General features: G+C 39.2%; 1 long non-coding RNA gene and 1 pseudogene across 1 annotated transcript; one reads left to right on the forward strand and one right to left on the reverse strand.

Moving 5' to 3' along the window:
* The first annotated feature begins 19409 nt into the window (after positions 1-19409).
* On the forward strand, positions 19410-20732 carry LOC140929674 (uncharacterized). The gene is made up of 3 exons (XR_012164768.1): positions 19410-19643; positions 20079-20147; positions 20286-20732. It is a non-coding gene; the product is annotated as an uncharacterized lncRNA (long non-coding RNA).
* Positions 20733-48225: 27493 nt separating this feature from the next.
* On the reverse strand, positions 48226-49337 carry LOC140932217 (uncharacterized; annotated as a pseudogene).
* Positions 49338-72089: the final 22752 nt, after the last annotated feature.

Here is a 72089-nt window from a genome sequence, read left to right on the forward strand (position 1 = left end):
TTTCTTCATTTGCCTCCGGCTTTTGGTCTTTTTCTCAGTCAAACGACTGCGATTTTCTTATGTACGTTTTCAAAAAACCAGCTAGATAATGTTTTGGCTTTAACGGTTTACCATACGTTAATTTTCGTTAATGTGACGACATCTGCGAATATAAGGCTTTAATTTTTTTTGAAGCTTTTCGTTTTCTCCTTTTTAAAAGTGAATTAGAGCGGAGGGGAGTATACTTTTACTGATTCTTTACGATGCACCAGGGGCGGATCCAGGATTTTTTTTAGGAGGGGGTGCACTCTTGCTCTACTTCAACACCAATAAACCACATAGTTTTTTTTTTTGCAGAATACCAGTTGAAAACCGCAGGTCATCTCAGGGGGGGAGGGGGGGGGGGGGTGCGCACCCCTGCACCCTCCCCCTAGATCCGCCCCTGTGCACAACAATCAAGGCAACGTTTTTGAATGGGTAAATCTCCAATTCTTATGAACGCGATACTGAAGGAAATACGTTTTCATTTAAGGAAAAGTGTTGTTACCTTCCGCAAGAGAATACTGAAGGGTAAAGGAACATTCATCGCATGAGAGCTTTGTTTCCAGAAACGTTTGTTTCACTTAAACGAAATAGTATAATTAGGAAACAGTTTATGAGGGAAAGATTGAATCTGGGTAGCCAAAGCAATGCATCCACAAAAATATCTTGTAAGAGTCTATGGAGTGATGTAAACTCGCCGCGCAAAGCATGATTCGTGCAACCCAGCCAGACGGTTAACATGCAGTGAGTTCAAGCCGTGTTACGCAACGGTCATCCGAAGAGAAACACAGGCTCCGCAAAAAGAGGTGAGCCAGAAGATGTCATTTCATATGTCTAGTACTGTATTTCTCGCCTTCATTGTCCACTGCAATTATTTTCTGACATATAGGATCCCATGAATTGTCAGGGTTCAGGGTAGTTCTCACACACACACACAAAAAAAACTCAAGCAGGGAATGTAAACGCCTTGAGACGATAGAGCGATTAAATGGACACAGTCAGCTATGGGACTGCGCTGACCTAGACACTACTTTTGTCAGTTTGAAAAGCGTTTACCTCAACCCCAAATCAAACGTACGCGTTGGCAATGAGCATGTGCATCAGCTGACTGTGTCCCTTTAAGCTACTTATTGATTTCACCAACAAATGTAGGACTGCCACAGAAAATAAAACCTGAACACACAGATAGACTAAACTACATCTGAGACTCGCTACAAAAAGAAAATTAAAAAAAAAAAAAACGATCACACTGTGCCTGGTTTGCTGTATTTCCCTAGCAACAGAATCGGCCAGCGGTGTAATGAAAAGCGCAAAGCGTTACAATCTAGTAAGAATCAAATAATTAAAAGGACTCTTAAGAACAATATTTCTTCACTTATATTATAAGATATAATAGACGAAAGAAGGTTGCGCGTGTCGCAAGAAAAAAAGGAGAAAGATCCCAGTTTTTGATCCCACATATTGTGTCCAAGGTTTGAACATACCCACTTCACAAAACTCGATTAGGCCATCGTTCATGGCGTTGCAAACATTTAGTCCCAAGTATCCTGCAGCATGGATGCAAATTTAGTAGCTTACTGATGGTGAACATTTTGATGTGATATCAGTAAAATACCAGTCATTAAAACTGCTAAAATACATACTGCAGTTATGCTATTGAACGAAAATAACTGATTTATAAAATAAAAATAAAGATAATTCATATTTTGAACCATGTTAACACAGACAGCCTACTAATTTCCTTTTGAAATACTGTCATAGAAAAACTTCAAGCATGGAAAAGACAGACGCGTGCCTGGGTAACCTGTGCAAAGCCATCAAGACAAAACAAAAACCAGGTGTTTCTTACACATTTATTCTTAAGGGAAAAAAACACAATAATCAGATCTTTTGTCTCAATGTGGGATTTTCCTGAAACTGAGTTTCCTGTGGTAAAAGTTGAAAATCTTTATTATTGCCTATTTTAGTCATGTTTCACCGAACGGATTACGGCGGATTTTTAGTAAGCTGTTAAGTAGCCATCCAAAAATTAAATGGTGTTGACAAAAATTCTGTTGCAATTAGTTTGATGTTACTCCCACAATTTGACTGGACTAAAAAAAAATCACCAAAAAAGTTATTATGGTTAGTGCTCCATCTGATAAAATTTGTAAAATTTGGTATCTTCTTCATAACTGTATAGGAGTATTTTGGGTATGGGTTAAGGAACTAAGGCCTGTTTCAAACGTCGTGAAACCTTAAGATTCTATTAAAGACAAGTACGACAACGAGTACGAGATTTTCTCGGTACTAAGTAGTGCTCGCGCGTGAACCAGCGTCATTTTGGCGGGAAAACGTAGTAGCCGTCGTCATCCTACTACTCCTCAGTTTTTCACTGTGTGATTTGCCATCTGGTGTTGAATAAAATTAGCTGGAATTCTATGATTTCCTTTTCAGTCATTATATTTCAGTTATGGCCCAGAGAAAGAACATGAATTAGATTGGACACAATGTTACGTTAACCCGAACTCAAATTAGCATAAAAGAACAAATAAAAATTTATTAGTATGGGGCAAGAAGATTTGCATTAGTTCGTTTGCCACTCTGAGTTGCAACTGCTGCGTTTTCCCTGTCAACTATTAAATCGACTGAAATAATTCGTGATTATATCCCAGAAGATTATTTTTTGTATTTTGTAGGGACCATTCGGCCAAAATTTACCTTCACCTCAATCCGTTCAGCCTAAATCATATGTACAAATACTCGTGTCTAATGTGCGCTAACAATAAATCGCTTCCTTTGACCGTATGTCAGGCTCAAATTGTTTCCTTGGCTGTATACAGGCTTTCAGCTATGGACGAGCTCAGCTTGGTCAATGGTCGCGTCAGAATCGATAGGTCCTTCTTGGACTTGCTATTACTAAATACTCCAGTTTCGTATAGCACTCCGTGCGACTCAACCAACTGAATTGATTGATAAGTCCATCCCTTAACCCCATTCATAAATAGAGAACACTTCATGGAAAGTGCTGGTGTACGGTATTTACACACGAGTTGTTTTTGTATCAGAAATCTCACTCGTTCGCTGCGCTCACCCGTTCGATTTCTGATACAAAAACAACGAGTGGGTAAATACCGTACGAAGCACTTTACATGTGGTATTGCGTTTATTGTATACATACTAAGACATTCATCATTTTTGTGGCCTTTTTATTTTAAATCTTTCCAAAATGCTTATTTTGCCGCTACACACCACGAAATAACAATGAAAACGAAGTATCAGCTTTTTAGTAGAAACGTCTCTTAAAAACAGAAATGACGTTAAGGATATGAGATAATCCAAGAACTACAAGTAATCTTAACTGTTTGTTCTGAATGTACAATTGAAAATGAGTGAATTTAATTAAAATGGCCGGTTTCAATATAAGCTTAAGCTTATAAATGGAAGACGAAGTAGCTCCAACAAAAAGCACAATATAAGCTTACGTCTTGTTCTGTTTTTCCCCTTCGGTTGTTGTTTCGCCGGCTCTCCACAGTTTTCTTTATCGACAGTGAAACAAACGAAACTATTCCACTCCATTTCTGTAATGTTTTTCACTTTTTTAACGAGAAAAAACTCTTTCTCCTCGAATGTGTGCGAAGCGGCGCTCAGCAAGCTGCAAGAAAAGGCGGGAATTTTGGCGCGAAACTCGCACACCTCTGTGGCTTCTCATTGGACGTATCATTTTTCTCACGTGAAAAAACATCGTTCGCGATTCTGATTGGACGTATCATTTTTCACGTGTGAAAACCATAGTTCACTCCTCTGATTGGCTAGAACTTATTTGCATATCAAAATTTACAACACAACTTTTTGGTGAGTATTTCTCAGTATGTTTATAATAAAACACGATACGTCATCAGAGAACAAAAGCGACCAATGACGAGCAAGTGTGGCTGTCGTATTTTAAAAAGGAAATAATGATTGAAAACACTAACCATTGATCAACGAGACATCTTTTTACTTACAATTCACAGCAGAAACGGACATTTGTGGCTGACGATCATAGGGACTCACTAGATATCATGCAAAAAATTACATAGGTTCAACGAGAAAATCTACAAAAACGTTTTAGAAAAATCCTTTCCTCAGTTTTCCAAAATGCTCGGTGGAGGCTTAATTGGCTATTACCACCTTTTTTAAAAGCCATAAACTAAGCTAAGAACATGTAAGAATTGTTACCCAAATGATATCGTTATCAATTGACATGACTGACATTTGGGAGTAAAACTGAAAATTAAATAGTCCGTTGTTAAATTAATTGAGCCAAACTGTGAACATAAAATAATTATATGATACCTATCTTATCCTTTTGCTTTTTCTTCATTACTCGCCTTCGTATCTTTTATTTTTCACCCTCGACTTTTTTAGGTACGCCCTTGCGTACAGGTAGCTACTCTCCTGACTAGTATTTTTTTTGACTTGCTTCAGTTGTAAATTGTTTTTCGTGCAATTTGTGTTGTTTTGGTTACCAGGTTTAACGGTTCTGAAGCAATTAAACTGACGTTAACGGCGTAAGGGCAATTCCACGTCGAAGTCGTTAGTATAGTGAGTTATTAGTTTCCATATTTCATACTCCTCAGTTAGTTTTAGCGTGCCGAGAAGCAAAATCAACTTTCTGTTGCCTGTGATGAAAACCCTATCTACTGTTTTAACCAATCCTCGGCGACCTGGTCAGGGTTATTTCAAACGAACCAGGAATATAACGGGTAAATTACTGCGAAGTTTACAACTGAACAGAAGGGCTCTTTGGATACTTTTCTTACATCGTTTCCACAAGCATATGATTTTATTTTCTCAGTGCTGAAAATGTCGTGAATAAATCACAAAACAAGAAGGTTTTTCGACTTTTTCAGAACCATAAAATGTAGCCTGCGTAGCAGCGTCGAAAGGGTAGGGGATGGAGGGATGAAGGTAGAAAGGAAGGGGAAAAGGGAGGGAGATTGAGGTCCCCGTTTTCGCGCTCTTCTCATAATTTTACAGAGGTTTGACTAAAATAAAGTCCCGCTATAATGGACTCTTGTTAATGAGGACAGTAACTCAAGATCCCAACAGTGTCCGCTATAAAGAGAGTTGACTGTATCACTGCAAGAAAGTAGCTTCTTTTCACTCCTCATAACCTCAAAAATGTAACATTGCATACGCAGAACTTGGAGTTCTTTTTCTTTCCAAAATATTTTCCTTCCAGATCAGTCGATGCATGACTAGCCTTGTTCTTTTGATTCTTGGGGTAATATGGGAGCCCTGTTTCTTTTAATTTTTTTTTTTTGGAAAAAAAAAAGCGTGAAAATAATGTTTTGAGTTTACTTACCGAATTACTTACAAAGATAACCTACCTTAGATCCAAAGACTCATCAAAGAACAAAGTAAAAGGAATTTAAGGAAAGAAAGTTTGAGATCTTTTTGTACGTAGGATCATTCTCTATGTCTTTAGCCTGTTTTTCCATTTGCGTGCGAAGTGCTTTGGTGCCAGTAGAACTTCCTCAATATTTTAATTGAGGAGAGGGGAGTAGTATCTAATACGTGCAAGTAAAGCAGTAAGTGACATGAATTACAAATAAAATACTAGATATAATACTAAATGATATGCACTATTTGCCTTCTACTTCTATTGGTAGCTGAAGCTGTATTTTTCACCGAAATTTATACACAAGGAAAAAAAAAGTTGAACTCATTATTCAGAATTTGCACCTATCGCAATATTCAAATGAAAATAAATTTGGACTTGCGTGTCAATATCTTATGCGTTATCAGCTGGCTCTATGACTTTTGTTTCACAGCCTCCCACACTCATTTGGCAGTTGTCAAAATTGGTTCTCCATTTACCCAGGCTGGAACGGACGGCTGCGTAAGAGTGAGTGTCTGTAAATATCGAGCAACTGGCGGCCACGGTCAAAAATTAAATTTCGCTCATATCTTGTCCCTAGATAGATATTAGTAAGAAACTAAACGTGGTGTAGTTTGTTTTTCAAAAGGCCGCTTGGATTTGGCGAAAATCGACAAAATTAATTTTCGTGGTCGGCGACATGAAAACAACCAAAATTTGAGGCAAAATAAGACGGTCTCAAAACTTCGTTCGCACGCAAAAAGGAAGAAAGCGTGGTAAAATATTCCCCAATTAATCAATTTATAAAGGGTTTTAGCCCTGGTATGGCAATTAATTCTTATCTTAACGATTATGTGGAAGGTAAAAGATTTTATTTTAGTTTTGGTTCTTTTCCAACTGAACGAGTTTTATATTTAGGCTTAAAGTCGCGATTTAATTTTCAGGCATGTGCTACACCTTGGTTTTTCCTGTTTTCAAATTTATTTGTTCAATTATACAACACCTGAAAGACTTATAGTCTGGCTGCCAATAGTACTTGATTTAAAAGTGTACGGGTGGTCAGTTTTCCGGACACCTGCGTGATAAAAGTATTGACTAAGGGATTTGCCGCCCACTTTGATTTTCATTTGAATATTGCGATAGGTGCAAATTCTGAATAATGAGTTCAACTTTTTTTCCTTGTGTATAAATTTCGGTGAAAAATACAGCTTCAGCTACTAATAGAAGTAGAAGGCAAATAGTGCATGTCATTTATTATTATATCTAGTATTCTATTATTTTGTAATTCATGTCCCTTACTGCTTTACTTGTATAATTCTCGTGATTAAGGGGAACGGGGTTGTTTCTCAACAGGTTTTGTCCGAGGTTGTAGAATTGGTTGGACTATAATTCCAATGTCCGTTGTATTTTGAAAGGCATTCAAGACAACACGTTTCAACCCGAATATATTTCCATAAACACCCTGTTTAATTTACACCTGAATTGAAAAAAATAACTTGGAACAAGACTCCCTCGAGACAAAGATTTACAATCAAGACATTAATATGAACTTTTCCAAATAATTTCTAAAAATATATGGCATTAATAATTAATCTGATAATAACCTTTATGAAAGGTTTACTCAGAGGCTCTATTATAAAGAAAGACAGTCAATTAAAGTATTGAGGAAGTTCTACTGGCACCAAAGTACTTCGCCACGCAAATGGAAAAACAGGCTAAAGACATGGAGAAAGACTACGTACGAAAAGATCCCAGACTTCGTTTCCTTAAATTCCTTTTACTTTGTTCTTTGATGAATCTTTGGATCCAAGGTAGGTTATCTTTGTAAGTAATTCGGTAAAAATGTTATATTCTGTGCGCTTTGTTTATAAGTAAACCCAAAACATTATTTTCACTATTTTTTTATCCCCCAAAAAAAATAAATAAATAAAAGAAACAGGGCTCCTATATTACCCCAAGAATCAAGAGAACAAGGCTAGTCATTCATCGACTGATCTGGAAGGAAAATATTTCTGAAAGAAAAAGAACTCCAAGTTCTGTGTATGCAATATTACAACTTTGAGGTTATGAGGAGTGAAAAGAAGCTACTTTCTTTCAGTTCTACAGTCAACTCTCTTTATAGCGGACACTGTAGGGACCTTGAGTGACTGTCCTCATTAGCAAGAGTCCGTTATGGCGGAGATTTGTTTCAGTCAAACATCTGTAATTTATGAGAAGAGCGCGAAAACGGGGACCCCAATCTCCCTCCCTTTCCCCCTTACTTCCTACTTTCATCCCTCCATCCCCTACCCCTTTCGACGTCTGCTACGCAGGCTACATTTTTGGTTCTGAAAAAGTCGAAAAACCTTCTGGTTTTGTGATTTATTCACGACATTTTAAAGACAACGCATTTACAGCAGTTTAAAGGGGTGCAGCGTTCTAAGCTATATAAGTGAAAGGGGGGAGTACCATTTGTTATGCGGTAGAAGGCATACGACAGGGGTACCTTTTCTTGCAAAAGCCGGGTTTTGTTTTCGATCGACTAAATTTTAATTATGTCTTCACTGACGTGGATAACAAGGAAATAAAAGGTTAAAGAGACTGGTTCACGATAATGCGCATGTGTGAGTTCTGACAGTAGCTGATTGTTTTTAAACCAGTCGGAAGCGAGTTAGATGCACGCAAGTAAATTTACAAAATTCAAATTCATTGTCCGCGACGCGAGAGTATTTCCGGGCATTTGGTTTGATTTTACATATCCCCATAATTCAAGTTTATTCTTTGCTACTCCCTAGACATATGTTGCAGCCGATAAGAATAAGATTTACAGCCCTGTCCTGCTTTGAAACAAACATTTACCAACGTGTATTTTTACGAGGTCGTACCCACACTAACAAAGCAGTCACCGATCGGCAAACAAAATTTGTAAACAAACGCTTTATTACTGTTCTCCCAGTTGGCCTTATATAAACCCAGAAATACCTAAAAATAGCGCCTGACCGGTGACAAAAACACACAACGTATGAGTATAAAGATTATCTTTAATTGAGCATAAACTTCAATTGCTTATCAGCAAATGAACAAATTCATTCCCGTTGCATCGGGTCAGTGTTCCGCAAAACAAATGTTATCGAGTAGAACACATAAAGAAATGAAAGAAACTAGATTATAAACAGAATATTCAATTTAAAACAATCAATTCTTGAACATATACGATCGTAAAGCAAAGACACAAGGAACATTTCTAGTTTACCAGATCGGTGAAGCTGAGATCGCGCGGCCTGTTGCGGTATAACTACAGGTCGGAGTCAAAAATCAAATCAAAGTTGAACGAACTCATGCCTTTAACCACTTTCCAAGTGTCGTGTATTCTTTTCGTAAGCCACACACTACTCCTAGAACCATACCAGATCGATCGGCTAAGCTTCTCTATCTCCAAAGACTCTTGAGAACGTATCCTGTTGCCGGACGGCCACGATGCTCTTCTGAACCTCCATGATCAAAACATTATTTTTTTGCGTCTTCTTAAAACGTAACCAGTCAAACAACACAACCACACGTTTATCACCACTACTGAAGTATAACTAGGCCAGCCAAAGTGACGGATGTCGGAATAAAACGAAGGATTCTCAATGATTGTACCAGTAATGGCGATTTCGAATTTAGTGTTGACCCAACAAATTTATTCTGAAGAGACAAACGGCGCGTATGCGCATACCTGTGATCGCGTCCCTTTAAGGGGTTGGACCTCAAAGCGGAGCGTCCCAGTGTAAAACTTTGTTGAGACCCCCCCGGGCAATGTTACAACTAACTCTTTTAAAGAATAGACAGTTCCAGACGCCTTTGAACTGGAAAATCAGCACTGAGAAAATAAAATCATATGCTTGTGGAAACGATGTAAGAAAAGTGTCCAAAGAGCCCTTCTGTTCAGTTGTAAACTTAGCAATAATTTACCCGTTAAACAACAGAAATTGCACGAAAAACAATTTAAGACTGAAGCAAGTAAAAAAAATACTAGTCAGGAGAGTAGCTACCTGTACGCACGGGCGTACCTGAAAAAGTCGAGGGTGAAAAAAAAAGATACGAAGGCGAATAATGAAAAAAAAGCAAAAGGATAAGATGGGTATAACATAATTATTTTACGTTCACAGTTTGGCTCAATTCATTTAACAACGGACTATTTAATTTTTAGTTTTACTCCCAAATGTCGGCTTCCAGAAAAGAGATACGTGATTCATTGGTGGACCTATGTTCAAAGATATTTTTAGGCCTTAAGTTAAGAAAAGCGATTGACGTTCTTTAGTCCACATGGTCCATGAATCCAAAAAGACGATGAAGATTTTTTCTGTTTACATAGTTACGTCATTTCATATACAGTAAAAACGCTTCGGCTTACAGTAATCTCACGTTTTGGGGACACTGGGCAGGGGGGTGGGGGGGGGATAAGGGCATTTGGAGAATTGTGCGTACCTCTGAAAAAATCCTGGCTACGCCCCTGATAGTGAGGATAGTCCCCTATTCAACATTACTCCTCTTTAAGTTGGAAGCAAGCGAGTGCTAATTTTGGTGGAATACTGATGGCGGCTGCAAGAGTACTGGCCTCCCAAACGTACTATTTAAGAGCGGTTATACTTAGAGTATTTGTGCAACTAAACGATTTAATCTTAGTTTTCATTTAGGAAACGCAAAAAATCAAAAACACTGTTTAAAAAGAGAGCGAAGAGAGTATGAAAGCCTTTAGGGGTAGGCTCGGAATATATAGTTCAGGAACTTTGCCACCAACACTGGCGTTGTTGCAAGGTAGCTTGAAAAATGACTTTAATAATTAAAAGTATGCTAATTTATTCCGATAATTTAGCTATCTCTTATTTTCAGCGTCTTAAAAATACAGCCGGAGTTCTCCTTGCGACACTCTCATAAGCGACCACCTCTAATTACAGGCAGCATTCAGTGAAACACCGTTTGAACTGACTTTTAAAAGCGCTGTAATGTTAAGCTCTTTTAAACAACAGTTCCTGTAAGCGGACCACTCTTGTGAATCACTAGCTGAACCGTTTTATTTGTTTTTAAGTTCTTGTAACCAACCACTACGTCGACACTTGCATAGCAAAAGCGCGAATGGTTCGTTGATTTGGAATAACCAAAGTTGCTAAAAAAGAAACTACTTAATATCTTTTACCCATATATATTCGTAATAAAGAACACATGCCTAAATGTTTAACAGCCCGTAATTTTGTGTTGCTCCTACGTAAAAAGCCTGGTCGAGGGTGTAAAGAGAGTGAGAGACTGGGGAGAGCTCCCGGCGTGTAGAGAGACTGTTTCTTAATCTAACATATTCCCAGGTTTTTTGCTAAGCTATCGTTAGTGACCGCCATTGAGAAGCGGCGAGTACTAGTTGCATAAAAATGGCTCAGTTTATTTTACAAAAGAAACGTGAAACTAAGGTTAAGGTTACGAGAGCTAATTTTGGCAACTGCCATTGAGTTAAACATAGGCAACCAGAACGTCTAAACTATGAATACCTACAGCAAAATTTATTGTCTTTGGAAATAGCGAAGAGTGAAATTTCCCAACTAAGTGTTCGGCTTTAGTCTGTGGGTGATAAAATGGGGATCAAATACAGTTTAAACTTCTATGGCGGAAGGCACAAAGGGCAATTGATATGTATTTCATCTGTAACTGAATCCAAGTAGAAGGAGGGCCTTCTCCAATAAAACTGACGTTAAAACCGAGATGTTTTAATTATGAGTTAACGCTGTATCTGACCCACTAATGTGATAATCGACCACTATTGTAACACTAACTACTAATGTAATAAATATCAACCACTGATGCAATACTAGCCATTACTGTAATAAATATCAACCACTAAAAGACCATTGATGTAACAAACTCAAAGAGAAGAGCCACTTGGTGGCATTTGATTTGCAATATAAACGCACACTAACATATGAAACTCTACGGTAAGTATTAGGCCGGACGCATGACCAACACGATATAATAGTGTTTCTACTTCTGGGACGTGTACCAGCTTGTCCCATAATATCCCAACTTTTTTTTGAACAACAAGTGAAATATCATAGAAAGGCAACCTTTGTTTTTGTCCAGTTCCAGTAGAATACTGGCAACTGTTTTTAAAAGCATTTTGTACAGGAAGCCTGAAGTGCATAAAGAACATGGGCACACACAAAATGAACTGACTTATTGTCATTCTTTTTCCTTCGTGACCGTATTAAGGTCAAGGAAAGGTACATGAGAAACCACTTGGCTTTCATAATCGTGTGGTTTATAGCTCTGATGAATACCTTATGCTTGCCTGAGAATGAAACAGTAAACATGCATTGTTTAATTTCATGTATGGAAACCTAACAAAAATTTTAACAAAAGAACATTTCACTTAAAAAAAAAAGTACAAATATTTCAGGAGAGTTTCAAAAGCGAACTGTTTTCGTGTTTACCGAAAGTTGATCACGTGCATGATCAACTAATGCAAAAGAACTCATGGTATTTTGTTCTTACAAAACTGACAAAAAAAATTGCTTGAAGGAAAACTGAACGCTGCTACTCATTGAGCCGTGACTTTATGGACACTCGTGAACAGCGGCATGAAATGCTGCAAAACGTTAACTCTTGTGGGGAAGGTTTAACACCCAGTCTGAAAGTGACGATGTTGAATAACCTTGTTGCGTTGAAACAGCAATCCCTGACATCAAAGCAGGAGGTCGTATGATTTTTTGAAATCCTAGTAATTCCAAATAACCAATCAGCTCTTCTCTTTGAGTTTGTTACATTACTGGTCGCAATGTTATTACATTAGTGGTTAGGTTTTTAATGCATTAAAGGTTAAAAAAATATTACTTTGGTGGCTAACTTTTTGTTACATTAGTGTTTGATATTTATTACATTAGTAGTTAGTGTTACAATAGTGGTCGATTATTACATTAGTGGGTAATACAAACGCTGAGTTTCTGAGATACTAGGCTCCCGTATCCATGCAACTGACTAACTATCTCAGCTCGATGCAATTTGTCCTTGGGATGTTATTTACACGAGTTATATGAAGAAACAAAACCAAAACAGGCAGCTAATAGCCACAACCCGATTTAACCCGATAAAAATCTGAAAGCAAACTGGTCAAATCTCCGCTTTTTGGAAAAACGGTTCGACAAATATATAACGATTATTCACCGAAGTGGAGGTGGCTATTTAGCAATTATTCCCCTCTCCTCATGGCCTCTGAGTTAATAGCCCATTCGGCCTTCGGTCTCATGGGCTATTGACTCAGAGCCCATTCGGGCTCGAGGAATAATTGTTAAATCTCGCCCTCATGGCCTCTGAGTCAATAGCCCATTCGGCCTTCGACCTCAAGGGCTATTGACTCAAAGCCCATTCGGGGTCGAGGAATAATTGTTAAATAGCCACCTCCACTTCGGTGAATAATTGTTATATATTTATCGAATCTTTTTTCCAAAAAGCGGAGAGTTGACCAGTTTGCTTTCAGATTTTTATCGGGTTCAGTCGGGTTGTGGCTATTAGCTGCCTGTTTTGTTTTTGTATTTTTGAGGCGTTTATATAACCCGGGCGCCGGTTAATAGGGAAGAAAGATTCACGGGCGATTGACATCCTAAATGACAGGAAAATTCGATCGGCAATAAATTTCTCGCTAACAAAATCACTATATACTATATAGCTGATTATATTCCGCAAGGTCATTCACTGTTTTTTGTTTTCTTTTTGTTTTTTTTTTTTGTGGTTGTATTTTGCTTCTTGATCAACTTCCCAACGCGCTAAAATGTAGGCACGAATAAAGAATGTAATCTTACAGCCTCGACATGGCATTGCTCGTTGCATGTTAAGCTCAATTCACCTGCTATTCGTTAAAAATGATCAGAACAACAAAACAAATATAAACAATACAGTTTGTATAGCAAGTCAAAAGAAGATCTACTGCCTATATCCACCTCATTCAACATCAGTTGACAAGGAAGTCATTGATGATTTCGGTGGGAACTGCAGCGGAGACTGTGTTAGTGAGGAAAAAGGGTAAGGTTCTGTCGTCACTATAACGGATAGGTATAAAAATGGAGTATCTGGCATCGTATAAATGGCAACTCTGGCAAGTGCAAAGTGCTGGAACAAATCGCTCACAGACATATCGAACATCGTGCTGGAGCGGTTGGCCGAGCGAGTTTGGTACACTAAATCCCAATCCTCAGAGGAAACGCTTCATCATCATCATCATCAATCTTTATTTAAACACGAAATCGTATCATTTTACATGGTCTTCCTAGGAACTGTGTTTAAAACTAGACTAAAATACTAAGACTAAAAGACTAAGGAACTATTGACTATAATGTTAAAAATACAAAAACTTACATTATGGATAATAAGAGTTACAATGGGTCATGGTGTATTAGAAAAATCTTTCCCATGAATTGAAGTTTTAAAAACATTTAAACTAGGCAGTTTTATAATCTCTGAGGGAATCTTGTTCCACAGAACAGATCCTCTGTAGTGTAGGCTCCTTTTTGCAGACTCAGTTTTGGGTCTGGGGACATAATAATTTAACTCAGAATTTTTAAGATTGTGTGAATGTACATTTGAGGTGTTGGTAAAGATCCGCCTCAGATACGATGGGGAAAGATTATTATGGATTTTATACATTGTCACAGCCAACTGTTTAAGTCTTGCATATTCTAGCCTTTCCCAGCCAAGCTCATCCAACAAAACACTTGAGCGAACGTCATAGTTAGAAAAGGTGAGAATTCTAGCAGCCCTATTCTGCAGCTTTTGAAGTTTGTCTGCTAGTCCCTTATTGATATTACCCCAAACGGCACCACAGTAATTAAAATATGGCATTACCAGTGCATTGTACATGTTCACTCTAGTATCAAATGGTATAAAATGACTTACACGCCTTAAGATAGCAATACTAGCGGATATTTTCTTTGAAATGGTATGAATGTGTGGGCGCCAGTTCAAAGATTCATCAATTTGAACTCCAAGGGATTTATATTTAATTACTCTTTCTAAGGGTGTATTATTGACTTTGACTGTGAAGTCACTGTTTATTTGGGATAACTTAAATTGGCTCCCTATAAGCATGTATTTAGTTTTCTTAACATTTAAAGTTAATTTGTTTGCTGACAGCCATGACTGGATTAAATTCATATCATAATTCATTTTATGTTCAAGGACACATGGGTCTTCTGCAGATGTGGTAAGGGTAGTATCATCTGCATACATTCTGGGTTTTGAAAACAAATTACATGAAGGGAGATCATTAATATAAATAGTGAATAAGAGAGGGCCTAAAATAGACCCCTGTGGAATACCACATGTTATATTACAGAAATCAGATTGAAGTCCATCAATGAACGTTTGTTGCTTTCGGTCAGATAGATAGGACTGGAACCAGTTAAGGGATTGAGAACTGACCCCATAGAGTTTAAGCTTTCCCAGAAGGATAGCATGATCCATGGTATCAAAAGCTTTTTTCAAGTCCAGGAATATCACACCATTTAAGAGACTGTCGTCAATATTCCATAGCCATTCATTCGTAGCCTCAAGTAAAGCTGTTTCAGTGGAAAACATAGGTCTGAAGCCAGATTGTGATTCAGTTAACAAGTTATTATTTAAATATTCATATAATTGATTAAAAACAACTCTTTCAATTAATTTACTTACTACAGGCAGAACTGAGATAGGTCTGTAGTTGTTAGGATCAGTCCTGAGGTCTTCTTTAAATATTGGCGAAACTCTAGCTCGTTTCCAAGCATTTGGAAATATTCCAGTGGTAATTGACTGATTTATTATATTTATATTTATTCATATTTATTTATTTGCCCGCAAACCCCACGATTCTGGAAAACGCCCCTTGAGATTTCACGGTTCGGTTCATTTGTAAATTAGTAGCTCGTCAAAATAGAAGTATAACGAACAGATTACCCCTGGATTACTACCCTGGATACCAGAGGTATTTTCTCGCGTGCGACGGGGAGCTTCGCTTCGTCGGCCGCAGGCCGACACGTGTTTGGCCGAAGGCCGAAGACACGAGAGGCGAAGCGGGTCACTTTTTAAGACTTGACCGAAACCGGAAACCGCGCAAGAAAAGTCTCTGGCACCCAGGGTACTGGATTACCAGATTTGTAAAATTACTTTGTTCTGTAATAGAACACGTTGCAGGCGATTGCAAGAACTGTAAAAAAAAAGATTTACGATAAAAAAAAGTTAAAACTCTGATCGATTGCTGCGGAATTTCTTGTTTTTTATTGTGTGGCTTTATCTCGTCTTAAACCTTGTCGACACGTCAAAAACGAGTTGTCCGGAACAATTCACTCCGCCGGGTATAAGTTTTGCAGAGCGGCTGCTCTTCAGCCTGTGTCGAAACGTTCTCTACAATACATGCCGCGAAATTTCCAAAAAACAAAAAGAATCTCTTCATTTCAAAAAGCAGACAAGTCGCTTGTCCATGTGGCTTTAGCTAGTGTCGAGTACCGATGTTCTGATTCATGCTGATGTTATCTCCACCAAACAGTCCATTTTTTCCCGTCAGATCCGCACGCCGTCATTCTCAATAAATTGGCCTTCCCTAGTCTCCACTGCTCGATCTCCAATTATGCTTTGAAGACTCTGATCTCATAAACCTCACAAACACGATTCAAATAAATATCAGTCCAAAGCATTTGTAATCTGCGACCACAAATCAGATGAGACCAGATCTGTGAAGCACGAAAACAAAGCATACCTGGTTTGATTGATGTTTCGAATGCTAATTAATCAACACTGCCCGCACCGCGCCAATCAGAAGCTGCGTTCGTGTGCGAACGTAGTTTTTTAAAATCGTGGGGTTTGCGGGCAAGCGTTTCCTTCTATCCCCTCCCCTTTTTTTTTCCTTTTTGCTCTTGTCCCAGCTTTCTAAACGAACCTCGCGAGGAAACGCTTGCTACGCAGGCTACAAATCAGCCATTGCAAACCTATCTTTTAAAAAGCCCATTTCTTTACCAAAGAACAATAACCAGCCAAAAAACATACATGGGCTAGGATAGTGACAGCTTCCTCTCTGATAGTAGGTTGGGTGCCCTGTAGTAGGTTTGTCAAGAGTTCCTGTGGAGGTTTGTGTTAGTTAATGAATGTTTGGATCAATTTAGGTTTCTGGGAAACTGCCCACCTACCCCTCCCTAAGCTAACATTAACACTTACTTCTCACTTAGGGCAAAATGATGGCTCAGGGGAGGGGTAGGTGGGACAAATTGCGAATGTTTGACGAAATAAAGAATTTCCCTGTTTATTCTTTCCTTTTTACGCGTTAGATGTGTCACCCACAGGGATCCTAGACTGTGGAATAAGTGCACAGAAATGTCAACCTCCTTTGGAGACAAAAACCCGTACAGTAACGCCGAAAGACTCCAAAGTGAATTTGAACTGCTCGATTAAGAATGGGGGAAAAGTACAAGGCATGACCTGGAAGGACCTTGAAAAACACCTCAATGCCAGTGACACCGGTCTGTTCTTACAACAAATCGATTCAAAGAATAGAAGTCAGCCACTTGAATGTTTTTCTGTAAAATACGCCAGTGAGTATGTTCTTCAGTTTTTTGTGTGCGTCTTATTTTTGAAATGGATTATAACGAACCCTATGAATGCCTCGTAACAGGTTTAGGCATATTCAAGGCAATTTTTACGGTTGGACTGATCGTCAAAACTGTTGAAGTTACAGCCAGCTAAATCACCTCACTTGAACATGGTTCAGCGCTGAACTCTAGTTGCTCATGCCATGCTGGAGGGCAAGCAAAGCAAAGGGACATGACAAACAACAAACAAAGGAATCATTTCAAATGATGTTAACTTTTTGTTTGGCTTGACTCAGTGCGTAGGGCCTCGCTCTCCAGCATGGCACGTTTGTGCCAAAAAAATGACTTAATGCCAAGGGCCTATTCAACATGAACAAGGCATGGAGTAAAACATGGTTGGTTGGAAGGTGTCGGTAAGAGAGATGACTGTAGGTATCTTAAAAATCGTGAGCTAAGCAACGACGACGACGACAGCAGTGAAAATGTCGCTAAAAAATTAAATTTGCCTCATTTCAAATGTTATCGCGTCTATTTGGAGCTGCTAAATTTGCCAAATGTAGGCGATTTCTCTTGGAGTTGAATTCTTAAGGACTTTATTCAGGATCAGAAAGAAAAAGGAGAATTTGTCGTTGTATGTTCACTTTCTCTATAAAACGTCGTATTAGGAGGTTTCACTTCATAGTCATGCAGTCAACGTCAAAGTAATGTACTAAGAAGCTTGACGCACGTGCAGCAACTGTTGTTTTCATGTTAAAACTAATCGTTTTTTGACGTCGTGGTTGTTCAGATTTTCACTTTTCAGATTTTGATATTTTTTTGTACTAATTCAAGAGGTTGAAGAAGAAAACCAGCAAATTACATAAATCCTGATCAAAGGTGAAATGTGCGCAGTGGCCAAAGGAGCTTAGGGTTCCGAGTTGGTCACTTAAAGGAGCCGTGTCACATGCATTGCGCATGCTCAGTTCTTTGAAAAGTGTTCAGCCCAACAAGAAATCAAACCGACGCGAATCCTCACAAATCAAGTGAAAATCTGTTTCCATCGTCGCTAATCGGTGTTCGTTTTGTATTTTATCTATATATTTAAATTATTTAGACATAAGGCTTTCGTGTTACAGTAATTTTTGGGAGAATTGTGGAAATCCTAAGCGCTTTTTAACGCTCCAAGCGAAGGATGTCGGCTCGAGGCGGTAAACGCTACGGCAGTGGCCGTAGGCTCTTGTCACCTGGAAGCTTTGTTAGAAGCATAGAGAAGAGATCTGACTCTCGGAGTTCGTGGCTCAAGTCCCATGGAAGGATTTACGTCCGCCGTGACATTCTGGACACATTTAAAACGCTGAAAGCTCAGTGTGTCTTCTCCACCGACACTGCTTTCTTGCAGCATTTGTTGTCGTTTGAGATGCGAAGGCAACAAAGGTGAGAAAATAAGACTTCTACATTTATATTGCTTTTTAGTCTAAGGTGCAACGTCGAATCTAACTACCTATTAAATATTACTTTATTTTAACAGTTTAAAAGCCAAGCAAGCCGTGAAGAAGAGTACGGAAGAGTCAAGTCCAGTACAGCAACCCCAAGCAGGTAACTAGATGCACGAGATCGATCTGGAATCCCTGTTCAGGGACTCCTTTTTTGTGTGAGCAGTGCATGTGGCCGGAACATTTATGGACACAGTCCATCGGGATTAATTCTGTTTTCATTGAAATAAAAGTTATAATATGTTGCATATTGTTTTGCAGATGATTCTAATTCGCACACCTCGACCCCTGTGAAAAGAGGCAAGTATGACGGTTCTGTCATTGCTCCACCAGTGGAAAGTCCAGTTGCTGGAATGGCCGGTGACAATAGGTTGGTGGTCATTTCGGTATTGATTTTCTGTTTCCATATTATTTCACATATCTGTCTCGGACATAACGGTGAACGAGCAATTTGAAGTTCTTCCTGTGATATAAATTTTAGATGCATCAGGTCTTCATTGAGTGAATGTCTGAACATTCAATAAATCATGATGGCTGAGAAAGAAAGTTTTAGTAACTATTCTTTAGTTCAGTTTGGTATTTCCTTTTGGTTTCTTTCTTTCTTTCTTTATTCTTGTGCATGAAAACCTCTGTTAGCAAGGTAAAACAGTACTTTTAGAGAGATGTTAATTGTAAATCTGCTGCACCTTTTCCACAGTGACATTGACATCACAGGCACCCAGCAACTTGAAATCTTAGTGACAGCTCTGAATTTTTTTTTCTGAGACTTTTTTGAAAATTGTCACATCATATTATATCAGGCTGTAAACACTTTGTTTCTTCACAATGTTTTAGGGTCTGTTTACATGGAGGTGGGGGACCTCTGATAGGTGAGGTAAAATGTGGTGGGTCACCCCATCTATCAAATTAAAATGAGATATTATATGGACAAGCGGGATACTCCACCAAAGCCGGTTACCTCACCTACCTGGGGTTCGCTACCTCCATGTAAACAGACCCTATGTCATTATCATCTTGTTATATCTGTTTCAATGAAATTTTACTATTATGAAATCAGGATACCTGGATCTCACTATTACACCATGTGTGCAATCAACATGAGTGGGCTGATGGCCATTGTGACCACGAGCCAATCACTGAGGAAAACCACCAGCTTCCATGGTTTGACAGGAGATCCAAAGAGTTTGAGGCACTGCAAAAAATTATCCTGGATCCTGGCCTTCTTGAAAGTTTCAAGTACTACACCAGATTCAGGTATATAAGGGGAACCCTGTTTTCATAAGAGAGACTAAATATATATCTTATTTCAGTACATTAGTTTATTCAAATATAATGTTTATGGATGAATGTTATGGTCTTCAAAGAACAAATATTTTGGTTTGTATGCCTGTCTGCTTGGTTCTTGGCAAAAGAAATGTATGGAGGAAACTTAAAAGAAGAATGTGTTAATGAATACTATGTCAATAACTCCGAGCAGCCCCTTTCCTTAAACTAAGCTCAGTAGCGTTAACGTTGTCAGGCTTAGGCAAGGGTTTATTTTTTATTGCCACTGTGGACCTTGAGAAAACCTTCTTAAGGTGTTGGCCAGCCCCTAAATGCCTTTCTATGTCAAGCTCAATTCATTGTCCTTCTTTAATTATTACATGTATATTTAACCATGTTTTTCAAAAATATCTATTTTACTTTTAGGCATACAGGCGCATTAGAACGAGCCAACTCTCTGTCATTGATGTATGCCAGCAAGAGAATTTCCTACACGTAAGTAACGACACTTCATAGTTTTAAAAGTTCATAGTATTTATATTATCTGTAGCCTATAGAGAAGCTCAAATTGTTGTATACTTCAAAAAATTGCACTGTGGAACACTGTCAATTTTGATCAATTGTTCTTTTTAGGAAGAAAGTCTACAAAGCAAGAAAACAACTAGCTGCCATTGACTGGAACTATCACCTCGATATTCCTGAACAAAAAGATGTGCTAGGCGAGGTTGCTGTGACCCGGAAGTACAACCAAAGAACAAAGAGTTGAAATGTGAAAATTGTAAAGCAGGCCAAAGACTATGGTTATATTTGGATGCTTCTGGCTAAAGTGTTTCGTCTACGTGTGGAGGAGAATGAAAATATGCAGAGGGCGGTCCCAATGGAAGCTGATGACCCAAGGAGGATAGCCCCTACAATTGCTGTGGTGCCAACCCCACCTTCACGCGAGCTCTTTATTCAGCACAGCAGCAGGTTTAAGAAAAACTAGCAAACATGATGTAAAATATGTAATGAATATGGAACCTTTATGTATTCATGTGCAGTGTAAGAAAATATTCATCAAAGAAGGACTGTCATGTATGATGCACGATAAGCAACAGTGATGTTTTTGACAATAAACTGACATTAAATATAACCTATGAGAATTGTTTAATAATTTTAATGCACAATATGTGAAACTAAATAATGCAAAAGTTAACCGAAGACAAAGGATTGGTTAGTAAATGTAAGAACCGGAGTAGGTTGGTCCTTATTGAACTAACCGTTGGAATCCGTTTTTGTGTCTAATTATCCATATTATAAAATTTGCTCGCACTGCCACAATGCAAATACAGCTGTAATGCTATTGTTTTCATGGGGCAATATTCACAGGGGTACTCAATCCAGGACAACTTTTTTTGAGGGGGGGTGGGGTTGGGGGTATGGCATGAGGTTGAACAAACCAACTGCAATTAAAAATTCCTTGTAGAAACCTATCAAAAAGTTATTTCCATTTTAGCGAGGTTTGAACCCCATGTACACCCCAGTTGAGGAAGGGTCGTGCTCTCGAATTTTCCATACACAGCATGAAGGGCATACCCTTCTTTTGTGTTTTCCAAGGTAGCCATATTCTTCAATTATATAATGACGATAGGCAGCCTTTCGGAAGGCTCTGCTGCTATTATCTTGACGGTCGTTTCTGATATCCCCTGAACACTTTATACTTAATTGTAAATAATCAGGGTCCAGGCATAGCTTGCCAAAGCGTGCGCTAAGTGAGACACAGTCTTGAGAATTACAGCACCGGTTCTTAACCTCCTGCGACATTCTGCGGCAACGTCCACATTTGCACCACTCAGGCACTGGTTCACTTGACCTTGCCATAGATGCTGTTGGCGGTGGCCTGAAAGATGAGGGCCCACCTGAAGCTGATGTTCCAGATATGCTCGAGTCTGAGGCTGGGGTGGATGCAGGTGTAGGTTGGGCAGGGTTCGGTGGTGCTGGACTTGACACTTCTGGGGGAGATAGAGAAAGGGAAGATGGGAGAGCGGCATCATCATTCTCATCTTCTGGGTCCTCCTGGATAAGAAGCATATCTATATAGTCCATGCTGCCCACTCCCCTCCGTAGAGCTCTTGTAGCAAGTTTTTTTGCTAGCTCCTCCTCCTCCTTTGGATAAACTCCTGTGAGGTTGAAAAATAGTGCAATAATTTGTTAGAGTAGCTGGACAATTACTTTTTATCACATTGTGTCGAAGCTTGACACGTAGATTTTTTTAAGAGCGTAATCGACGAGAAAATAACTAGTAAAAAGGGGACTTCCCTAAGAAATCTTGCACACTTCAGAACATGACACACAAACGAGACAATTTGCTCCATTTAGGGGAAGCAACAATCAACAACTTTTACAAGGAAAACTTACTAGATAAAGGAACAGCAGGTGAGATTTTTGAAGGACTATCTTTTGTGCCATCGGCTATGAATTATAATTCAGTATTGTACCTTCACTCGTCGATTTTCCATGTCCCGTTCTTGCTCCTCCGTAAGACCATTATCTGGTTGGCCTGGCGGTCCTTGCACGAATCCCCATCCTTGGGATGCCACGGATGCAGCCTTCACATGATAAAAAAGAAATCGCAAACTGTACTAGTACTTCCTACCAGCGAATTTTAGACCTCAACCGAGCTTTGTTTCCCCACCTCTCTGTTCTTGCACGGCTTTCGTCGACTGCACGAACAAGCCTCTCCGCAGTAGCGACCGGCTGTTTTGCAAGGACATCCAGTCCTTTTTCTTCCTGCTTTCGTAGAGCAAGTGCTTGTACACTGGCAAGAGTTAGGGACGTTGTCCTGCGCAAACGGGAAGGAAATAATGTTGACTAGATTTCGCCCAATCGAGTGGAATAAACTGCGGTATTCAGAAGTCCGGGAAGAGTAGAGCGCGAGTCGCTGACTACAAAAGCGGCAAGAAAGTTGTGGCTAAATTAGTACACGAATACATAGAGCGACTTTGTTCCGAAGAAAGGCTCATTTCTGTAAAAGGTTCTAACGACAATAAGGAATCTCGATGAAGGTTTCGCAGCGCGAGTCGGCTTTTCACATGGGCTCATATAAACATGGCCTTGTTTACATCATTTGCATCTGTCAAATGCAAGCATGCGCAGTAGCCGTGACACAGCTCCTTTAAGCTCCCTAGTTTAAATGACTGAGTGCATGACTTACGAGCTTTTGAAATTAAGACGAAGAATTCCTTCTCAGTTCCAGTTACGAGAGCATCTAAGACAAGTTCTCCCGTTGAATTTTATCCTGACACAAAACAAATGGAACTGAAGTGTACCTTCAAGGGATGGCCTCGTCCTCGTGTAGTTTGGTCCAATCCAAACAACAAAAAAATCATCAACGGATCTGAAGATTTTTACATCTCAGAGCAGCTGGTTGGAGAGGATACCTTAAGTTCCGTTCTTCTCAATCCAGATATCCAAGAAAGACAAGCAGGGCCTTATAAATGCACTGGAATGAACAACATTACTGGCTGGTCGAGTATAGCGAAACCAGGGTATATTGACCTGAATTATCGGTGTGAGTCATTTAATTTCTTATTTCTAATACTACACACGGATGCGCAAAACTACCTCCTTTGAATCAGGTTCATAAAAAACATAATACCATGTTTCCCCTGCAAGCAATGGAAAGTATCCCATTTAGACCAAGAGAGACAGCTCATCAGTCTCTTGATTTAGACAGAATTAAATATTGGTTGTTTCATATTTCAAATAACAGATTAACTTATTCCTAACTGAATTTTAAAAAATGTAACTGAAAATTTCGTGTTACCTTCCATTTCCATTCAGACTAAATGGACGCTGGAATTTTTATTTGTTTACCCCCCGGGTCACAAGGGTTAAGTAAATAAGTAAATAAATAAATAAATAACAATTTAGTGGAGCTAGCTCATCCACATAGTGGTTCTTTGTCTGCCATTCTGGCTCAAATTTACCCTGCGCAGCTGGCGGGATTAACGTGGGAGTGATGTGTTGTTTTGGTGGCAATGGCGGAATAAGCGTGAGAACCAACAAAACTCAACCTGGCCGACCACATATGATGTTGTCTGAGGAATCAAGCACAGGACAGTCATTAATGAGAGGGGAGTGTTCTCACCTGAAATTCAGTAGAACCTCTATGTAAAGAAGTCCTCGGTATAATTAACAATTATTCCACGAGTGTGCGTTACATATGAGATGGTAGGTAACCAACGAGGCGCGTAGCACCGAGTTGGCTATAATCACAGGGAGCCCACACAATCTGTTTGTGTAGCCGATTGTTATTTTATAGTAAATGTACTGGATTTACCGTTTGCTTCACCTATAGCGATATATCGTTGACTGTTCCATATGGAACAGTCAACGGCGAACCCAAATTCATTCAAAATCGCTCAAAAAACCGCTTTTGAGGTAAAAGGACGACTATATACCACAGGTAAGGTAATTCAACTTTTATTTATCATTGATTTATATACATAGTTAGCGATATATCGCTATAGGTGAAGCAAACGGTAAATCCAGTACATTTACTATAAAATAACAATCGGCTACACAAACAGATTGTGTGGGCTTCCTGTGCTATAATCATCTCATATCCAACAAGCGCGAGTGGAATAATTATACTATTAAAAACGCCCACAAACTATCGAGAATTCTTCCCGACTTTATTTGTAAACCAACCGACTTTTATCTTGTTTTTAATTTTGAGCAGACGCGTACAGTTACCATATTTGAACAGCATGGTATAACGGCTCATATACCATGATGGCTAATCCAGCCAATCAGAGCTCTAGAATTGTATTATCCAATGATTCAATTTTTAATAATAAGCGATACTCTCCGCCCCAGAAATAATACAGTCAAACCCCGTAGATCCCGACACTGAAGGGGCCGTACTAAGAAAGAGTCCGTATTAACAGAGTTACCTTATTAAGCGGGTAGAAAATGAAAGGGCTTTCTGTCCCCAGGGACAAAGCAAACTGTCCGTAACAATGAGATGTCCGTATTGAGCAGGTTTCCAGACGGGAGCGGGGTTTGACTGTACCATAAATAAAAGGAACCTCGATGTAACAAAACCTCTCTATGGCGAGCATATTTTGCCAGTCCTTTGGGTCTTCGTTCAGCTGATCGTTACATCAAGATTCCAATGTAAAGTGTTATGTGGTTGTTAAAAAGAGAAAACGAGGCGCCGAATAGCTATTGAAATCAACCCTTAGTAGCATAGGCCATATTGGTGGGAGGTAAGAAAAGTCAACCGATCGTTAGAGCGTCTCTAACGATGGCGTGACGAGACAAGTCGCAAGGGAGGAAACCAGTGGGATAAACAAAATCAACACGTAAAAACTCCAAACCGTTTTGATGCCCCATATATTGTCACAAATACTCAGGAGGGGAGGGTAAGAGTAAGAATGTTACCTCATACGGTTGCGCAAAAAAATGGTAACCATTTTAAAATAATATTTGCTCATCATATCTTCTTATCATCTAATACAGGTTTCTTGGGTAAAACTCCGCAGAGATCTTCTCCCACGGTTTCGGTGACAGCTTACTCCAATGTCAGTTTAAAGTGCTTAGCATTTGTTAGGCCAAGCGACTGTCACAATTCTTTACAATGGTATTTTAACAACAACTCAGAGGCGTTAGAATCGGGTGAAAAGTATAATATACAAGAAAGGAAAACCAACACCAAATGCAAAAAAGATTTCATTCTCACCATTGTTAACGTTACTCAAGCAGACGAAGGAAAGTATAAATGTCAGTGGCTGTGCGACCGTGACTACCCCAGCTTTCCCAGGTCTTCAATTATCCGGTTGAAAGTATATCCTCCTTCAAAAGAAGGTACTGATGCTCCTGTGGTACTTGTGTAAATGTGTAACTTGTGTGGCAAATGTGTAATTTTCGTGATCCCAACTTAGTCGCTTTCTATTTTTATGAATTGACCCATTTTTAGATTGAATGAAGAACACTTTACTTTTCATCTGCAGTACAAACATTCTGGTACGTTTGCTAACCATAAATATGGAGAGCTGTCTTACCCCAAAAACTCCGAAACTGTGCGACCCCATTATAGTCAATCCAGTCGTGAAAATGGGACCCCATCCTGCGGCACATCCCCATTAGCCTCTTATAAGGAAGTACTCTTCCCCCCCCCCCCCCCGCCTTCCCCCACCCGATCTCAGGCTCAAAACAGTAACACGGCAAATGCAAAAGGAGTCATGTCATTTGAGGACAAGCTTGAAGGGTTGAAACTGCTTACAACAGAAAACGAAGAATCCAATCCGAAGAATAACTCGCAATTGTATAACAGTAATTTCATTCGATCTAAAATCAAATTGTACAAACATATGCTATTCAATAAGTGCAATCAAATAATTGATAAATGAAACTAGAAAAAGCGGAATAAATGCCGATAAAAGCTAAACGTTTATACAAGCGAAGTCACGTGGTTCTTGAATCAAACTCAATTTAAGCTACTTCAACTCTGTTTAAAAGGAAACGAAAGAAAGACTAAATTAACAAAACGAAGGCAACGTACAGTTCACTTACTTCTATGGCGACTGTTTTCTTAAACGTCCTTGAATAGGCATTAAATAGGTCCGGGTAGCAGGTAAACTGTTTACACTTTGATCCTTGAAGTACGGCGGTCAGTAAAAAACTTATAAAAGCTCGAACAAACCGGGTACTTTTGTGGTTCCTGTTGGGCGTTGACGGTTTTCCTAGTTTTGTCAGCTAGATTAAATATAAAGATTCCTTGAATAGTTATTTTATTACGTTAGCACTGAGGTTTTTGAAAACTCAAATAGCCTAAAAGTTTTTCAAAAGTCTTTTTTTTTTGCCTATAAACTTTTCATGTAATGTTTGGGGAACAAATGTGTTTGACATGAAGCAGCGACCTTGTCATTTGCAAGTGATTTCTTAACTTACGCCGAGTTCCATTGAAGAAATTATATGTTCGTGCATGAGTTTTTGATATTTTTGTTGTTGCTTTTGTATTAAATCATCCGCCTTCAGGTCTGTGAATAGGGTAGGAAAAGTCGTACTCTACCGAAATAGGTGGACAGCGAATTCCATAAATACGTGCACTTGAAATTTCCTTTTAAACGGATAGGGCAATTGGAGGGTAAAGTTAACTTCTGTGTTTGAAATAATTATAGTGTAAATTATAGCTGAAATTTCTACTCGTGTGGGGCTATCTATTGCTAGGTGCCAGACAGCAACACTGTCGCGATACCCATCAAGGGGACGGCGAATCGTAACACCCTCCTTTATCTGCATAATCGTTTCACATGATACAACAGCCGAATCAGAATCTAGCATTGCATTTTGGGTTGAGGAATGTATTAGGTTCCAGACCTCTTATATTTTAAGGCAGGTTGTGCACATGCGCAGTTGCATCAAAATAATGACTAGCAAATGGTTCGTTTCGTGTTGTAGTTTAAGACCAGAATATTACAATTTTGACGACGAGGATGGTGCTTGTAGGTCAAGTTGGAGAGTATGTGGACGGTAAAGAAGATATTGCAAGTTATATCGAAAGAGTTGAATTGTATTTTGCGGCGAATTATGTCAAGGCGGATTACAGAGTTGCTACGTTTCTAGCGTTTATCGTAGCAGATGCATATGGCGTGTCGCGAAATTTGTTAGCCCCTGATCGTCAAAAAAATATAAGTCTTTTTTGCAATAGTATGAAAAGCTGACTGAACGATTTGGAAACCCAGCTCTAATTTCAAAGTCACTGATCAATAAGTTTGCTGGAGATATCAGCAGATCAGGATGAAAACAATTTGACAACTCGCGCAACATATTTTGTGAGAACATTCATGGAGCAGGCTTCAGACCAGCAACTAATATGCAGCAGATTGTCACAAAGCTACCTCCGAAAATTGCAGTAAGGTGAAGCAGGCAAAAGTTAAAGCTACAGCTCAAATAAGTTGACCTTAGCGACCTACATGAGTGGCTGAAACCGAGAGTCAAGTCGAGTGATAGCCTTTGATTGCCCCAGTAATATAGAGAATCCTGAACAAGAGAAACCCAAGTCAAATTCAAACAAATCGAAATTACTCAGGAGAAACAACACGCAAAGACTCATGTAATGTTTTGTGAGCTAAGAAAAACATGTACTGACATTGTATGAAACCTGGAAAAATCAACTGTAAGTAAACGATAAGTATAACAGTTATAAGAGAAGTTTGGTTTGTGCTTTAGATACCACAGTAGAGGAAATCGTCGGCTGAGACATTCCAATCCTCGGAAGAAGCCACAGGAGAGACGTCATCACCTGGAATGCCAACTAATCACTCGAGCTGTTGAGGTTCTGAAGACTTGAACCGGTAAGAGTACCACGCCCTGAAAGGGAAGCGCTGGGGATGATACCCATCATATTGATGGTGGGTCTTGGTCGTCCTTTCTGAAAAGGAGATCGCTGATATACTGGGTTTATACGCACTCTGTGTTGCTGCTTTTGGAGCGAAGTCGAATGTAACGGATACCAAAACTGTAACTTTGCGCCAGCCTTGAGGGTATGAATGGGAGCAACAAGAAGCAATTATTTTTTGTGGAAATTTGTGAAATGAAAGCAACTGATTGGTCCGTCAATGCAAGAAATTAGATCGTAATCGCGACCTGGAGATCATTAAGCCAGTTCAACATGTAGAAGTTGATTGAGGAGTGATTATTATGAGGAACTCATTTTACCACTTGAATATCGCGAAGGACATCCGCGGGAGCCTGTGAGAGTAAGGAAAACCACACGCATAGACAATAGTTGGAAATGTCTCATGTCTCACGAGGCTTGCCATGTTTACACATAGTATACCATGCGACCTTTACTCCAGAAATGAAAGCCGATGAGCTAATGTAGAGAATGTGGGACGAACACGTTGTGAGAATTGCTAATCAAAACAAGAGCTTGACAGCGGAGGAGATGCTTGCTGCGCGCAAAGAGGCACAATCAAGGTGTTATGCTGAGGGGCTATGAAGTGGCAATTCCATGGAAGGACGATGATACGCCGTTGTGTTCAAACAGAAAGACTGCTGAAGACCAACTTATCTCTTGAGAAACACCTGCAGCCAAAGCTGGAGGTTACTGAGAAATACTGCCAGGGGATTACATCCAGTAGGTAGCTACCTCATTTTCATGTAGTGAGAGAAGACAAAGAGACCACTAAAGTGAGGATAGTCTACGATTCAGTAGCCATATACCGAAGAAATACTATGTTGCCTGGACCAAAGCTGAGCAAGATGTTTTTTTAATCCACTATTGCGTCGCCGCAGTTATCTTGTGGCCCTGGAGCAGATCTAACGGAAATTTGAGGCTGGAGGTTACACCTCTCTAGACTTCCAGAAGTCTAGAAAGCAATGAGCTTGACGTTCGATGACCGCGCCTCACTTTACCTTGTCCAGTACGTTGTGCGACAACATGCAGAAGATAACAGAAATGACCACCCGCTAGCAATAGCCGTAATCCTATTACAGGTGTACGTGGATGACATTATGACTTCATTGAGCACTAACGATAAGCGATTAAAGCTCGAGACTAGCTTAGGGAGCCACTTGGCAAGGCAGGCTTCAAAATGCGGTCTGGGTGTAGTAACAGGTCAGAACTACATTGCATGAAAGCATAAGGAATTCAATACAGTCGACTCTCACTTAAAGGACACCTCTATAAGACGGACACCTCTGTAAAACGGACACTTAGAGTTGGTCCCTGCCTTTCTTTACTCCCTTTATTTGACTCTCTATAAGACGGACACCTCTCTAAGACGGACACTTAGTGCCGGTCCCAAAGGTGTCCGTCTTAGACAGAGTTGACTGTAAGATGATGAGACAGATGTGTTTAACTTTTTTCAGGTTGAATCCCCTGTAGGATGTTAACTATACCAAGCGAAGGTTCGTAAAGAATTTTTCTATGCTTTTTTACCCATTACAGATGCTAGAAGAAGGATGGATATGCAGGGAACGTGGTTACTGGGTTTAAAATAGGACAACTTAAAGTAGACGTATCAAGAATAAATTATTAATGATTCAGTGAGTTACCAGAATTTTTTAGAGGACATTTTTCAAGGTGCTGTCGCATTGCTGAGAACATTGTTGTTTACACATCTATTCATACAATGGGAGACGCGTCGCTGTTGGCATATGCAGATGTAACTTACGTTGGGCACAAATATGAAGATGCTGCTCGAGAAGAAGAAGAAGGTAAGCAGGTTAGAGCTCTTGGCAAGAAAGAAAGGTGTAAGAGTTGTTAGAGATTCCCTTCGAGAGCTGTACACTCTGAACAGAGGGCGTCTTTTTTTCTGGATCCAGAGTCAGTCGAGGAGGTCTTTGACTTCGCCAACTGAATATTTAACAATTATTCCTCGAGCCCGAATGGGCTCTGAGCCAATAGCGGCCAAATAGGCTATTGACTCAGAGGCCATGAGGGCGAGAGGAATAATTGTTTTAGTAAAATCCAACCAGATGGTAAAAAAAACATCGAGACAAAACAACTGAAGCTAGTTAAAGCTAGACTTTAATCCTTTTTTGCCGCCAAAAGCCGGTGCTTTTCGCTTCTTGTGGGCTATAACATATCGCCTAGTAGTAGCTCAACCAATCAGAACGCAGCATTGGTAACAGACCACTAGTTGGATTTTAATAACAGATTTCTCAGACGCCCAACCCTAGTCAGTGGAGACATGTACAAGACTTTAGTCGCCAACCGAGTATCAAAGATTCATCAAACGCCTAACCCCAGATTGTGAAGAGACTTACAAGACTTTTGGCGCCAACTGAGTATTGGAAATTATTCAGACGTATACCTAGAACCTCAATGAATTGGCGTTTGATCCCAGGAGCCGTTGGATACTGATTCTTTACCTGGTAAAACTGTTCTGGAGGCACTGGAGAGAAGAGTTTCTGGCAACACTTAATACCCAAAGGAAATGGAGGGAGGCGACGGGCAACCTAAAAGTTGGGGATGTCGTGTTCGTTGTCGATCAAAATGCTCCAGTCAGTCGGTGGTAGTTTTTCCGCATCAGGATGGACAGGTACGCGTTGTGCAAGAAGCTTATCCACCCAATAACACTAATGTGTCCATTGAACGTCGCTCACCAGACATAGTCCTAAAGAGGGGAGCTGAGGATCTGGAGCTCCATGTAAGCTCCAGGTGATACCCCTGCGTAGGGGACTGGAACTAGTCAAGTAAAAAGTTCCCTGAGCACATGGAAAATTGGCTGTTGTGTGTTCTTGTTTGAACCAGGCTTTGGAACAGAATTTCTCACGCCTGAGAAAATCCAAGTGGCGAGTTTCATATCGCCATGCATGTTTCCAGATTTCCGCAGGTATACCACACCTTCCAGGGGCTTTACCTTCCTTTGCTGCGTTGATGGCATCCAATATTTCCTTGAATTCATGTTTTTCTTCAAAGCATGCAATATTTACAGGTCAGCAAATAGAACTATGCCAGGAAACGCGTCGGCGAAACAGGTCAGCACGACATCAGTATATGTATTTCCTTGAGATAACTGCGAGTTTGCTCGATTTTCGCCCACTCTTGGGTCTGTTGTAATGTTCCTCCCCGAAAAGGGACTTTTTAGGGGCTCATTTCCCAAACAGCGGCTGGTAATCAAGGCTAATTGCGAGTCAAAGTTATTCAAACTCAGGGGCTCTCAGAGATTGAGCTTTTTCGCACTGTTATCAGCGAAACACCTGTAAAACAGATTACATTTAATATTAAATCGGTGTTAGAAATATGTTGATGATACTACTTAGAGTCGGAAATATGCATTAAGAATGCTAGAAAAAACACTCGATTTGTTAAAAACAGGGACCGCCTGGAATCGTTGGGTAATTATGACGTTTCACCCCTGAACTCCCCCAAATAGGAAATGCTTAGGGATGACGTAAAACAGAAAATGGCCGAAGGGACCGTTTGGGTTGATTTTGTGAAATTTACTGCACCTTTATACTTCTACTGTTGTGCATTTCGTCTGTTCAGTGACATTCTGTGAAGCAGCTGTTTTGAAGCTATTAAAAAATGCAATTTTCATTTCTTCGTCTCATTTTGTTCTCTTAAACAAGCGTCATAAACTCTGACCACGAAAGAGACAACATCGAGTTTGACCAAAATTATGGACCGAAAGACACTTGGTAAGCGTGGATTTACGTTTTGAGAGGCGAACAACAGTGTATAAGCACTTGGAGGGTTTGCCAGACACATGTTTATGATTCACAAATCTTCTTTTGCATTTGCTCTCCCTCACTACATGAACTCATCCTAATGCAATCGACACAAGTAGATCTTTGATTGGAAACGATTTTACAGACTCAAATCACTTTGGTGAAATTGTCGAGAGGCTCATTCTAAAAACAAGAAATTTGCACTAAGTGAACACTTGAATAGCCTGCGTAGCAAGCGTTTCTGTGTGGTTTAGGAGAAAAGAACGAAGGACGAGAGTCAGAGACCGCGCGAAAAATGGCGCAAGTAAAAGAGCGGGGAGGGGGTGCGGAAGAAAGGAAGGAAACGCTTGCAGACAAACCCCGGGATTTTGAAAACCGCCCACTTGGCCTGTCATGCCTGAGTTCGCGCACCGACATTTGATGCTGTCATCAGCGGTCATAATTGACCAACAAAATGTTTGGCATTCCGTGGAGCGGAAATGAACTTTAGAGGACGCGTTTGGGAAACCAAAATAATTTTTTTTTCTGGATTTTGGAACGCGTGGACGGCGTTAATGGTGAAATCTCAATGAATCCGAACGATCAATTCAGGCTTTGTACATTGGTCTTCTTAATCCGTCTAAAAGGAAGGACCCCAAGGGTGAATGAAGGTTTGAAGTTTTAGCTCCAAACCGCCAGAAAGTTGGATTTGAAATGGTAAAATGTTAGAAGCATTCAAGACTAGTATTTTCGATCTGCGACGCGTATTTGTACAAGGTCAAAGCTCAGCTAGACAGAACGGCTTACCGTTCTCGCCACGGCACAGACAAGTAGAGTGCTCTTGTAAAAGCATCTAAGAGCAAAGCTAACCCGGCAACTGACGAAGTTCGCGTGAAGAACTAAGCAGAAATTTTGACTGAGTCACAATGCAGGTCTTGTTAGTTGATGTAGCTTCAGTTTAAGATGCAATCCATTCTTCAAAATTTGTATCTGTAAATCACTATCCGAGAGCTGGGCCCAGCATGACAAAACAGTACAGGAAACCATCGCATTCCCTGGAAAGAAAATCGCTTTTAGTTATTCAGATCCGGGGGACAATTTAAACGACCTGAAACCGTTATAAAGTCGCAAGAAGAGCTTTGTGTTTCAAAAGAAGTTAAAGAAAATGCTCTTGCATTGGAGGGCAACTCTTGCCCACCAGAATAAACAATAACCACAGGAAATTAATACGCGTGTCACGTACCATACATGACCTCTCAGTACGAAACAAACCTTTGATCGACACATGTCAATATTGTTCGACTTGCCGAGCCAATCAGGCGCTACGTTTGCTGGCGAACGCAGGTTTTCAAAATCGAGGGGTTTGTCTGCAAGCGTTTCCTTCCTTCTCCTCCCCCTCCCCCCTCTTTCACTTTTTGGCTCTCGTTTCATTTCTCGCGCGGTCAAAACCGAAAGTCCCCTTCCTCGGTATTTCTTTGCTCCGAAACCAGACGGAAACGCTTGCTACGCAGGCGCTTGAAGCAAGCTAGCTTATTAGCGGAAGGATGCAAGATTACAGACATTTGCAGACAATTCATTTCTGTGCTGACGTATTCCCTCTTTACAAATTTCCCTATTCATTTCCAAATTCATTCTCCGGCTGTTAAAATGAATTGCATGTAAAAAGCGCAAGAGGAATAAAGGAAATTACACCTTCTAATAAAATCTTTCTTTATAGTTAAAAGAATTCTTGAAACTGAAAGTGCATGGAATCTTGCGTTTTCTGTTTTTATCTCCCCAATATGATATCAATATGAATCTGTAAATTTCAAAGAACTACACAAGAGTCATACAAAGGCAAAGGATACAATTGACCGAAAAAAAAAAAAAAGAAAAAGGGACGTTGTAATGTCAACTACATTAAACACCTGCATTTATATAAGAACCAACACCGTAACTCATATTAGTAATCGTATTTGTTTCTCTTTTCATGTGAAATTTCCTTTTTTTGTATCGATGAAATTAATATGTTGAAAAGTAATATGTTGATGACGTTTCCCCTTTACCAACTTTATTTGCAGATTTTTCGACACCATCGTCACAAAATACCACAAACTCAACTTCAACAGGTCAGTGATGTTAAGGGTGGTCACTAAGTATAGTGTTGCAATGGGACTAATTTCAGTGGCGGATTCAGACCTTCAGATAAGGGAAGGGGGGGGGGGGGGGGAGGCGGTCATCCAGACCCTGAGATAATCGGGGGCGGTCTTAAAAATTTTTTTTTCGACTTTTCAGGCCTCAGTTTGGTCCAAAAACCAAATCTAAAACCAGTAAACAGATCTTATCGCTTTTCAAATAATACGAAACAGTGGAAGAAAACAGAACTACCCTGAGTCCTGAGTCGCTGAACTGTTATGGCAATTCAAAAGTAATTACCGGGTGTCAGTAAAACGCGGGGTCGCGGCCGGGGTCGGGGTCTATCTCTTTTTTTATAGAATACCGTTTTAAGGTTAGGATTAGGGTTATGTGAGGGTTAGGGTTAGAGTCAACCCGAACCCTAACCCTAACCCTTAAACAGCATTCTTTAAAGAGAAGATAGACCCCCGACCCCGGCCCCGACCCCGCGTTCTACTGACACCCGTAATTACCAACGAGTTGCATCGTGCTCCAGTCTATAGACACATTTTTACAAATTAACGAAATATAGTGTATTAATTCTGGGTAGGCTCACAGGTAACCAGGCTCCGTGATTGTACCACAGTATGGTTGCAGTAAAATTCCAGTGGGGGAAGGACTCAGTATATGAAAGGGGTGGGGATGCTCGTCGGAAATTTTGAATTAAACCCCTAAAGGAGACCGGTCTGGGTGTGGCCCAAGCTTTTTTGATCCCTAAAAGAGGCCATGTTAAAACAAAAACAAATGACAAAATGAATGGAGTAAATAAAACGAATTAAAAATATTCATATCAAATAATTATATATTTTTATTTTTTTTCCCGTGCAACCCTAAACGAGACCTTCACGGCTAAATATGATGGCGTTTTGCCCAGAACACCCTAAATGACACCAAAATCCGAAATTTACACCCCTAAGCGAGACGACGAGCATCCCCACCACTTTCATATGCGGCGTCCCCCTCCCCCCCCCCCCCCCCGGGGTAAAATTACAGTGTTTGGATGGGGTAAAAATACTATCCTAAAATTTCTAGAAGTACTAAATAAATAGAGAATACTTCATGGAAAGTGCTGGCGTACGGTATTTACGCACGAGTTGTTGACGTATCAGAAATCGAACGAGTGAGCGCAGCGAGCGAGTAAGATTTCTGATACAAAAACAACGAGTGCGTAAATACCGTACAAAGCACTTTCCATGTGGTATTGTGTTTATTATATACATACTGAGACATTCATCATTTTGGCGACCTTTTTATTTTAAATCTTTCAAAAATATTAAAATTTGGCGCCACACACTTGCCGCAAAATGACAACGAAAACGAAGTATCAGCTTTTTAGTAAAAACCTTTGTTAAAAAAACATAAATGACGGTAAGGATATGAGGTAATCCAAGATTTATAAGTAATCTTAACTGTTTGTTCTCAATTCACAATTGAAAATGAGTGAATTTAAGTAAAATGGCCGGTTTCAATATAAGCTTAAGCTTAAATGAAAGGCAAAGTAGCTCCGACAAAAAGCACAACAAAAGCTTACGTCTCGTTCTGTTTTTTGCCTTTCCGCTGTTGTTTCGCCGGCTCTCTACCGTTTTCTTTATCAACAGTGAAACAAACGAAACTATTCCACTCCATTTCCAAAATTTTTTTCACTTTTTGAGCGAGAAAAACTCTTTGAGTAAAACTTTTCTCGTTGAATGTGTGCGAAGCGGCGGGGAAGCGGCGCTGCAAGCTGCAATAAAAGGCGGGAATTTTGGCGCGAAACTCACACACCTCTGTGGCTTCTGATTGGACGTATCATTTTTCTCACACGTGAAAAAACATCGTTCGCGATTCTTATTGGACGTATCACTTTTTTCACGTGTGAAAACCATCGTTCGCTCCTCTGATTGGCTAGAACTAATTTGCGTACGAAAATTTACGACATAGCTTTTTCGTGAGTATTTCTCAGTATGTATATAATAAAGATCAATGAAACTTACTTTGCAGTTAGTTGTTGTTGTCCTTAATGCTCCAACGAAGTTTCGTGATAGTTTGTTGAAATTCACTCTATATTCAATAATAATATACAAGGTAGGAGAAACGAGATGCTATCTTCGCCGCCATGCTCCCTTTCAACACAACTTTTTCCACGAAATTCGAACTCCAACGGAAAATAAACATGCCAGGATCGTAGAAATAGAAAAGCAGCAGATATAAAAACCAATGAAGCTTTCCCAGATAGAGAAACGAATCCCACAGATTTTGACAAACTCGAAGGATATAATCCAAAAAGACCGAGAACATGCTCGCCGAAGTAGCCGGTCAAGATCCACCCGCGGCCAAGAAAATAAGGCCTGAGCACTGTACAAAAAGAATCCATCCCGGGAGTCCTGGGGTGACCTTTCTGCAGCGTAAGGTTTATTGATCTTTATTTAGTATTTTCTAGAAATTTTAGGATCGTATTTTTGCCCCAACACTGTAATTTTACTGGAACCGTAGTGTGGTACTATCATAGAGACTGGGTTACCTGTGGTAGACCTTTCCCTATTGTGCTCGGCAACTTTTGACGTTTGGAGCAAACTTTTGCGGTACTAGTAACCTCGAGCAAATTTTGCCTTTCTGAGCAACTTTTGAGCAAAATATAGGTTAAGTGGTCCCTCGGTTTAAAGCACCTACAGTATCAAACACGAAAAAGTCAACGATTTCATAGAAAACTTCAATGTTTTTAATTTCTTTTTTTAATTTTTTTGAAATTTTTTGAAATTTTTTAATTTTTTTTTCTTGACCGATGTTAATAATTATTGTGAAGAACGGAAAATAAAGCTTTTAATTAGCGTTTATATAAAAATATCAAGAAATTTAGGTGGCAACTTTTGAAATTTAGGTGGCAAGTTTTTGGCATTCCAGTGAGCAACTTTCCAGCATTTTACGAGCACAATTGGGAGAGGCCTAATCCCGGGGGGATACTCCCTATAGTGGCATATACGGGGGCTCAAAAAGGGGTACCTTTTTCAGGCATTAGATCGATGAAAGGGTAGGGATTTTACTTGTTAAACTATATGAAAGGGTGGTTCCGGGGGGGGGAAGCTACTTCCCATACATTCTCTTAAATGAAATCCAAACGATGTTCTCACAACTTGCAAAGCGATCAGCAAGGTTCTTGCCAGCGGATTTGTGTACTGATCATGCGCATTACGACAAAAACCATACATCAACGGTCTTGAGAAGAAACAAAAGCATGGCGGTCGAAGGCGGGACTGTTTCTCACTATTATATTTGGTAATTCGCAATTTTATTGATTTTATGGCGCTTTTCAGACACCGTGTGTGGTTTTCTTTTTCTGTTAAACAATTTCCCTCCGCAGAGTTTGGAATATGCAACATATAGCTCCGTATAGCTGATAAGAATCGCCGAAGAATTGAGCCATCGAGCAGTGTTTTGCTGCAAACCTTAGGAAAGTTAAAGTCGCTTCAAGGTACAGAGCTTTCAGTAGTAGTCGTGATTTGTTTATTAGGATCGTTTTGAATTTTAACGTTGGATTCAAGGTGTTGACTGATCGTAATAAACGAAGTGAAATGTTATGAAGTGTGGATGTTTATTCAGTTATGATATGTAGAGCTGTAAGCTCATACTTATAAAGCTCTCTGAATATACTTGCTTCAGATAAATTTGATACTTTCTCCAGTAATTTTTATCAGCATCAAGTTATCATTGCCCTGCAAAAACGATGTAACCTATATTTAAAATCGATCGAGCGCGTTGTTGTTGGTCTATTAAACACAGCTGCGTTTTAGTTTCCCCAGCAATTTCAGTACCGAAAGACAAATACGATATGCAAGAAAAACAAAGATGCATGATATTATTTTTTCAATTTTTTAAGCATTTCTGATTTCCTCTGCCAGTTCGCTTCTTGCCTTTAAAAAGTCTAAAAATATTTACTGTGGAAAAACAGTGCAATTATCCGCTGACCACCACGCAGGGTGACCGCTTTGCAAGTTGTGAGAACACCGTTTCTCGGTCCCAGACCTCGTCTCTTCCCCCCCCCCCCCCCGGGTGGATCTATCTCAGCGATCGTCGTCGCTCTGAAAAGTCAGGTTTCCATATGATCGCTATGATCGCTGCGATAGCTGAACTTTTTTTTCTCAGCGATCGCAGCAATCAGAGCGAGCGTAGCGATCATATGGAAACCAGGCTTTAAGCTCCCTAGTAGCCTGGGAATCTGACTTTTTTTTGAAGGTTTTGGTCGGTATGTTGGCAGTTTAGATGGTCAAACAGCCAACCGGCTAGGGCTTCAACAACTGTCAAATCCTCCACTCCATTAGCGACTATTCATGGTCAAAAATTTTCTCCATGCGTCAAACCATTTATTCAAATCTAAATTTCCTCCTAAACACAACCGAAATATCTCAAGTCTAGGAAAACTGCCTTACGGAGATTTGTTCATTCCAATAACATTGTTCATTTCAGAAAGCCCACATTTAAGTGGTTCTTTCAAGCTGCGTGGAAACGGACGCAATGTTGGGAGTTTTTGGCCAACAATGTTGTTCCAACAATGTTGCGTCCATTTGCACGTAGCTTCAAAGGCTCTCAAATGCTCCAACAATGCAGGTCGGGCCTCATTTTGGGTCAAATTCCTCACTGTACGGAAAAATGCCCGCCGGGGTATGCCCGGGGAGTAGGAGGTTTTGGAATTGACTGATAAAAAATCTAACCCTTGTTAGAAGTTTAGTTCCGTGTTTAGCGCAGGCTAGCTAGATACATTAAGGGTTGATACTGATAAACAATCGGCTGGTGCACGATATACCAAGCGAATAGTTAAGTCTCGAGTTACGTCACAAAGAACACAACAATAGGGACCTTAAGCATCGACGACGAAATGGGACGACGACGCCGACCGGAAATGAAATTTTCCCGCGCGAACCTTCTGGGCATGCCTAAGGTTGTCAAAACGTCGACGACGAAATTTCAGGGAGGTTTGCCGTCGTCGCTAAAACGTAAGTATTAAACTATACTTTTTGCGTGTAAATCACTCTTTTTTCCCCTTGTCATTCAGTACAAGTAGATATATAATTTTTGTGGATTAGCAGAATCCAAATGTTAAGCACTTTGTCGATTTCTTCGCCTGCTAACTTGAATTTATTTTTCAGGTTCGGTTTGTTTGAAAACCTGAGTGATGGTGGAACTACCAGTCGGAAAAACAAGTAAGCTTTCCTCTGCCAGCTTCCGAACCTGTTAGATTAGATGCTGTTCGTTTCCCGACGGTCTATGTTTACTCGTGCATTTTAGGTTGTACTAAAGGATAAATGTTCATTTTTTCGTACTAAAATTTAATAATTTCCGATGTTGTTTTTAGCCGCTAGTAAAGGCAACTATTTCCAGCAGTGGACTCCGGAACATGATGTGGTTATGAGGAGCCCTGACAGAGGACAAATATGGGAGAACATTGCAGCAGCACTGAATTCTCTTCAGCAGCCGAAATTTAGAGTAACTGCAAGTCAAGAGCTGTTCGAGATCGGGATCACTCTAACTTCAAAACAAAAACAAAAGCTGCGCGACGAAGAGAAAGCCTCCAAAATCGAATAATACAGGTCGTAAAGAACAATTAATTCGCCATCGTCGATTTAACCATCGTCATAGCTTATGAGGTGCAAATTGCGGAGGCCTTTGAATGCCATAACAAGACTCCAACAAGACAAACTTCTTCGCAAAGAAAAAGTCGTCGTATGTCTGGGAAGCTGCACTGCTTAAACTTCGTTTTCCCCGCCGAAAAGAAAACCCTTGGCCCAGCCTGCCTCGGTTACGAGGCGGCGTCGTCGTCCGTTTCGTTGTCGATGCTTAAGGTCCCCGTTACGGATTCGCGCCTGTAGAAACGCGTCGCTAGTAAATGCAAATTTTTCTGTCAATCAAATGTGTCCTATTATTTGTAGGTGGAAATTGGTAAAACTTCGTTATTGTTTTGGAGACAATAGAAGAACAAAAGATAACAGAAAGATCAAGTTATGCGGTCTATGGTGCACGATATACCAAGCGAATAGCAAGTCTCGAGTTACGTCACAAAGAACACAACAATGATCCTCATCCCTTACACAATAACACAATAGACTTCACACAATAGAACGAGACAATAGTGCATATATTGACTTGGTATATCAAGCATCACCCAAACATTCGCTTATTTGTCTAATACCCACTTTTAACTGAATCTGGATTTCTAATTTCTTTCTAGTAGCAACAACCGGCCAGGGTAACAGCAAGTCAGCTGACAAGTGGATTCCAGCGATTGCGATTTTAACGTCTGGAGTTGGCCTTGTTTTTGATCGTGTTTGCGGCGTATGACTTTATTAGCAACCAGTTATGCAAAGGATACCGCGCGTGTAAACGTTAGATGACATCCAATCATTTATCAAGCAAAGGAAATCACTAAAAGGGGCTTTGTCACGTGGATACTGTAGAAGGCCTAAATGTAATAAACGACCCTAAATGAAATAAAGTCCTAAATGTAATAAAGTCCTAAACGTAATAACAACTTGGCCTAAATGTAATAAACTCTTAAGTTGCCAATTACAGTAATCAGACTTGAATAAGTGTCGCCCTCAAATAAGCGCCGCATTTAAGGGGGAGTTAATTATTATTCGTGTAAATACGGTGCTAAGTGGTATTACTATGGTATTTAGAAAAATAATAAGCACCGCGGCGCTAATTCGCGTAAATTCGGACATTTCCTTACGTAGTGTGAAACGTTTACAAATAAATTGCTTGTAAACGACAAAGTAACAGTATTTTTCAAAAAAAGCAATATTTATTTCGAGACAGTTATGCAAACCCTCGACTTCGTCTCGGGTTTATATAACTGTCAAGATTCTCCCAACCCCTCGAGCGTTGACATCATGCTATGATGAGAAAAAGTTTTCTATTGCTTTTATAAAACAACTTTCCGAGAAAAAAGAAAAACTCTTTGTTTAGGTTACTGATTAAAAGAGAGATTCTTACCAGTCGCGAAGTCTTGTACACGAAGCTTAATGTACGTGTAATCAGTTCTTGTTTTGCAATAAACATTCTTTCCAAAAAAGGGTTTTTCTCGCTTAAAATGTCAGCTTAAGCGAAAAAAATTGGCACAGCATGTTTGTAAAGATTTTCCAAGTTTCATTCGACAAGGGAATGAGTGAATAAAGTAAATTTGTCGAGTTTTTAACTGTGTGATTAGCGCGCGAAGAGCAAAACATCGCGACTCCACACATGTTTACATACTCTCATGCAAACACATCTCTCGGCCAATCGGAGCGCGCGCGTACTACCTTAGTTATAATACCTCTTATTAGCCGAGTTTTCGGTCCGTACTGTAAATTACGGACCGAGATTTTTTTCCATTTTTCCGAACGCGAAGCGCGCGGGTTATAAATCGATGGAAAAAATCTTGGTCCGTAATTTACAGTACGGACCGAAAAAACGAGGCTAATAAGATGTTTATCAGTTCGGGAGTATGCCAGTTTTGGAAGAAGCGAAAACAATGGTCTACGTCACCAACCATAACATGATCACCATGGCGATGGTCATTTTCAAAACATACAAAATGGCGGACAAGGGAGAGGAGAGGAAAGAGTATTGACCAAAATTCTCGTTTATTCTTGTTTTATGGAGCCTTTTATTTGTCTTTTCGTTACTATGAATTGGGAAGTACCTTGAGGACAGGGAGTAACCATTCTTGCGCTATAGTTCTTCGCTTATCGCGCGCTTAGTTGGCACTGCGTACTCACTGCGTATGTAATCAGTACATCGAAAATAGGTAAGCACGCTAACAAGTTTGTGCCTATTTATTTCATTATTTTTGTATATCATAAGGAAAAAAGAATGTTTTGGAAACAACTAAAAAGTGAGTTGTTCTATAATTCATTTCCTTATGTTTCCTTTCACAGTAAGTTTTAATGTAATTTTTTGCCGTTGCTTGTTTCTCTCCCGCGAGTGAGCGACTGGCCGGAGAAGACGGCTGTAATTCAGGTTATTGTTTTGGTGCAAGCGAGTCATTTGTGAGTAAAATATCTGTTTCTTCGAATGTGATGTTCTGTTGGTTTATGTCTTGAAGCGGTTCCGTCCAGGTATACAACAGGTTTACAAGGGATTTCTGAGAGTATTGTGCCCGCGTTTTCTTCTTGAAAACCCACAAAGTGAAAATCTTTCTTATCATCCCTGATCATTTTTTTTTTGTCCCGCTTCAAAAAAACCTATTGCTTTCAATTATTCCACTTTCTGAAGTTCACTGATTATTTGGTCAAGCTTAACAAATGCAAGAGGCTCTTTAGAATTTAATATACATATTGGAAAACTAAGAATTATGCTTGTTACATGCTTTTGGATCTATTGATTAAAATGGGATACTATAGTCTTGCAGTCCACCGGATTTGACCAGAGGTCAGAGATCAACAAGGTTATGGTTTGTTATAAAATATCCTCTTGTATGGGATTTGATGTTACATCCGAATAATACTAAATTATTGTTTTTAACTCTGGGGTTGTCTTTAAACCAAAGGCATTGTAACTTTGAGGAGCACTTTTCTCCAAGTCTTCTCTGTAGGGACCCTCAAACAATTCTATTAGACAAGGTTTGGCCCAAAATAATAATGATTACTGCACTTGGCATGGACACGACATAAGTTTTCGACAGTTCTTTTTCATAGCCGGTTCTTCTTGTTTCTATTGAACAGCACTTTCAAGAAAACAAAACTCACACATCAGAGTAAAGATACAATAAAAGTTATTTATTGTTACATTTTGTTTTTTGTAAATAAACATTTTATTTTAGGTCCTGACAATTAATTCTTTCTGTATTACTGTTTTTGATTTTTATGTATCATTTTCAACGAGTCGTATCTGACCTGCATGACTCGCTGCCATGGCTCGCTGGCTCGCATATTATACACACTCTTTTATCTCAAAATCTTGTTTTTTAACACCTTGTTGGACATGAAAACCAAAAACCAAAACTTAATTGATATAATGAAGACAGTAGCAGCTGACATCGATTTTCAATAGCTATCTTGTGAGATGTCTCTCATGTATTATTTATTAGGGAGGACGATTTGTTGAAGACGATGCATTAACATAGATGCTTTTTCATCAAGAGAATCTCAATAATTTAGGATTTATTCAAATACACACATATTCGATATTATGACATCAAATGTGGGCTTATTGCTCATGCACAGGGATTGATGGGGGAGAGTGTGGCATTTTTCATGTTTCACATTGACCTTTTGCACAGCACAGGGACTGAACATATTATGTATTTGGCATCTGTAAAGTATAAACAATATTTGACGCGAGGGATTGAACATTATGTAGAGAAAATCTTCACAAGCCTCCACTTCCATGACTCCTTCCTCATCTATCTCCTTTAAAGCCCCTTGAATAAGGGCCACAGTCTCTGCTATGGTTGAATGGTCATTGAGTGTGAGCTTCCACTCACAAGGCATATAAGCCGCCCCCTCCAACCTGTTTCCCTCTTACCCATTTTTGAAAGGGTCAAAGGAGGGGCTTTTGTGGTGGGTAAGCCTGTGACCACACTACAAAGAAACAAAAAAAACATGTTTAATTTTATTGAGGTAGGGTTGAATTTGGACATTAAATTTTTCATTACAGTGAAACATAAGGCGAACCTAAAGCAATATTTTGCCCTCAGAGCACAAATATGTCGTTCTGAAGATATTTAGCATTTTGTCTTCCCGGTTCCTTTTCCCAGCTTTTTGGCACAAACGCGACAACATGTTTGTATTATCTCCAGATGTTTGTCTACATTTTTGACGGAAATCCTGATCAAAATAAAAGAAAACAATACAAGAACCTACTCACACTGATTTAAAACTCATTCCACACACATGATCTGGATCAATAAAGTGATTTCTAGATCAGAGTCGCATACATTGCCGGTGAACACGACCAAAAACAGACCTGATCGATTATAACTAAAACTACATAGACAGACTAAGGCATAACCATCAATATCAGTAACCCTTCCTGTCCGTTGGCAATTTTCAATGTGTGGTTGCCATTTTTACTAGGTTGTTGCCATCGATGAAACTTTGCCTGAACACACTTTACACGTTATGGTTTTGAGGAAAATTAGTCTTGATTTCGTAAAAATTCGGCAAGATACTGAAAACTAAACATAAAGTCATGTACTTACATTTGATGCCCATCAAGATGGCGGCGGCGGCGTCGGAAGGCCATTTGAAAACTGTCGCTTTTAACTGCCGAAATGTGGCAGGAAACTTCCCTTGACATTCAAAAAGCAAGGAGAAGGCTTTTTCATCGGTACTGCTAGCTCGGAAGTCCCGGATATTGAACGAGCAGACCTGGAACAGGCTTTGAAAAAAGCTCCCTTGTTTCTTGCGATTATTTTTTCCTATTTTTGCGTGTTTTTAGCAGAACAATGGAATCATGACGTCACCGCTTCTTCCAAAACTGGCATACTCCCGAACTGTTTATTATATGGCTTTTCCTGTTTGAGGGACCGGAAACAAGTGCCGGCCGCATGATTTGACAGTCATTTGACAGGCATCAAAAAGGAATGTTTTTATTGGCGCACGAAAACAATAGCACATAACAAAGGCTCTCCGAGAAAGTAAAAAAAAAAAATTCGCCTTGTTGAAAAAGTTTATTCGGTCAAAACTGCGAGCAATGTAAGTTTTAGCTCTTTAGAATGTAACGCTGGAGTATTTTGGAATCCGGACACTGTGTCTGTCTAGAAGTCGTTTTCATCTTTCCACCGTTTGTCCTTGTAAAAAAAAAAAAAAAAAAAACTGCAAAAGGCATTGAAGCTTTTCAAGGTGAGTTTGTTGCCGTCGAAGGATTTGCTCGTTAATTGTTTAAGTTTAAAATGTTGAAGGCCAAAGTCAACGTCCAAGTCCTCACCGTTGACAGTCGTCTTATAACTTTACTTAAAACTTTTTTCCGAGGAAAAGATATTAAGAACTCCGAAATGAGCATTTTTTTTTTTTAAATTTTGGTCCGTATAGCAAGTTACGGACCGCAAATTGACCAATTGCATGGCGAAAACAGACTCAGTCATATAATAAACGTTGTTATCAGTAGTTATCAGTAGTCTTTGGGCCTGTTTACATGGAGGTGGGGGACCCCAGATAGGTGAGGTAACATGCTGCGGGTCACCCCGCCTATCACGTAAACGTGATCAAATTAAAATTAGAGATTATGTGGACAGGCGGGTTACCCACCAAAGCGGGTTACCTCACATACTTGAGGTCGTCCCTTTACGAGCAATTTATTTGTAAACGTCAAAATACACAGTACATAAGGAAATGTACCGAAGCTTATTAAATTTTTCTCCAAAAATGCGACGCTCATTTGAGGACGGCGCTTAAAACGTAATGCTCAGTGAGATATAAGAAAAAGATTCCACACAAATTTTCTCAGGGAGCACTAACCAAAATATTTTTTAGCGATTTTTGTAGGCAGAGCTTCAAAACTTAAAAATGTTGGTTCTAACTGTTTAAGCTTTTAATCCATGTCCATCCTTGCCATCCGTTGCAACAGAAGACAGGAAAAAAATTTCAATGCCTAAATTACATAATTCTATAAACATACCGTTAGCTGGTTACTAGAAGCAACAACATAACTTGAAAGAAAGCCGTAGTTCAACAGCTCTCAGGTGAATGATCCGCTTCCTGCTCACCTTAAAAATTCGAAAAAATAGCACATGTTGAAGGTTAGCTGCAATCTTTAGCCCATGAAAATCCTTCGTCCGATAAAGCTGAGTCTGGGTTGCCGTAAACAGCAAAGTCATAAAGTGATGATTCAATCACAATCGTTTTTTCAGTAGAACAGCCGAGTTTGCTTTCACTTCTGCAAGAGAGAAAAATCATGTAAAGCAGTAGAAAATGACCAAACTTTTGTAATGAAAGAGGCAAGGATTAGAATTTAACGTAGCGATTATACTGAAGTAAAAATGTCAGTTGTTTTTCCCCGCTGTAAGAAATTAATCACTTAGTTGATTGTTAGGCTGTTTGTAGATTATTGAAATTTGTAATTTGTAAAATGGATATGCTGATGAAAAAGTCGCAATAAAATACAGGAAAGGAACAGTCTTTGTTTTCCCTTAACCTCTTATCTGCAATGTAAAATCTGCGGCAGAAAATCGAGAGACATTTTGTCACTTTACTCGTATTGAATTTTGTCTTCGCTTGTACCAGTAGTTCAGGATCCAGAAGGTCTCCAACACAGACACCAGGGCTAGGTTGCATTAAACCTTGTTAAGATGAGAGGGCTCTTAAGTTTTGTTCTGGAACAATAACCTATTGTTTTGAAATAATAGTTACGAGTTTCCTTAATCTTAAGATGTTTTTTGCAACCCAACTCATGCAACCAGCGACCCTTGCACTTCTGAATTTGTGAATGGTCAGTCACCAGGGGTCAGTTTAATGAAACTTTTACGAGCGTAAATTAACAAGTATAGCCATTAGCATGGACTTTAGAGTCTGAAAACAGTAGCTACACTTGTAAATTACCCTTGTAGAAGATTTATTGACTCCAGCTTACATCTCAAGTGTGGAAAAAATCCATGTCTGCGTGACAGAATTTGAAAGGGAGTAGACTGCAAACAGTCTCTCTTTTGCTCTGTGAGTGTTAACGTCAGCAAAAAAAAACTTTGGGGCAAAAGCCTATTTCTTTAGTTTGTTTTGTTTGTTTGTTTGCTTGCTTTTTACAGAAAGAAAGCCATATGATAATCACCTTATTACCTTCGTTTTCTTGGTCCGTTTTTTAAATTAAGAATCTTCATTTACATATATTTGTTTCTCCCTTTATTTAAGGTCCTTGCGCAAAGAAAATGCGGTCCCCTAACTCTACTAATATGAGTAATGTATTTCCATTCGGGATTTGCTTTCACCGAAAAGTCTCCGCCAAAGCCTGGAACGGTATCAGTTTTTTTGAAAGAAATGTACTAACCAATGAAATTTCCTTTTGGAATATTCCAGCAGCATTTCCTGTCCTTTTGGATATGGTGGAACGACCCGTGAAGACGTGTTCCATTTACTTTTCAACCGGATTTTCCGAGAACCTAAGCCATGGAAAACAACCACACCACTTCAAGGCGATTCTAGAGAAACACACTATAGAAGGGCATGTACACCCATAAAAAAACTAGCTAGTGGTAAAAAAAGGATCAATAGAGACAGGGTGCTGCTACCTTTGGGGTTTTACAGCTATAAACTAAAAACAAAAACGATGAAACGAAAGTATATCTGAATAAAGGCTGTATCAATACATCGAACTGTCGCGATAATATTAACGCTGCAATATAAAGCGATGGATCGATAGCCAAAATGAAACATCGATAACATTCACGATAGTGTAGCGAACTATCGATAGTTCGATAGTTTCTATACTTCTAACATTTTGACTTGTTTGGAAAATAAAGGCAATTGTTTTTACCCATCTTTGATTCTTAAGGTGACAACAACGGTAAAAAAGAATGGTTTAGCGTCTTGATTCTCGAACCGCATGGTACCTGTATTCTATGACCAACAATTCTTAGTTATATCTTTAAGTACAATACATTAAGTAAAAACAGATATTCCTTAACACCTTCGCAATATTATTGCAATATTACCTCCGATCCACTATCGCAAAACTATCGCAATATCCGTGTGGCCTATATTATTGCAATACAACTGCAACCGTTAAAAGTTGGACCCCAATTAATAGTCACCCCTAACCTGAATACACCATTAGCGCATGCAGCGGGTCTTGAGGAAGGGTCCAGAGTTCCAGGCCCCTCTTTATTCTCAGGCCAAACTGAATAAAATAAAGGGTCTTTATTAAACACTCTAAGCAACAGAAGTGTTTAGTTACAATTTTCCCGTAGAGACAATGATTACATGATCAGTTTAATAGTGTTCGACGATTGTCTATTTGTTCTTTCAAGTGTTGTTCTTCTGCGCCTTTTTTAGGAAGATAGAAGATAGGAAACTTTTGTTAATGTCTCGGAGCCGTATGGCATGGGAAAAAACACCCATACTGATTTGGAGACATAATGCAAAATTGGACTGATTACAACACTATCTATCTAAAAACGTGGCAGATGGAAAACACTTGTAGATAATTAGAAATGATACATTTTTTTTAAGTTCACCAACCGGAAGGAAGTCCACTCATTACAATATCAACTAGCTGTTGATCTCCTGTTAAAGAATAGAAAGACAAACCTCTTACAAGCTACTTCACGGCTTATAGCTAATGTAGTAGAACATTCACGATGTCAATGGCGTGAGGCCTCTGGGCACTGTCATACTCAAAGCAGTCTGTAAGAATCTGTTGCAAACAAGTTTCTGAAGGCAATCCCAACACAGGAGGCGATTTTTTTCCTCTCCATGGCAGCCATCAAAAACTGGATATCTTAAAAAGAACCTCCAGAATTCCCTCCCGATGCAGGCTTCTTTTCGTTCAACGAATCTTAAACCCAGCAATCGCGTTCGGTAAATAGTTCCAATGACGTACATGCCAGTGACCATACATCGGATTGAGTTGTTGCTTGTTTTTTCTGTAAAACGCATTCAGGGGCTATATAGCTTGGACTTTCAGCGATGGCAGTACTACGGCTTAAAGACTGCTCTGTCTTTAACTTACTGAGGCCCATGTCGCACAGCTTAGTTATAAGGGAGCCTTTGGCAACAAGAACATTCGCTGGCTTAATGTCCCTGTGCACGACGGGGGGCTTTAAATTGTGCTAATACGCAACCGCCTGAGAAATCTGTCGCGCCACATTCATCTTGTCGTTCCCTTGAATGGTGTGTTTTGTGGACTCTTCGCCTTCGCCAAAAAGTACCTCCTCTAAATTACGACCATTAATTTAATAATGTACTCCGAAACAACGTAGATGGAATTCTTTAAAATCGACACGGCCATGATTTGTACAATGTTTGGATGTCGAATCATGTCATGGACCCGAACTTCTGTTTCGATCACAGACTGAAGACGTCTGGCATTTCGCAATTCCAAAACCTTGACGGCCACGTCAGCTCCCGCCCAAGAGCCTTTGAAGACCACACCAAACGAACCGCGCCCAATTTCTTCAGAAAATGTAATTTCCTCCTTATCCAACACTGGTACAGCTGGAACCGCTGCATTGCCTTTCTGCATTGTTTGCTGTTCGCCGGCATGACCACCATCACAGGTACCTTCATGTAAACCTTCCTCAGGAACCTTTTCTCCGGATGGTGATTGCGAGGTTCTTGACAAGCGTATTGGGCGAATCTCAATTGGATCGGAGACTTCTCTCTCATCACCAAGAGAGACCTCTACAGTGTAGCTGCCAGGCTTATTAACTGGTAGGCAACAAAGTGTATGCCCTTCTTTAATCTTAACGCCATTCCGAAACCACACAAAACGCGCACCATGAGTCATGTGGCATGTCACCACTACCCCAATTACACCAGTTGGCCGCCATCATAGCGCCATATTTCCGATGGGTTATGGAGGATTAGACGCTTTGAATTCTCAACCGCCTGGGGGAACTCATACTTGAAATTCGGCAGCTCGTTAGACGATGGCTTTGCAGAATCATCGTAGGTCTTGTCGAGAAAGCACTTATCACCTTTGTTGATACCCACAACGGTAAACCCGTTTTCCAGGGGGCCATACTCCTCTAAGGGGGTGTCCCTGGTTAACGGTTGTGAAAACGAGTTAGTATCATAGCACTGTTCCCTTGAAAACAAAACCGTGATGAGAAGGACTTCCGAAAAAGATGATTCTGTAACAGATTCATAAGTTATTAATAGGCGATGGTCACCTACATTTTCAACAGTACACAAAGCTCCTTCGCCCCCTTCAATAGCTGGTGCGTAGAGTGGGCTTTGGCTTCTTGATGAGTAATTACCCTTACCAAACCATATGTATTTTGAAACTTATTTTAAAGTATTTAAAATGTATTTTCAGTATTTGAACACTATTTTCCTGTATTTTAATACTATTTGACAAAAAAATTTAAATTTTCGCCCCTGTTTGAAATATATCTTGAGTGTAGTTAAATTGTATTTCATGTAAAGGAAAACCTCTCTCATCAATTTACAATGTATTTTGTTTAATAAATATGATTAAAATAGAGTATTTAAAATGTATTTTGGGCATAGAACCACTAACACTGTTACAAACAGAGTTCAAATAGACTATTTGAAATATGTTTTAAGGGTTTTTATGCTGACTGTAATTAAGATACTTTTAAATAGGGTACTTTAACTCTGTTTTGAGTTGTATCTAAAATGTATTTGGAGACGCATCCACTCACAAAGTTACAAACATAGTTCAAATAGACTATTTAAAATATGTTTTAAGAGCCTAAATGCTGACCGTATTTTAAATCCTTTTAAATAGGGTACTTTAACACTGTTTTGAGTTGTATCTGAAATGTATTTTGAGACGCATCCACAGACAAAGTTACAAACAGAGTTCAAATAGACTATTTGAAATATGTTTAAAACCTTAAGAACTGACCGCATTTTAAATACTTTTAAATAGGGTACTTAAACACTGTTTTGAGGTCTATTTGAATTGTATTTTGGGCACACAGCACCCTGACTATAAAAACAGATTATCCATAAACTATTTGAAGTCTGCTTAAAGTCATCAAATGCTTACCTTATTGTAAATACTTTAAAGTAGTGAACTTATAACTTATTATTACTAGGGTGCAATACTGTAATGTCTTTTGGGAGACTTATACTCAGACTATAAATAAAAGTAACAATTGCACAAAGTTAATTTTTAAGCCTTCATCGTGTCACGAACTCATAAATGACTCAAAACAAGCTGTCACATATTGTGGACCGGATTCTCCTCCCAACAAAGTTCGAAGCTGAGCGAAAAATTAAATCTAAATTAAATAAAAAAAGAGAAGAAAATTAGGAACAGGTTTTAGCTTTGACTGACAACACGTAACTGTGACAGTGTTCCGATAAAAGACCTATCCGTTCCTCACTGTTCATTACCTGCAAGCTCTCTGCGAAAATCTCCGCGTAGATTTTAGCCGTGATTCAATTAATGCAGTTACGGGACTTTCCATAAGTTTTTTAAAAGAAAGTTCTTAAAATCGCATTTTAATTTCATATAGAAATTTTTTCACAAGCAGCCGAAGCCGCGGGCCGAGAACCGGATGCACGCGGTCGACAGAGGTTTATCTAAAATAAGCCCTTGAAATTACATAATAAATAAATTATCCAAGCTAAGATCTCACCTCATATATATTGCATCAAGAAACAAAGCTCAGATATGAATAAACTCCGACATATGGTTATCTTTCTCTCATAGATTATTCCGCACATGCATGGCATATTATTTCTAAGATGTCACGCGCGACTGAAATCACGACTTCGCGCCGCGGTGATTTGACAAATGCACGTGATAAACAAACCGTCCTTTGTCCTTTGCTCATTTCAAATTATTGTACCGGCGGTTGCTGTGATGGCGGGTGCGCTTGATTTTACTGTTTGTTACGATCTTACAAAAGTATACATTTCAACTCTGCGGATTGTCTGAACACGTAGATGTTGCATTTATCACGGATCAAAAATGGGTATGACTCCTCAGCGACTGTTATATACTTTGAAAGGATCTGGTTCAGTTTCTCTCCGAAGCACGCGGTCTAATGCTGTCTTGTGTGTTAATCCAAGAGTCTTCTGTTATGTGAGTATTATACACAATATATGCATAACATGTTACTAAGACGCTTAAGTATACGCCATATGAGAAACAAATGAAGGGTAGTAAACATTTATATACTCCCGCCTGTACGGCAATTTTAGTTTTTACAGGGTTCCATGCTCAGCCTCGCTGTTCTCAGTCACTTGATGTCACGTCACCGACCTCTTTCATGCTCGTGTAAATTTGATGGTGTTATTCTTATGTTGTTCTTTATCAGCCAATAATTAAACGTTCAGGCGTAGCCTGCAAGCTTCTGATAATAATTGAGTAAAGCCGTGAATATAATAAAAAATGTAAGTTACATGTATGTAGATTATTATTTACCGGTAACGTAACGCAATACTCTTTTGAAGCGAAAGATTGATAGCCTGTGTACCGACCCCCTTCCCCTCCGATTTTTATTGAGGGGAGGTGGTTTGTACACAGGCTAAAGATTGATTTCAGCATTTCTGAAAAATTCCATAAGAATTTCCCGAGAATTCGTAGGGAAATCAACGTAAAGTAATCGGCTAAGAGATAATTCCGGTGAAATCCTAGCGTAGGACTGTGTGGAGAAATTTCGAAGAAGTAAATCTTGCTTTTTCAGAGTAATTTTCGACGGTTTTGTATTCATTTTATTTCATGAATTTAAATGGTATTTTCATCCTGTTTTTGTACTGTTTTTATGCTCTTTCGACCGATTTTTGTACTGTTTTCAGACAACTCTAAGGCTATTTTCTTACAATTTTATACTGTTTTTGCATTTTTGCATCCTATTTTTGATGTATTTTCACAATATACGCGTGCTATTGCTTTTCTTCCTCTGTGGTATTTTAATACTATTTTCAAAGTATTTTTATTGTATTTGCAAATACGATTATTTCACTAAATTTCGAAACCCATTAAAAAGCTATTAAAATATATTTTGAAGCATAACATTTTAATAGCGTTTTAAACAGGTTAAAACACCTTTAAAATCAGTCGAAAAATATATTAAAAATATATTTTTGGACCTATTTTAAACCTGTTTTTTTCAAAATACGTTTAAAATTGCCATTAAAAATAGTTTTAAAATAGTATAGCAAATTAAAATATGTTTCTGAAACTGTTTTTATCCTGTTTTTATTCCGATTTATAAGATATTTAAAAACTATTTTAGACCTGTTTTGAGCCTTGCAAAAGCCCTGGAATTTTTTATATATTTTAAACGAATTTAAAAATACATTAAAAATTCTTTTTTAATAGCGTTTTAAACAGGTTAAAACACCTTTAAAAGCAGTCGAAAAATACATTAAAAATACACTTTTCACCCTATTTAAAACCTATTTCACAAAACAGGTTAAAAACAGTTTTCAAAAATAGCTTAAAAATACATTCAAAACAGTGTTGGATTTGGTAAGGGTAGTAATACTAGTAATTGTAGCATCTTTGGGAATTAAACGTCATCCCATTCGATTCCGATAATTCCTCAGGGATAATTTCGGGTCGCGTACATATCTTCAATGGCACCATACTTGGACACACCCTCCGGAAAGAAAAGTTTTCTTGCCTTCATCTTGAGGGATTCAACAGTGATCTGTTCATCATCATTGTAATAGAAGTCTCGAACACCTCCACCGTCCTTTGTTTTTATCTGCTTGTATCGCGAATCCGCGCTTGATCGGTGGAGCCATCCTATATAAAGCATGCGGCGCCTCACTACCGCTGATTTCTTGGGCATTGCAACGTTCACCGTCTTAGACTTTTGTTTTTCTGCTTTATTTCCTCTTCGTGCTTTTATTTTCTCTACCAAGTCATTAATTTGTTTTCCCTTTCCACTGGGGAAAAATTGATTGATACATTGTTTATAACCTGAAGTGCAGGGGGATCCTAACAATTTTTCTATAGTACCTGGGGGAAACTCCCTACATTTGTCTGTACGGGAAGGCTCCAGCCCAAAGGGCTACCTTTCTCAGGCTTCAGGTAAAAAAGGTAGGGATTTCACTAGTTTCCGGAACCATATGAAAGGATAGGGAAATCAAGTCTTTTCGGTTTGCAAGAAGGCCCGAAAGGGATTACAGATACATTTTATATCTTTAAAAAGTCGAAAAAAACTGTCTGGTTTGCAGTCTCTTCATATTTCAAAGACAGCGCATTTACAGCAGTTTGGAAGGCATAAAAAAAGCGCTACTTTTTCTGTCAATAATCGGGTTTTGATAAAAGGGGAAGGGGTTGGACCTAATTGTGGAGCCTCTCCGTATAAAACGTATATAATCAAGGTTCTCCTTTCTTCAGCAGGTTGAAATATAACTGGGGAGAGAACACCGTTCGTAGTCATTAAAGAAAGTTAGTTCTATAGTGGTTTTGTTTTATTGGAAAAGGATGCGGAAACTGGTTTCCATTCCTGTTAACTAGCTTTAACGGTGTAATTTTTTTTATTAAAATTAACCTACTTTCTGCTATATTCTGACTATTTTACGATAGCCACCCGGAAATTTTCAGTATTTACAGTCAAGTGAATAACATTTTAGTAAATCCATACCTCTGACTGGCTTTTCCAGGAACGCCTTTAACACAGCTATTTGCCCGATGGCTAACCTCATCGTCTCAAATTGTGCGTCTGAGATCATTTTTACAGCAGGCAAACTGTACACCTGAAAATATAAAGTGTAAAAACAAAAGATACGGCGTATGTCCTTTCGTCGTAAATAAACCATATATAGATTTAGGGTCACGATAACGGCAAACTTCTGAAATTCGGAATTGGCCGCATATACACTGTTCGCGAAATAAATCATGAGGATGAAAGAGACATGGAGCAACTTATTACTTTTATGGCAAAGATATAATATATTGAGTAATTGAGTAATAAACGACAAGTAAAGGGAAAACATGGTCAGCTGGCACAATTTTTCTGTGAACGTGATTCATTGGATAGTTATTGTTCTTTATTACATAAAAAAATCCTTTATTGCCTTTTTTTTATCTCTTCTATCAAGGACGCGAAAAACGTGTAGAGGTTTTTAGAGGCATGTGTTCCCGATTTTGTGCATGCATTTTTTCATTGCTAAATGTCAAGACACAACTTGTACTGCGAAATCGGGAGCTATTGCCTTGATGAATTCAATTTCTTTTGATCTAGGATTTGACTAAAGTTTAGGCGTAATGATTTTAATCCTATGATCATGTATGATCAATCTATTATTGAAGAGCTTCCTTTCATATTATTAAAACAATTCAGAACAGATCGCTTCATGCATTATTATTGATTTCAATTTTATGGCACTTTCTTACCGCGAACTTTCATAAAAGAAAGATAATAAATGGTTTGTCGCGGCTTAGTAAGAATAGCGCTATTACAAAGGCAGACATTAACTGACACACCATAATTCGACCGCGCGATCAATTAAAATTGCTACAGTGTGGATTGAGGACGCGGCATTTGCCCTCTTTTTCCGTCCCCACCGAGGGGCATTTGACATCTCAAATGTCCCAGCCACCGGGAATTTCCCATCCAAGGAAAAAAGAGATGCTAATACCCAGGAGTTAGCCCGGAAGGGAGGGGGCACGGCGCAGTTGGATTTGACTGATGCACTGCAAACATTTTCTGTAAGACTCACTTATTGCCCATCCCGCCTTTTGCGTTGTTTATTATTTACCAATAGGCCAAGAAATGAGTTACTCGGCATCTTGCGCATCCTGTGCCTTGAATAGGCCCTTTGCAGCTAGCTCTTCACGTGGTACAAAACCGCCACGCTGGAGAGCAAAAGTCGCACTGGGACAAGACAAGCAAAAGACATACACAGGAGAATATATAATTGTAAATGGTAATTTTCTCTGTTTGTCTTGTCCCAGTGCGACTTTTTCTCTCCAGCACGGCGGTTTTGTACCACGTGAATGGCTAGCTGCAAAGGGCCTATCTGTTCAGGTACTACCTGTGTTTTTACCGTCCTCCACGGGGAAGAGGCAAAGAGCTTGCGTGACTCAGGCAGGACACAAATTTGAATCCCACGCCTGAAACACAACGTTTTATAACAGATTAACTGGACCTTATAAACCAACCTTATGCTTGTCAGAAACTCTTTTCAATTCAACACAGTGTTCGTCCATGAAAACTCTGAGCTGAAATGAGAAGCATAATCTTTTTAACAAGGAATAAAGCCTTTTTGATGTAATGATGTCACACAACACGGTTAAGAATGATTGAAATGAGCATATTATTATTCACCAGGGTGTTCTATATGAATACAACTAGTGGCCCAGTAGAGGTGCAAATTTGAATAACCTTTTGCAAAAACATCTCCTTATTTTGAAACAAACACTCGGGCACAAGCGGTATAATGCTGATCCACGCAAAGCTCCCCATTTAGTGGAAGAGCTTTGCATGTTATTTCTGAGTTCAAAATAAAACAGCTGCGAGACTCAAAAGCTTGTTGACACTTTCGGCGCAAGCATAAGTGCGGAGACATTTTCATTCCACAACTACAACCGACCCAACAAATAAATTTGTCTCTATTTTATATCAAGATTATACGTCAGTTTGTTGTTCCTTCTTTTACGTCCCAGCATTTACACGTAGAATTAGTTAGTTCACGTAATACCTCATGCTCACGCCAAAGTCAGTGACTTTCCTACAGGATCTTCGCTTAAATCTATCCAGTTTTGTTTTCTGTCGGTGTTGTATTATCTTTCAAAACCACCGCCTTTATTCTCTCACATTAGATTTTTTTTTTTGCCAGGGAAAGCGTTAACGTGTGTCCTGTATATGAGAACATGCTATTTCTAACTGTTACTTTGAAACCCAGTCGACAGTCTGAATGTTTAACTGTAAATATCAGGGGCGTAGCGTGGGATTTTGAAGATGTACGCACGATAATAAATTTTTCCTAAGCGCCGAAGGCGATAACATCTAGGGGGGTCTGGGGTCATGCTCCCCCAGAAAATTTTGAAATTTAGGGTCTCGGAAATGCAATCTCCTGGTTTTTCTGCAGGGCATTTTCAATAAATAATGCGGCAAAAATGCAGTAGAAAGTTGTACAAAAACAATGAAGACAGGTCACAAACAAAGGGCGAGGCCTCGACCCCCTAAGACGGGCAAACTCCGTTACCAACCTGTCAATCCACGTTCTTATGTTTATGTAATATATGAGGGATTGTTAGGGAGCTTAATCTTTCGTCCGTCATCGTACTTCGCAGAGGAGATTTTAGTCTCTTCATGCTACTGAAGCTACGTTCGGCAGTGCATGTAGACGTTGTTAAGTTGTCTTGTTAATTACGTTGAATTAATCGTGTATCGATTTTCGAGCCATATGTGTCTCACGAAACACACGAAAACACTACAAAAGCCAGTGACCACGCTCCTCAAGTCGCAGAAATATTCATAGGATTCTCTAACAGTTTCTTCGGAAAATCAATCACTGGGGCTTCACTGTTTGACCTCACAAGTATATTCCCAATCTCCGTTGACGGCAAATACGTTTTGTTCTGAAGCCACACGTCATGGCATAGTAACCTCTCCTTCAAGAATACCTGCGGGGCTGGGAAAACTGGTGAGGCTGGCTGACCTTGAGGGAGGGGTACATGAGGCGTTTCTCCTATTTTTGCTTACCACTCAAATGCATTTGCCATTATTAGTGGCCAGCACTGAATGATTGATGCATGGATAATGGAATTCTAATAAAAAACGCCAGTATAATGTGAAAATATGAAACTATTAGCCAGCAAATTTAATGAGAAAAAATTTTTTCTCAGATCTCAGCTGTACGCACGGGCGTACGTGCGTATATGGACGCTACGCCCCTGAATATGTCGAAAATACCCCAAATACAAAAAGGTTATTAACACACAGAATTCAACTCACCTCCTCATCCATATTAGCAAGCTTTTCAATCCGACTCAGTCCGTTTTAAGAAGCGGCAATCTCGCGCCATTCGGAAGTCGGAAGTTGGAAGTTGGAAGTTGGAAGTCGGAAGTCGGAAGTCGGAAGACCCTTCTCGGCTTTCGTACAAGACGAATTTTATTTCGTTTAAGTTTCGCTTGTGCACATGCTGGCTAACTTGTGATCTTCGCTGAAACAGGTAAATAATTACTATCACGGCCGCAAGGTGAGTAATTACAAATCTTGACATAAAGAAAACGTTTTAGCTATAAATGGTTATAAGGACCAGCTCATGATCAGTCGCTAATGAAACTGTTAAACATTGTGGCGTTACTGTCAATAAAGCCGAGGAACTTCGAAGAGGACAATTAATCATTTTACTCGTAGAAATGTTAAGCTTTGTGTGTTATAAACCCGACACGTGTAAATATAAGCCGGCTTACAAAAATTCTGGATCTTTCCTCAGGAAATATCTGTAAACTTGAGAATAAAATATATATGCATGCTGAGCGATATTTCAAGAGAAGAATTGATCCTTATTTGCCTGGGTCTAACAAAAACTGGGGCATTGATTTACCTGTGTTTAACAAATACATCAAATACGCTGGGGTGTTAAATTTGCCTGTGTCTAACAAATACTGTAATTTGCCCATGTTTAACAAATACACTAGGGGCATTAATTTGCCCGTTTTTAACAAATATACTGGGGCATTAATTTGCCTGTTTTTAACAAATACACTGGGGCATTAATTTACCTGTGTCTAATAAATACACTGGGACATTAATTTGCCTGTGTTTAACAAAACAAACTGCGGCATTAATTTGCCCGTGTCTCACAAAATGCACTCTGGCATTAATTTGCCTGTGTTTAACAAATACACTGGGGCATTAATTTTCCTGTGTTTAACAAATAAACTGGGGCATTAATTTGTCCGTGTCTAGCAAATACACTGGAGCATTAATTTGCCTGTGTCTAACAACAACACAGGCGCATTTATTTTCCGGTTTCTAACGAATAAACGTTTGAAGTATTCACTTCTCTCTAACAAATTTATTTATATAATCCTTTACCAATACAATGGCAACTACGATTAAGGCATTTAAAACTGAAAATTCCGGTGATGTATATTTTTTAACCAAGCCGGCACGAAACCTTTAGCCACGAAAAATATAACAGCAAAGAAAGATTAGCCCTGTCCCATTGTTTTATTGTATTACATATCAGGCGTTCAAGAAAACTCGTATACCTTATTAAGGTATAAATAAGGAAAATAAATAAATAAATGAGGAAATTTGCCGCTAAAACGTGTCAGGATCAATCCGGCTTATAACACCTTCGTAAGGCTTGTCTTCTTTTTAGTGTGGTTCCTCTTTCAGCTCCTACTGTGATTTAGGTAAAAAAATTTTACCTAAGCAGCGGGGACCCAAATTCCTCAACCGGGTCTAAGCCTGTCATAAGTGTTCAATGAAGGCTTCGATATCAGGTTTACTCATGTCCCATAGGGAAAAGGTATCGTGTGTGTAGCATTTCCAAACTGTTGTTCTAAAGACAGTTTTGCTTAGGGTTGTCATGAAAATATTGGCAAAGGAATCAAAACTGATGTCGTTGTGCCCATTGCAGCTCCATGGTTTTGTAGGTAGTGCTTTCCATTGAAGTGGAAGAAATTTTCTTTGAGGATTAATCTAAGCATTTCCGGCAAGTAATGTGTAGGAATGGGTTGTTTTTGTAGAAATTGTCATATACTTTGTGACAGACAATTTCAATATACTCTCGTTTTGCTGTATGTTTGTGTCAAGACTCATAACATCCATTAAAACAAGAAATGTTCGGTTTTTCACGTTTGTCTTTTCAGTGAAAGGTATGATTTCTGTGATTTTGATATTGGTTGTAGCAGTGTGTCAACAAATTTTGTCAAACACAGAAAAAGGTTTTATTGGATTATTAAAAGGAAACCAAACATCCATGTTTTAACTAGGGGGTGGGTCATGCAACTTCCCACCTTGCTTTAGGGGTGGGTCAGTCATTTTTGGGCTGGAGGGGGTGTGCCATGTGTTTTTTATCAACCACATTTCCGTGAAATGCTCCGGGCCACCCCCCCACCCCCCCATCCCCTATACTTTTTGACCAGTCCCTGACAGAGTTCATTCTATTTTCTATACTACCATCTCCTCTAAACAGAAAAAGTAAGCCCCCTCCACACCCCCTATTCAACGTTGTTTTGGTCTAAAACCCAACGTGTCTAATTCTCGTGATTAAGAGGAACGGGGTTGTTTCTCAACAGGTTTTGTCCGAGGTTGTAGAATTGGTTGGACGATAATTCCAATGTCCGTTGTATTTTGAAAGGCATTCATCGCAACACTTTTCGACCCGAATATATTTCCACAAACACCTTGTTTAATTTACACCTGAATTGAAAAATATAACTTGGAACAAGACTCCCCTCCAGACAAAGATGTACAGTCAAGACATTAATATGAGCTTTTCCAAATAATTTCTAAAAATATATGGCATTAATCATTAATCTGGTGATAATCGTTATCACAGGTTTCCTCAGAGGTTCTATTATAAAGAAAGGCAGTCAATTAAAATTTTGAGGAAGTTCTACTGGCACCAAAGCACTTCGCACGCAAATGGAAAAACAGGCTAAAGACATGGAGAAAGACTACGTACCAAAAGATCTCAAACTTTGTTTCCTTAAATTCCTTTTACTTTGCTCTTTGATGAGTCTTTGGATCCAAGGTAGGTTATCTTTGTAAGTAATTCGGTAAAAATGATATATTCTGTACGCTTTCTGTACAAGTAAACCCTAAAAAATTATTTTCACTCTTTTTTTTTTTCAAAAAAAAAAAAAAGTTACAAGAAAAAGTGCTCCCATATTACCCCAAGAATCAAGAGAAGAAGGCTAGTCATTCATCTGGAAGGAAAATATTTTTGAAAGAAAAAGAACTCCAAGTTCTGCGTATGCAATTTAAGAATTTGTTCATGCTTAGCGTGCGTATATCGAGTTATGGATGCACGCGGGAAGTTTGGAGAGCACGAAAGATGCGCAAGCGTTGCACGAGGCGATAGCCGAGTGCAACTCTAGCTTCTTGAGTGCTCTCCAAACTTCCCAAGTGCATCCATAACTCGATATACGAACAGCTAAAAGCATGAGCAAATTCTTTTATAACATAGCTGACAAAAATGCTTACTTTTTGATTAACTACAAAATTCTCGTAACGCGCTACACAATAACAAACGCTTCTATTGGCTGATTACGAACACACCACAATCATCTAGTTTGAATGAAAATATTCTTTCTGTAGCTTTTCTGTAAAACTGAGAAAGAAAATTTGCTTCTTTATTCGTTAACGATCAATGGAAACTAAGCAGAAACAAAGGTAAAAGAGTCTTAAAGTTCACCTAAAGTTAAAATACTAACATGTTCGTAAGAAGTCGTGGAGCTAGTATGGTTTGGATTTGCTGAAAAGATGTTTACGTTTTGCTCGGCGAAATCCAGAAAACATGTTTTTAGCGAAGACGACTGTCATCCTTCTTTAAACTCATATTTATTTACAAACATTGGCTGGTCATTACGGCTTCTTGAGAAGACCTGGCAGCCGTTGTTCTTGTGAGTAATAAATTTATGTCTTCTTGTGTAATTTGTGTTGTTATTGCGAGAGAAATCTTCCTGCTTCATTCGGATTGTCCGGAGATAACAACAGTGCATAACAAATTTAAAAACAACAATAAAAACGGAAATTTAACCTCTTAATGTTGTTGATGACCAGTTTGTGTCTGTTCTGTTCCCAGTGAATGTCTTTCGGCCAAAATTTGCTGCAGCTGGTCTTCCGCCAAATTTGCGAAACGCGCAACATGTGCGTTTTTTTAATTCGGCTCTATTTTTGCTGCTTTTTGGATCAGGACCTAAAAGGTCAATGCCGATAGAAAAATTGGGCAGTTCTTCGCTGGTTTCTTCCATATTTTAAAGAGAAGGAAAACTTCACTGCAGCTTAAAAGACGACAACTCTGCAGCCAGGTAAAAAAAAATGCTTACGTCATCTTATTTACGCACGGGCGTGCGTAAATAAAGATTTTGTTCATAGCGGCTCAACAGGACTTAGATAGGGCAAGCACGCGCGCTATGTTATAAATTACCATTTTGAGGTTATGAGGAGTGAAAAGAAGCTACTTTCTTGCAAATCTACAGTCAACTCTCTTTATAGCGGACACTGTAGGGACCTTGAGTTACTATCCTCATTAGCAAGAGTTCGTTATGGCGGGAATTTGTTTCAGTCAAACATCTGTAATTTATGAGAAGAGCGAGGATAAAGGCATTTCGAGAAGTGTGCGTACCTCCGAAAAAATCCTGGCCACGCCCCTGCCAGAGAGGATCGTCCCTTATTCAACATTAGCCCTCTTTAAGTTGGGAGCAAACGAGTGCTAATTTTGGTGGGAATACTGATGGGGGCTACAAGAGTACTGTACAACTGGCCTCCCAAACGTACTATTTGAGCCGGAGTTCTCCTTGCGACACTCTCATAAGCGACCACTTTTAATTAAGGGTAGCATTAAGTGAAACACAGTTTGAACTGACTTTTAAAAGCGCTGTAATGTAAAGCTCTCTTAAGCAACAGTTCCTGTAAGCGGACCACTCTGGTGGGTCACCAGCTGGACCGTTTCATTTGTTTTTTTAAAAACAACCACTACATTTGGAATGACCAAAGTTATTAAAAAAGAAACTACTTAGTATTCTTTTACCAAAATATATTCGTAATAAAGAACACATGCCTAGATGCAGACCGTAATTTCGTGTTGCTCCTAAGTAAAAATCCTGGTCGAGTGAAAAGAGAGTGAGAGACTGAGGAGAGCTCCGGGCGTGTAAAGAGACTGTTTCTTAATCCAACATAATCCTAGGTGTTTTGCTAAGCTATCGTTAGTGACCGCCATTGAGAAACGGCGAGCACTAGTTGCATAAAAATGGCTCAGTTTATTTTACGAAAGAAACGTGAAACTAAGGTTAAGGATACGAGAGCTAATTTTGGCAACTGCCATTGAGTTAACCATAGGCAACCAGAGCGCCGAAAATTTGAATACTTACAGCAATTATTGTCTTTAGAAATAGCGAAGAGTGAAATTTACCAACTAAGTGTTCCGCTTTAGTCCGTGGGTGATAAAATGGCGGAAGGCACAAAAGGAAACTAATATGTATTTCATCTATAACTGAATCCAAGTAGAAGGAGGGCCTCCTCCAATAAAACTGACGTTAAAACCGAGATGTTTAAATTGTTAGTTAACGCTGTATCAGCCACTAATGTAATAATCGACCACTATTGCAACACTAACTACTAATGTAATAAATATCAACCACTAATGCAATACTAACTATACTGTAATAAATATCAACCACTAATGTAACATAAAGTTAACCTAATAAAAAACTCAACCACTAATGTAATAACATTGCGACCATTGATGTAACAAACTCAAAGAGAAGAGCCACTTGGTGGCACGAATATAAACGCACACTAACATATGAATCTCTACGGTAAGTATTAGGCAACGGGCGCATGATCAACACGATATGTGTTGATCAACACGATATAGTGTTCCTACTTCTGGGACGTGTACCAACTTGTCCTATAATATCCGAAAAGAACATTTTTTTTTTGAACGACATTGACATCCTTAATGACAGGAAAATTCGATCGGCAATAAATTTCTCGCTAACAAAATCACTATATACTATATAGCTGATTTTATTAAAATCCAACTAGTGGCTGTTACCAATGCTGCGTTCTGATTGGTTGAGATACTACTAGACTATGTGTTATAGCCCCCTAGTAGCGAAAAGCGCGGGCATTTTGGCGGCAAAAAAGGATTAAAGTCTAGCTTTAACTAGCTAAATGTTTTTTATTCTCGATATTTATGACCAACTAGTTCGATTTTATATAAAAAAAATTATTCCCCACGCCCTTATGGCGTCTGAGTCAGTAGCCCATTCGGCCTTCGGCCTCATGGGCTATTGACTCAGAGCCCATTCGGGCTCGAGTAATTGTTAAATATTCCGCGAGGTCTTTCCTTGTTTTTTGTTTTAGTTTTTTGTTTGGTTTCTTTTTTTTGTGGTTGTATTTTGCTTCTTTGTTGATTTGTTAGTTTGTTTTCTTTGGTGGGGAACTGTTTGGACTAATCACTTCCCAACGCGCTAAAATGTAGGCACGAATGAAGAATGTAATCGTGGCATTGCTCGTTGCATGTTAAGCTCAGTTCACATGCAATTCGTTAAAAATGATCAGAACAACAAAGCAAATGTAAACAATACAGTTTGTATAGCAAGTCAAAAGAATGTCTACTGCCTTTATCCAGCTCATTCAACATCAGTTAACAAGGAAGTCATTGATGATTTCGGTGGGAACTGCAACGGAGACTGTGTTAGTGAGGAAAAAGGGCAAGGTTCTGTCATCCCTATACCGGATAGGTATAAAAATGGAGTATCTGGCATAGTATAAATGGCAGCTGCACGGAGCTGGAACAAGTCGCTCACAGACATATCGAACATCGTGCTGGAGCGGTTGGCCGAGAGAGTTTGGTACTCTAAATCCCAATCCTCACTCTAAATATTCACATCGCCTCTTCTCTTATTTTTTCGCTACGTTCCCAACACCTGTTACATACATATATACATAATCTTTAATTAAACACGATAATTTTTAAAGCTATAAAAGCTTGTGGGGTCGTGTGTTTAAGAATTAAACTAACCTAATCTGCATCAAAAACATATGTACAAATTATATACAGCTTTTTCGAGAAAGGTTGTCGGAAAAAGTGCACGCGCCAATCCGGAAAGGTATTGTGGGTAGTTTTTGTTCGCTGGTCTTCAAAGAAATTTGAAAGAATGGCACGAGAGGCCATTGAAGTATGTTTGCGAGTTTTAAAGTAAAGCAACAAAAGTAGGTTCGACAGCTACAGTGTCGGGAACAGTGTATTGATCATGTCCCATATTACCTTTCGGGATTGTCGCGTGCACATTTTTTTCTGACAACCTTTCTCGAAATAGCTAACCAAGAACAAGAAGTCCAAAGACTACTGCAAAGCTGATTTAAAACAACATGTAACATCTGTAAACCTGAAAAAAAAACGATATACGTTGTTTTAAATCAGCTTTGCAGTAGTCTTTGGACTTCTTGTTCTTGGTTTGTTATATTTTGGCTGATTTGATCTCTTTTCTAGAGATCCAACGTTTACAACTAGCAGGATCTTTGTCCACGGTTTTTGCAGCTAATTTAATGTAGGTAGCTCAGGGTCTGACCTTGACGATGAGACCAACCAAGACGGCAAGTCTCCTATAAAAATTCTCACCGCTGGGGATATTCTGGGCCTTTTTGAGGAACGTTTTCAAAAATTCGGCTACATGTACATTATAGGCGATCAAAGGACTGCGATGGTTCACGATTTTTCCGTGGAGCGTTCATACGCGGAAATAATTTTGTTTTCGATCCAGAAGCTAATTCCTTGTTGTTTCGTGAATTCTTGCCTCGACTAAAATTGCCTAGGAAATTAAGGAAACCAAATAATTTGTTGTATTGCAAAAGGTACTTGAATTTAATTATTGATTCCTAATAACTTTAAATATAATAATCGTTGCTTATTTTCAACCATCCATAGGATTAATTATTCCGATCATTTGCTGATAAGACTGAGTGTCAAATCAGTCATTGCAAAGCTATCTTTTAAAAAGTCCATTACTTTACCAAAGAACAATAACCAGCCAAAAAACATTCATGGGCTGGGATAGTGACTTCCACTCGGATAGTAGCAGGGGCACCCAACGACTGTTTTCTGTATAATATCTGTTCGGAGAAGCAAACATTGCCTGAAATTTTCTATTATTTGAGGACGGCTACAAATTTCTAGGTGACTGTTCCATTCATGTACAATTTTCGATGCTTACCTATTAAATTCCCTACGATTTTTTGAAGTTTAATTATTCACATTTGACTCTCCAGGTTTCTCTATTATTCGTAGTAAAACGGAAACGTACAATTTTCGGATTCAAAAATACGATGGAGAGAGGAATTAGAAAAATTCTCACTTTCGCAAAGCGTTAATTGCAACTTAAATTTTCGGGAAAGTAATACTGAAGCTCTAATAATTTCGAAAAGACTTAAGTTGCCCTAGGACGACCGAACAGATACAAATTTTATAGCACCACTGAAAATGCATTTCTAGAGATGTAAAAGTACTCTGGATAACCTAAAAAATGTTTTGAATGTATTTAGGAGGAAAGTCCTTGGGTGCCCCTGTAGTAGCTTTGTCAAGAGTTCATGAAGAGGTTTGTGTTAGTAAATGAATGTTTGGATCAATTTAGGCTTCTGGGAAACTGCCCACCTACCCCTCCCCTAAGCTAACATTAACTCTTACTTCTCGCTTAGGGCAAGATGATGGCTTAGGGGAGGGGTAGATGGGCAGTTTCCCAGAAACCTAAACTACGAATGTCTCATGAAATAAAGAATTTCTCTTTTTATTCTTTCTTTTTTTACGCGATAGATGTGTCACCCACAGGGAACCTAGACTGTGAAATAAGTGCACAGAAATGTCAACCACCTTTGGAGACAAAAACCCGTACAGTAACGCCGAAAGACTCCAAAGTGACTTTCAACTGCTCAATTAAGAATGGGGGAAAAGTACAAGACATGACCTGGCAGGACCTTGAAAAACACCTCAGTGCCAATAACGGTCTATTCTTACATCTAAACAATTCAAAGGATAAAAATCTGTCACGTGAATGTTTTTCAATAAAATTTGCCAGTAAGTATGTTCTTCTGTATTATAGTGCCGGAATTAGTTTTATTGTCTCATTTTTAAATAGATTTAATCCGTGACGAATCCCATGAGGGCCAAGTAACAGGTTTAGGCAGATTCAAGCTCAGCTGAGGCAATTTTTATACGGTTGGATTGAGCGTAAAAACGGTTGAAGTTATAGCCAGCTGAATCACCTCACTTGAACATGGTTCACCGCGAAACTCTAGTTGCTCATGCCATGATGGAGGGCAAGAAAAGCAAAGGGACATGACAAACAACAAACAAAGGAATCATTTTAAATGATGTTAGCTTTTTGTTTGGCTTGACTCAGTGCGCAGGGCGTCGCTCTCCAGCATGGCAAGTTTGTGCCACAAAAATGACTTTCTGCAAAGGGCCTATTCAACATGAACAAGGCGTGAAGTAAAACAAATCAAAAAATCATGAGCTAAGCAACGACGACGACGACGGCAGTGAAATCGTCGCTAAAAAATTAAAGTTGCCTCATTTCAAATGTTATCGCGTCTATTTGGAGCTGCTTAATTTGTCAAATGTAGGCGAATTCTTAAGGACTTTATCCAGGTTCAGAAAGGAAAAGGATAATTCGTCGGCGTATGTTCACTTTCTCTATAACGTCGCGTTAGGAGGTTTCACTTCATAGTCGTGCAGTGAACGTCAAAGAAATGTACTAAGAAGCTTATTATTATTATTGTATATATTATTGATGCACGTTCAGCAACTGTTGTTTTCATGCTAAAACTAATTGTTTTTGGACGTTGTCGTCGTGGTGGTTAAGATTTTCACATTTCAGATTTTGATATTTTTTTGCACTAATTCAAGAGGTTGCTATAAAAATTACAAATATATTACCAAAACAAGAAGAAAAAAACCCAGCAAATTACATAAATCCTGATCAAAGATGAAATGTGTGCAGTTGCCAAAGGAGCTTAGGCTTTCGAGCTGGTCACTTAATTAAGATCCCTAGTTTGGGTGCATGACTTACGAGCTTTGAAATTAAGACGAAGAATTCCTTCTCAGTTCCAGTTCAGAGAATATATAGGACAAGATCTCCCCTTGACTACTATCCTGACAAGAGAGAAATGGAACTGAAGTGTACCTTCAAGGGATGGCCTCGTCCTCGTGTAGTTTGGTACAATCCAAGTAACAAACAAATCATCAACGGATCTGAAGGTTTTTACATCTCAGAGCAGCTGGATGGAGAGGATACCTTAATTTCCCTTGTCCGTAATGCTGATATCCAAGAAGAACAAGCAGGGGCTTATAAATGCACTGAAATGAACAACATTACCAACTGGTCGAGTAAAAAATCAGTGTATATTGACCTGAATTATCGCTGTGAGTCATTTTTAAAATTTATTTCTTTTTATACACACGGATGCACAAAAATCACCTTAATTAACAGTAGCTCTTTTGAATCAGGTTCATAAAAAGATAATACTGTGTTTGTCCTGTGAGCAATGGAAAGTATCCCATCTAGACCAAGAAGGACTCATTCTCTCTGAATTTAAAAGAATATAACTGAAAATTTCGTGCCACCTTCCTCTGCCATTCAGACAAATTGGACGCTGGAATTTTTATTTGTTTACCCCTCGGGTCACAAGGGATAAGTAAATAAGTAAATAAATAAATAAATAAATAACGATTTAGTGGCGTTAGCTCATCCACAAAGTGGTTCTTTTTTGTACCATTGTGGCTCAAATTTACCCTGCGCAGCTGGCAAGATTAACGTGGGAGTGATGCGTTGTTTTGGCGTCGATGGCGGAATAAGGGTGAGAAGCAACAAAACTCAACCAGGCCGGCCACATGTGATGTTGCCTGAGGAATCAAGCACAGGACAGTCATTAATGAGAGGGGAGTGTTCTCACCTGAAATACAGTAGAACCTCTATATAACGAAGTCCTCGGTATAATTAACAATTATTACATGAGTGTGCTTTGGATATGAGATGGTAGCCGCGAGTGGAATAATTGTTCTATTAAAAACGCCCACAAATATCGAGAATTCGTCCCGACTTTATATGTCAAAACAACCGATGTTTTTAATTTTGAGCAAACGCGTACAGTTACCATATTTGAAGAGCATGGTATAATTAACAATAAATGAATGAGGCTGAGTATCTTACGAAGAATTATGGAGATCGAGGAGGGTGTTATTCGTCGAGACAGTAGGCCGAGGCGGATAACTCCCCCTGAGATCCCCATAATTCTTCATATGATACGAAAGCCGAATTCAATAATTGTTTTATTATTCATTCAAAATTCCTAGTTTAAAAACATAGCTAAAACATGCTTACCTCTATCGATGTTAAGTTCATCCTCGACAGTGCACGTTTAGGGTTGTTCAACTCGGCATATATTCTCTAAGTAGCAGATGTCGCCCTTCGAGTTGTCGTCTTGCTGTTCTTGCCATGTTTTTTGTTTGTTTTTTTTGTGTGGTTGGTTAAAAAGAGAAAACGAGACGCCGTTTAGCTATTGAAATCAACCCTTAGTAGCACAGGCCATATTGCTGGGAGGTAACAGAAGTGGGGTTCATCCGATCAACCGATCGTTAGAGCGCCTCTAAAGATGGCGTGACGAGACAAGTCGCAAAGGAGGAAACCGGTGGGATAAACAAAATCAACACGTAAAAACTCCAAAGCGTTATGATGCCCCATATATTGTCACAAATACACAGGAGGGGAGGGTAAGAGTAACAATGTTACCCCCTACGGTTGCACCAAAAAATAGTAACGATTTTCAAATAATATTTGCTCGTTTTGTCTTCTTATCGTCTGATACAGGTTTATGGCCTTAAGCTCCGCAGATTTCTTCTCCGGCGGTTTCGGTGACAGCCTACTTCAATGTCAGTTTAAAGTGCTTAGTATCTGTTAAGCCAAGTGACTGTTGGGACAATTCTTTACGGTGGTATTTTAACAACAGCTCAGTGAAATTAAAATCTGGTGAAAAGTATGATATACAAGAAAGGACAACCAACACCAGATGCAAAACAGATTTCATTCTCACCATTGTTAACGTTACTGATGCAGACGAAGGAAAGTATAAATGTGTGTGGCTCTGCGACAATGACGACCCCAGCTTATCCAAGTCTTCAATTATCCAGTTGAAAGTATATCCTCCAGAAGAAGGTACTGATACTCCTGTGATATCTAAAGGTCTTGTGTCATGAAATTTATCATTGAATTCAAAAAGTGAAAAACCCCACCAAATTGAGTGAAGCATGAAAATAACCGCTCAAAACCCCGCAGAGGGGGATGTACTTAGGAAAATGTTTGCTGGGTATATGCTGCTGGTCTCTCAGAGCCCCTATCCCATTATAGTCTACTCTGTGGCCAATTATAGACCCCATCTTAGTCACTTTTGGGCAAATGTGTAATTTTCGCGATCCCAACTTAGTCGCTTTCTATTTTTATGAATTGAGCCATTTTTTAGATTGAATGAAGAACACTTTACTTTTCATCTGCAGTACAAACATTCTGGTACGTTTGCTAACCATAAATATGGAGAACTGTCTAACCCCCAAAAATCCGAAAATGTGCGACCCCATTATAGTCAATCCAGTCGTGAAAATGGGACACCATCAAGCGTGGTTCTTGAAAGAAACAAAGTCAATTTAAGCTACTTTAAGTCTGTTTAAAAGGTAACGAGATAGAAATACTAAATTCACAAAACGAAGGTAACATACAGTTCACTTACTTCACTGTCGACTGTTTTCTTAAATGTCCTTGAATAAGCATTAAATCGGTCCGGGTAGCAGGTAAACTGTTAACCCTTTGATCCTTGAAGTACGGCTGTCGGTAAAAAACTTATAAAAACTCGAACAAAGCGGATACTTTTGTGGTTTCTGTTGGGTGTTTACGGTTTTCCTACTTTTGCCTGCTAGATTAAATATAAAAATTCCTTGAATTGTTCTTTTACTAAGTTAACACTGAGGTTTTTAGAAACTCAAATAGCCTAAACGTTTTTCAAAATTCATTTTTTTGTCTGTAACTTTTCATATAATGTTTGGGGGACAAATGTGTTTGACATGAAGCAGCGATCTTGTCATTTGCAAGTGATTTCTTAACTTACGCTGAGTTCCATTGAGAATAAGGACATATTTTGCAAAATTATCAAAATGAACCAGCAAACCATGTCGTCATAGCCCATTTGTTTCGGTGAGGGGATACTCCCTTTGTAAGCGAATTGTTTAAAACCTTTTGGGTCTGAACCAGGGAAAGGTTTTGCGCCGTTTGGATACGGGGTCTGAATTATATGTTCGTGCATGAGTTTTTCATATTTTTGTAGGGAAGGAAAAGTCGTACTGTACCGAAACAGGTGGACAGCGAATTCCATAAATACGTGCACTTGAAATTTCCTTTTAAACGGATAGGGCGATTGGAGGGTAAAGTTTACTTCTGTTTTTGAAATAATTATAGTGTAAATTATAGCTGAAATTTCTACTCGTGCGGCTATTTATTACTAGGTGCCAGACAGTAACTCTGTCGCAATACCCATGCAGGGGACGGCGACTCGTAACACCCTCCTTTATCTGCATAATCGTTTCACATGATACAATAGTCGAATCAGAATCCAGCTTCTGGGTTGAGTAATCAGTATTAGGTTCCAGACCTCTTGTATTTTAGGGCAGGTTTTGCACATGCCCTGTTGCATTAAAAGAATGACTGGCAAATGGTTCTTTTTGTGTTGTTGTTTAAGACCAGAATATTACAATTTTGTCGACGAGGATGGCGCTTGTAGGTCGAGTTGGAGAGTATGTGGACGGTAAAGAAGATATTGCAAATTATATCGAAAGAGTAGAATTGTATTTTGTGGCGAATTATGTCAGGGCGGATTACAAAGTTGCTACGTTTATAGCGTTTATCGGATCAGATGCATATGGCGTGCTGCGAAATTTGTTAGCCCCTGAACGTCCAAAATATGTCTTTTGTGCAATAGTATGAAAAGCTGACTGAACGATTTGGAAACCCAGCTCTAATTTCAAAGTCACCGATCAATAAGTCCCTGGAGATATGAGCAGATCAGGATGAAAACAATTTGACAACTCGCGCAACATTGTGAGAACGTTCATGGAGCAGGCTTTAGACCAGGAACTAATATGCAGCAGATTGTTGCAAAGCTACCTCCAAAAATTGTTGTAAGGTGAAGCAGGCAAAAGTTAAAGCTACAGCCCAAATAAGTTGACCTTAGCGACCTAGATGAGTGGCTGAATTCGAAAGTCAAGTCAAAGTGATAGCCTTTGGTTGCTCCAGTAATATAGAGAATCTTGAACAAGAGAAACCCAAGTCAAATTCAAATAAATCGAAGTGGCTCAGGAGAAAGAACATGCGAAGACTCATGTAATGTTTTGTGAGCTACGAAAACCATGTACTAACATTGTATGAAACCTGGAAGAATCAACTGTAAGTGAACGATGGTAATTGTAAGAGAAGTTGGGTTTGTGCTTTAGATGGCACAGTAAAGGACATCGTCGGCTGAGACATTCCAATCCTCGTAAGAAGCCACAGAAGAGACGTGATCACCTGGAGTACCAACTAATCACACGAGCTGTTTAGGTTCTGAAGACTTGAACCGTTAAGTGTACCACGCCCTGAAAGGGTAGCGCTGCAGATGATACCCACCATGGTATCTGGGTCTGGCTCTGGGTCTGGGTCGTCCTTACTCAAGAGGAGATCGCTGACATACTGGGTTTGTACGCACTCTGTGTTGCTGCTTTTGGAGTGAAGTCGAATGTAGCGGATAGCAAAACTGTAACTGTCCGCCAGCCTTAAGGGTATGAATTGGAGCAACGAGAAGCAATTATTTTTTGTGGAAATTTGTGAAATGAA

This window comes from Porites lutea, chromosome 3 (genome assembly GCF_958299795.1).
Source record: "Porites lutea chromosome 3, jaPorLute2.1, whole genome shotgun sequence".
Classification (NCBI taxonomy): Eukaryota; Metazoa; Cnidaria; class Anthozoa; order Scleractinia; family Poritidae; genus Porites; species Porites lutea.